The 55,684-nt window shown below is 40.7% G+C and overlaps 3 protein-coding genes across 9 annotated transcripts; all 3 read right to left on the reverse strand.

Moving 5' to 3' along the window:
- Positions 1-3,326: 3,326 nt before the first annotated feature.
- Positions 3,327-13,574, reverse strand: LOC149915212 (uncharacterized). The gene is made up of 6 exons (XM_090122956.1): positions 13,503-13,574; positions 13,232-13,329; positions 11,491-12,720; positions 7,464-8,215; positions 6,500-6,614; positions 3,327-5,111 (listed from the first exon to the last, which is right to left on the reverse strand). The coding sequence occupies exon 3, from the start codon at positions 12,703-12,705 to the stop codon at positions 11,677-11,679; it is 1,029 nt and encodes a 342-aa protein (XP_089979082.1). The 5' UTR covers positions 12,706-12,720; positions 13,232-13,329; positions 13,503-13,574; the 3' UTR covers positions 3,327-5,111; positions 6,500-6,614; positions 7,464-8,215; positions 11,491-11,676.
- Positions 13,575-13,593: 19 nt separating this feature from the next.
- On the reverse strand, positions 13,594-20,107 carry LOC149915213 (RANBP2-like and GRIP domain-containing protein 8). Of its 5 annotated transcripts, XM_090122961.1 has the most exons (10): positions 19,896-20,106; positions 18,759-18,826; positions 18,164-18,275; positions 17,245-17,397; positions 16,370-16,600; positions 15,844-15,989; positions 15,362-15,554; positions 14,302-14,481; positions 14,132-14,215; positions 13,603-13,641 (listed from the first exon to the last, which is right to left on the reverse strand). In XM_090122961.1, exons 1-6 carry the CDS (start codon positions 19,968-19,970, stop codon positions 15,867-15,869), a joined length of 762 nt encoding a protein of 253 aa, XP_089979087.1. In that variant the 5' UTR covers positions 19,971-20,106; the 3' UTR covers positions 13,603-13,641; positions 14,132-14,215; positions 14,302-14,481; positions 15,362-15,554; positions 15,844-15,866. The 5 variants fall into 5 exon arrangements, with proteins under 5 accessions (XP_089979086.1, XP_089979090.1, XP_089979089.1 ...); XM_090122960.1 differs by having other exon boundaries at positions 13,594-14,215; XM_090122964.1 differs by lacking the exon at positions 15,844-15,989 and having other exon boundaries at positions 13,594-14,215; positions 19,896-20,107.
- A 2,453-nt stretch (positions 20,108-22,560) lies between these two features.
- Positions 22,561-27,571, reverse strand: LOC149915214 (uncharacterized). Of its 3 annotated transcripts, none has more exons than XM_090122958.1 (2): positions 27,462-27,571; positions 22,561-26,878 (listed from the first exon to the last, which is right to left on the reverse strand). In XM_090122958.1, exon 2 carries the CDS (start codon positions 25,690-25,692, stop codon positions 24,847-24,849), a length of 846 nt encoding a protein of 281 aa, XP_089979084.1. In that variant the 5' UTR covers positions 25,693-26,878; positions 27,462-27,571; the 3' UTR covers positions 22,561-24,846. The 3 variants fall into 3 exon arrangements, with proteins under 3 accessions (XP_089979084.1, XP_089979083.1, XP_089979085.1); XM_090122957.1 differs by having other exon boundaries at positions 27,457-27,571; XM_090122959.1 differs by lacking the exon at positions 27,462-27,571 and having other exon boundaries at positions 22,561-25,613; positions 26,284-27,096.
- Positions 27,572-55,684: the final 28,113 nt, after the last annotated feature.

A 55,684-nucleotide genomic window follows, 5' to 3' on the forward strand; every position in this document is an offset into this window, starting at 1 on the left:
GCCAACCAAAATGCCAGTTTCCTCTATTCCACTGTAATTCCTGGGCAGTACTACAGGTCAAGGCTCTGATAACAAATACAGGGTTAAACAAATATCCAACTAAACTCAATTCCCACGTTCACACCACTCACACCTTGGATCCAAAGGTTAGCATTCACACTAGATAGCAGCCGCTTATAAAGTCTCGTTGCTGGGTAATGGAGTCTGCCTACTTCCCCAGGGCACAGGAACACCAAATTCCCTGGGCACGAGCTATAACCAATGTCTCCCAGCAACAAGAGCACTTGTGTTGTAAATGGAATTCCACAAGCAATAATTTTATAACAGAAACACTTATCAATCACAAAGATAACAACAATGAAAAACCAGTTTGGACATTTACTCGTTACATGATCCTACCAGGCCCCTTCCTGGCAGCTAACTGCAAATGCCCCCCAGCGCATTTTTGTTGCGATGATTTCTCCAAAGTATTACAAAGCTTACATTCCCGAGCGCATTATAGCCTCAATCTCAGGGTGCCTTGCAAGATTTCACCTCGGAATTCTTGAGATACCTCCCCAAGTGGGACCCTGCTCTCAAGGGTTGTGCTCCCACACCGATCTGCATCACACAGCCTATAGCTGTGGATCCACCCTCTGGGGGAGCACCCTCACTCCTTCACCCAAATGGAGGACATCTCCTTAAGACATACGGGTCCTTGTACCTGTAACGTACCTGGTCCATACCAGGGCTCTTTCTCTGCCCCACAGTGGATGTGTGGGCCTCGAGAGTTATAGCATAGCCAGCCCTCGTACAACAGAGAGCTTAACCATGCTCATGCCTTGCAGAGAAGACCGAATTGAGAAAGCAGGATAGGAAGTTGTTAGCAATAGAAGTCACTCGCTCAGTGAGGATAAACGTGCCATGAGTGCCATGGGCAGCGCTCAGTGAGGAAGTGAGCCAGCTGCAGGGAGATGCTGCCCTCGAGAGCAGGGCAGCCGGAGATTGCCTCCAGCTGGGACCTGCTCACGGGTGAGAGGAGTTAAAGGAGCGCCAGGACAGCAACGTGGGAATGTGTGACCCCAAGGATGTGCGAATGTCCCCAGCAAAGGCAGCAAAGGGACGGAGCAGAGAGCGACGCTTCATTAGCGTGACAAAACACAGCCCCCATCCTCTCTCCCACGGCTGCAGATGTGCCACGAGAACGAGCTGTGAAACTGCCCACGGCCTGGCAGCCGGCTCGGGGCGTGCTCGCTGTGGGAATTGCTGCCCGGCACCTGAGGCTGTGCCGAAGCGGCCAGAGCCTGGCTGGAAGCCATCCGGGCAGCACCGCGGCGGCAGGAGGTGCAGCAAGGCCGTCCTGTGGCCAGCTCCGGGCTGCGGGCACTCGGCATCCCCTGCTCTCCCAGGAGCGACTCCCAGGAGCCCGGTTGCCTGCACCAGAGGTGGGAGCAGCCTGCTCCGCACCCAAGGTAGGAGCCCTTCGCGCCTCGTGCAGAGGAGCGCACGCTTCCTGCCCCCTGCCAGCAGCGGCGGGAGGGCAGCGGGGAGCGGCACCGGGCGGGGCGGAACCGGCGCTGCTGTAGCCCAGGCGGGAGCCCGGTCCCGGCTCCAGCTCCGGCCCAGCACGGCAGGTTTGCTGGGCCAGACGGGCTGCAACGAGGGGAGCAGCGGTTCCCAGGCGTGTTGCAGCCCGGCTTGGGCTCCGAGAGGCACAGGAAGGGGTTGGAGCTGGGACAGTGAGGAAGTGAGCAGAGGAGCTCAGCGTGCTCTGCTGCCCGGTTGGCTCTGTGTAACGCAGCCCAGCCGGGAGTGCGTTTCTCCCTCTGGGCCACGGCAGACACGAGATGATCCCGCTCCACAGCTCTGCACGCATGGATTGATGGCAGCTTTCAACTCCTCCTTTGGAGTGTCTGAATGGGAAGCCTCCAACGGGGGAATTTCCACTCCCCTCTCTCTCCCCGGCAGCCCGCAGTTTCCCTTCGGGGACCCAGCAGGCAACATCTGCCTCTAGCGGCCCTTCCAGCGTTCCCTTCTGTGCGCTTAGCGCCGGGCTGACGGCTCACCTGGGGTCGTGCAAACCCCTCCCGAGGCTTTTCTTCAGGCTGTCCCGGCAGCTGCAGGTGCCTTTAGCGCACACCAGCTCCGGCACTGGGCTGTGTAATAGACGCTGAAAAGCCGACAGCCTGCGGGCTGACTGGAGCACACGTTGTGAACGCGGCCGAGCAGCACGTCAGTAAAGCGCAGCCCGGGCTGCCCGGTGCAAAGGGCACACGCTGCTGAGAACGCCCCCTGGAAGTGAGCGCAGGGTGCGTGCTGAGCTGGATGGGGAGCAGCGCCCCCTGGTGGGGGACGAGGGAAATGCAGCCGCCGAGGTCCAGCCCAGTCCCCAAGTGTGGGGAAAGCGCATTTCTGGAACGTAGGTCTCACCCTATATGACTACATGACCCACATGACTATGAGCTACTTTACCAGCTCCTTTTGTATACCAGAGGCTTCCTCCCGCTTTGTGAATGGATTTGGCTTAGGTGAGGCTAAGATGTGTATTACAGTGTTAGGTGAGGGAGCTGTAGAGCTAGGGACAAAAGAACGTGGCATGATGCACGTGAAATGATTTGCTTTAGGGCATTTCATCATTGATGACAGTCCAAAAAGCCCACCCAACAATCTCTCCTCCTCAAAATTAAGACACTTGCACTTATGCCTTTGCAGGACAGATCTTTCCAGGTACAATCCCTTCCTGGTTTTGTGCAATTATCACCAGCCTCTGTTTTCAAAAGACAGGTGCCTGTGACAGATAGGTGAATATCTCCAGGAACCAAACTGAAACAATAGAAGCTAGGCACTTAATAAAAAATAATCCCTCACAAAGCCCACCTAAATTGTTCAGTATCTAAATATTTTTACAAATCTGGGTCATGGATCCCTAAGTTCATTTGGGGAGATGCCTATGTGGTCATCCTCACAGCGGTATGAGTCCCTTTTTAAAGCTGGTGGGGCAGGAAGCCTCCTCTGCATCTCCCAGCATCCCTGGCCTTTGGTTACTACTAAAAGGTTTCTCTTTAGCTCCTGTTTCATCTTCCATCATCACAAAACAGCTGCTGTAAGGTCTTCTTCCCATTTGGCCTCTGACTAATCACATCTATCCTGATGTCTGATAGAGAGAATGCCTCTTTGCGGTCTAATGGGAGCAGTGAGGGATTCAACAAAGGACCTTCCTTCCACTTTTAGAAAGAACTTTCATCAAAACGTAACTAAGCTAAGAAAACAGCTGAGAACTGCTTACCATCTCCTTCAATCACATGACTGCAGGGGAAACAGCTGAAGAGGAAGGAGAAACAACAAAGTTTTCAAGCAATGATTTTATTGACGGTAATTTCTCAAATGTATCTCAATAGCTTTCCTGTTTTATTTAAACTGAAATAAAAGGAGAAGGATGGCAAGTCTGATTTGGGTTTCCAATTGAATCTTGCGTCATCTAATTACAAATGTCTTCATGATATTAAAAATGAAAATATTTCTTTACATCTGCTCCACCCTCTACAAATATGGTTTTGTTTTGCTGCTTCCCTAATCCTGAACATCTGAGCATTTGAAATCCAGCAATGAAGAGTCACATACACATTTTTAGTAAACATCCAGCTGAACATCTGTACATCCACTCAACACACAACTCTTGCCTGGTGTATGTTCTTGCTCTATCCTGACTGCAATACTGTTGCTAATCATGTCATGGCATTTATTGTCTGCAGGGATGCCAGCATATTTCAATCACCTGCCCTTCATCGCTGACAAATTTAGGATCCACCTGCAAATTTGCAGAACTCCCAAATGTAATCCTCCTTTATTTATCCAAGCAGAGATGTGTACACAACACCTTGCACCTGGCTTCCAAAGAATAAAGGTCTATCCATTATGGTGCTCGACTGCACAGTCAAGGGAGTCTGGAGGGAAACGGTACAACTACATATACCTCTTCTTTAAATGCTAGGTGCTGTCCTCTGACAAATTTAGTCTTTGTTAGTCTTCAGCAACCGGATGAAAGAGCTGCTTGATGCAGCTCATCTTAACACACGGTCATCTTAGAATTGCAGCTGTAAGGAAGACCACGCCATTCAAAAGCTTTGTGTTAAACCACTACTCCTGAGTGGCAAGTCGTCTTTATGTTCTTCGGGAAAACTGGGTGTCATTAGCTGCTCTCATTTAAACATCTGTAAAAGCTTGAAACAGCTCAACATAAGCAACACTAAGCTTGAAGAGCAACTAGATTCTGATTAGCCCAGCTATCCTGAAAATAAGAATTACAACTATTGTTTTGTACTTTTAGATCACTAAAATAACATTCCTTTTACTGTCTTTAACATTTCAACCCAAAAGTTACAAAAAAAATGCACTGAAGTGATTCTGATACGTTATTAATGACAAAGATTACATTTTCAGCACCACTGCATCTTGTGAAGAAAGTACATGCTACAGGATATTAAAGTACATGCTACAGGATATTTTCACAACAAAAGGCCTAGACTGCTTATCTTTATAACTTAAATGGAAGATAAAGAAGTAAATCTTGTACAGAGACTTGAAATATGAACTGTCACCTAAACTGCTTTAGAGATACTTACGTGGCAAGTAACTGGAAGCCATAGAAACGTTATAATGCCCACTAGCACTACGTTTGTCACAGAACTTTACTGCCTTTCCATATATCCTGCTTCTCACTTGGTGACATTTTCTTCTGCAAGGACCTCGCAATGCTTCCTGGGACATCTCCTGATTTTAGCTCCGCAGGCAGAGGTCTTTTCTCAGTGGAAGATCAGGCACATCAAGGTTGAAAATGGGATTAGGAGATGCATTTGCTGATCACTGCTGCACACTTTTCTAACCCTTTCATGGAAGCTGATCAGCGATATTCCAGGTAAGTACGTTAACCTTTACACTTGTGAAAGACAACGTGTCAGCTGATGCTTACCCCCACGTGCCACTGTTTGCCCATAGCGTTCACCACACGTCCTTCAACTGGTCTTCTACGTGCTCCACAGATGGGGACGCCCATTTTGTCACGGCAGGTAAACCATATAATTATTCTCCTTTCGGTTCGTGAGCATCAGCAGTGAATTCCTTCCTGTTCAAAACTTCATTAATTGAGAGCATGAATAGAACAATTTCAACTTCAGAGCTTCCGTAGAGATCATTTAATTTTTAGCACTTGTTTCAGTAACAGGATTTATACTATAATAATGTCTTTAGCAGCATCAAATATGACAGTTCAATATGATTATTTTTTTTTAAACAAGCTTGATTGATTCTGAGAAAAGCCTGCTAAGTAGGATGCATCAAATCTCTATGAAAATAGTTACGGAGCTTGTCTCAAACAGGTTAGAAAGCTGTAGTCATGCCTGGCTTACATTCTGGCTCTCTTAGCACAGGTTTCTTTTAGATTTACTTAAATGTAATTGAAGGAAAGAAAAATGCACTCCTCTGCATTTTCCCCGTGATATCAAACATCAGAGAAAGAAAAATATAAGCTGACAATACCGCTGACAACACTACAGGTTGTTCTTCAAATCAGCCTCTGCCATGATAATGAAATGATAGCTTCCTTTGTACTAAAAAGCAAACAACTAGTAACGTGTGTTATATCCTACAATGCCCCCTCATCCATGCATCACTGGAGGATGTAAAAACATGCAGCTATGTATTCTGCAGCTGCAGAAGCTGATGAAACGAGATGAAGGAAATCTGAAAAGAAAAACACACTTTGTGCAACTCAACTAAAAGCAAAGAACATAGGCAAGATAATGACTGAAGCAGCCGAAGACAACCAATTTTCTGCCCTTTGTATTAGAAAAATAATGTCATTTTGCTGCTATAAGCAAGTTTGCACCCAGATTTCCTATTTCCTATGGTACCACCCTGTGCTGCAAATTGCAGTCTTTCATCCCGCCCCACTCCCATGCTTTACCCTCAGACTCTTCAGAAATTTAGATTGGAAGCTGGATGGCAAAACGGGCCCTAACTCTCTACATAACCACATGTACTGCATTAAAAGCATGAAATCAATGGCTACACAGTTTACTTAAAAAAAAAAAAAAACAAAACCGTGAAGGATCCCACTGAAATGAGCGCATTTATTAGTGAAAAAGGTGATAAACTGGACTCAAATTGGGGAACCCCTGTTGGGAAAATAAAAATCTATTTAAAAATGACAAAACTTCTGCATCTGATTTGTTTTTAAGTGTCTACCACAGTGTATCCTACTCATCCTGAAACATCACCAGGTACAAAACACACTTGACAGGAAATCTGGTGTTGAAGTAGACAAGTAGTTAATATTTTATGCACACATTTTAAGATATCCACTCTCAGTTTTGTGATGCATTCTTAGACCTTTTTCTCATAAAAGACACTTTGGTTACTCCATCTCAGCAGGAAAGCCTTAGGAACCATAACCTCTACATCCCTCCCAACTGTCATTCCATTTTCATCATTATCAGTGATAGAAGGAAGGGTGAAGACCCACCTGCCGTTATTCTTGACAAATCCAACTCCTGCCAATACTTGTTGGCAGATATCACAGCAGAAGCACTTCCAGTGGTTGTTCATAGCTTTAGTAACGCAACCAATAACAAACTCACCTGTAGGAAACATAGTAACAGGATGTAAAATGCCATGCTACACAAAGTTAAAAGAAGCCTGCAACTGAATTGCTAGAATTACATCACCTTGCTCCTCTTCTAGAAAAGGACACTTTTCAACTGTTGTTCACACAGTGTTGGCTTCTACTCCACTAGGCCTAGAATCAAGGCTTGAAAGAGCTCCATACTCAAAGCACAACAGAACTGAGTTTGGATGGCCCTGACCCTCCTGCGAGAAAACTCCTGCAGTCAAAGTACAGTAGAATACAAAGACACACAGAGATACAGCAGGAGAATGCACTTGCTAAACAGCAAATCCAACACGCACACCAATTTCTGATCTACCACAGAGTCCTGTGCTGGGAGGCACTGAGGAAGTGAGAAAACTACCATTTCATATTCTCTGCTGCACAGCCATGCCAAACACTCATGCTGTTCTCTGCACGCACGCTGCAGCCAAGGCCCTGAGCAGCGCAAACGCTGCCTGCAATACGTCGGGAGCTCCGCCTCCTGCTGCTGCCAAAGGCTGACACCCGGCTCTGAAGAGCCTACAGATCCAACAGCTGCCAAAGAGAAGTGATCAGGCAGATAACAGGTATGAACGAAACGAAGTCTAACATGCAAGTCTGTGGCATTCCCATGAAGTCATAGCTTTCCAAGAATAAAATGCGATGGTCTCTAGAAGTGTCGGGAAAGCTTGAGGCATCGCTGCTGACTGCAGCCCTGCTGATTTCGGCTACTCTCACCACATTCAAGAACTGGAAAAGCTCACTTTCAGGCAGGATTCATGGAGTGCTGCAGCCCAGATGGGTTTTTTCTCTCAATGAAAAGCCTTCACATTAAGCTTACCTGACATCGAAGTCACTAACTATTCTGTGAAATGTGGTATTCTTGAACCCACAAGCCTTTCTCCCCTGTGCACAGGGCCCTGAAATTTTCAGCTGTTCGAGGGACAATATTTGAAAGCAGCTCCGTGGTTGTGTGTCCTACAGGTTCGTCACTGGCAGAAACAAAATACACAACAACAGGGTTGGTGTCCTTTGACAGCTCCGCTGCCAGAGAGAGGTGGCCCTTCTGCAGCTCTGACAAGCTTTCCTGGCATTCTCCAAATCTCCTCTCAAAAGAATTAGCCAGTTCTTGAACTTTAGCTCTGACCCCAAATTGCTCTACTTTCACTTCACCATCTGAAAACAAATCCGAGATTTCCTTAGCTCTAGTCACTGCAGCCAGAGATCAGCAGCTTTTGTTCTGTATAATCTCCAGGGTAAAACAAAGCCAAACAAACTACAGAAGATACTGAAAAGAACTGTAAAAACCACTCAACCGACTAACCAGCATCACCTGTAGCTGTCCAAATTAAAACACTGTTTGATGTTTCAGAGGGCACTAAGTTCATTTCTTTAGCGATGACATGCTTTGCACACACCTCAAGAACTTGGTCCCTTCTCATAAGGATCCTGTAACACTTCTTCTGTGTATGGAAGAGGACCCTGAGCTCTCCAACACCGCGCTCCTTCCACTGAGCAGCATCTCTGGCCCAACTGTAAAATTTTGCCCTCTCTTTGAAGGGAATTCCTTCATCTTCTCCAGACTACCTCCACCTAAAACACAGCACAGTAATGCATGATTTCCCCCAGAAATTGTCACCAACAACACTGTTACAATTCTGACATCATAATCCAAAATTATTCGATGTTTTCCTTTCTTCAGTGGCTTTGTACCCACAGCTCTATACTCATCATGCACTGAAGTGACCGAACAGCCCTGCCTTCTCAAAAGGAGAGAGCCCAACAGATTTCAGCCTTTGAAATTCATTTTTAAGCTATCAAGTGTGCCGGCATATTTCCCAGTGAAATTTCAGGTCTGCTGAATGATGTGCTGAGTGATAACCCAGCACTGTTAGCATTCCAGGTGTTCCCCTTATGAAGGCTGCTAAGTAACTTAATACTGGCATTTGATCAGAATAAGAATCAACTGAAAATAATAAATGGAGGCCTCACAGCTGCGTATCCTCCTCACTTTATATGTGCACATTACTGCCTTTTAACATCCTTCAATTAACACATCTTCCACAGTTAAAGAAAAGCTTGAAAGAACTGGAGAAACATGTGACAGACAAGCATTTCTGAAGGAGAAAAAGAGCAGGCAAGGCAAGAAAGAAAACAACAGACGTCATAATATGATTAACGGATGAGGAAAGGCAGACAAGATATTGCAGAAAGAGGAAGACAACATTTTGCAGACTTCATCAGATTAACTGTTCCAATTAAAGGACACTACATACTGTTTTTTGGTGCTCTATCAGTCTTGCTTAGTCATTATACTAACCTGCAATTAAGTTCTATTCTTTACAGGAAGCCAAACTAGAAGACTACAGTCATTGTAAGCTTCTCCTCTTATTAGGCATACTAAGGTTAAACACGAAATCCAGACATGAACAACTGAGTTAAGCCTTACAAAGCTACATCAGGCTTCTTCAAGCAAGTTGTTCTACTTCCTAAAAAGCTGTATCACCACCTCCTGGTAAATTCTCTGACACGCGAGCAGTTTCTGTGGATTCTGCTTCTCCGCTGCTGGCAGCTGACTGCACAAATACTGTTGCTGTTGCTTCACTGGTTGATGGAGTATGTAATTATTCCTTACTTGTAGAGACTGAGTCAGTACGATTAATAAAACAGTAAGCAAATAAGCCATAAGAGCCTAAAGATACAAACTTCAAACTCCATTAAGTCTGGACACTAAGAATAACGACTCCCTCCAAAAAAACCACATTTTCTCTCTCCCCTCCCTCCCTTCCACAAATTGATAAATTTCTTCATTTAATTACAACAGCAGTACAGTAAAAACAAGATAGTAAGTTCTCAGTCTCCAACTTTCCTATAGTGCTACTAATGTTTCAGAACAGCTAACTACCAGGGATTAAGGGAAGTGAACAACTGGGGAAAAACAAAAAGCAAACAAGAATTGTTGTTGGAAGCTTTCAGACATTCTTCATCACTCTTAAAACACACACAGCTTTGACTCAACAAGAGACTGAAGTACCTTTGAAGCAGTACGATTCCAAAACAAGCACCATTTCCCTTGGAAACTGCTCTGAAATCACTTAACTCTTACATACCTGCTAGGAGGAATTCTACTAGCCAAAGCTGTTTCTACTTTAGGAGGCAAAGCTGTTTCCTTTCTCTCCCAGAGAAACTTAAGTTCTTAGTAGTACCATAGTTCCAGTGCCAGAACAGACTTGAGACACAGTCAAAGAAGTCAAGTAGTTTCTAATCTGCCAGACGCTTTATTTCTCACTAAGTGAAAATAGTCTAAGAATAATACTGCAACTTTATTGCCTAAACTTTCGTAAAGACTTGACTCGTACTTTTTCTTTGAGTTTTTACTTCTTTCTGAGAGCCTTCTGGACTGGCATCCTCCGCACTGCTACTAAAGCCACAGACAGACGTAGAAGGGACCTGTGGAGTTTCTCCTTTAGCGTTCTGCTCAGAAGATTTAGTTTCCCAAGCAGTAACACATTCACGTTTGACTGGGGGGCCTGCTGCAAAGCACAAAAATTAGTGGAAAACAGCTGATAAGACAGCTAAATACCGTGATCATTTTTGGCACATACATTATAAAGTAACCTAACGATATTCAGAACATCTTAAATGTAGAGCTTTTGAAATAACATCATTATGTAAAAAGACACTCATTCAGGATAACCAAGGAACTGTAAATCCGTCATACTTGGGTTTTCTGCTGCTATCAAAGAACCTCCATGCAATAATGAAGACTTCAATCTTGCAACTGCCACTACAGATACTAGCTTCCTTTGACATTTACTTATATTTCCGGTAGCTCAATACGTGCCACCTTTTATTAGTACACAGACACTCACAGCCTCAGAAAGAGTGACTGGCCAAATGGAAGATGACAGTTTTTCTCAATTTAAATATTGTAAACATATTGTAAATGTTGTCTGTTGGTTCTAGTAGCACTATACACTTTCCTTTTGAAATTCACGTCTCAGACCAAGAACAGGTCAGCATTTTCATATTGTTACAAGAATTATTGATGGCCATACGCCAAACAAAATACAACCACAGAGAAGAGCCATATGGGTATCATCTACAGAGGAAAAGCAAAACCAAGGACTGAAAAAGAAAGTAAGAAACAGAAAGCAGTCAGCAGCAGCGTGTGCTACCGATGAACTTTGAGCATTTGGAACTCCAGATGATATTAACCAGAGACTGAATAGAGCTTATTTCACAATACTTCTGGGAAGTACAAGAAGAAAAACCACGACAAACAAAGGCTCCAGCTAAAGATGTGAAGTTACTGGAAAGGAATGGAAGCAGACAAGAAGGATGCCTCCTAGTTGAAGGGATAATTCGAGTTGAAGCTTAAGCACAATTGCTGTTTTCGGAGTTTACCAGTCAGAGCGAGGCCTGAGCACAAACACTGCCAGTTCAACACAAAAAATGCACTGTCAGCACTTCACCCTGACATTTTAAACAACGCCTCGTTGTTTAAACAATATTAGCATCTCCTGGTTCTAGCAGTACCAAACTCCTTCCCTACAAAAAAAGCAACACTAAGATCAACTCTGACGCCTCGGACAGATTCCAAAATCCTACCCGCAACTCCCTTTCTCACTACAGAGTTGCACTGAGTCCCGCATAAGGCACGCTTCTGTTCTTACGTGCAAAGAACTACAACTTCATATTTACTCAAGTTGAAAGTCTAGGATTTGAAGATTCACAGACGTGCATTAGAACTGAAAGAAACAACATACTATTAAGACAGAAGAAGTAATACACAATGACCAGCGTTAACAAGTGACTGACTAATGAGCTGCACACTTGAATAAATTACTGGTTCAATTAACACTCACCTTTCTCCAGGATTTTAAACGAGAAGTTGGAGGGCCCACCCTGTGCCGAAGGAGCCGGCTGGGATGCCTCGCTCTCCCAAGGTTTCTGAGCAGCACTACAGCTTTTGGGTGGTTCAGCTACTCCCGCTTTTTCCTGCTCTGCTTTCCGAGATGCTGAAGTTCCTTCATCGCTCTTTCTTGGACGATTCAAGCTGAATCCAAAGAGGGAACCGGGGGCTGAAGTATTCCCAAACGGGAATGTCTCTTTGTTACTGAAAACGCTCCTGACAATTCAGATCTAAATACAAACTTTGGAGCAGAAACCTCCGTTTTTGCTGGCGTTTCAGAGGTGCTTGATACCTCTAAAGCTTCTACGGTGGCATCAGAAGCATCACCACCATGGCCGAGGTCGCTTCTCTCCCTGGTAGCTTCCTCCAGCACAGCTACAGCGTTGTTACCACAAGGAGATGCTTTGGCTGCATTAGTACGAGAAACATGAGATGTTACCAACGTGCCTTTCCCACGGGTGTGCTCACTCTTGTCCCTGTCTGCTGTTTCTTCAGACTGGAGTGCAACTCCACTACTCGAAGGCAGTTCGTTTTTGTCTTTTTCATCCATGTTTGTCAAGTCAGTTGTACACTCTTTGGATGGATCATCTTTCTTAGCGGTATTTTTACTGGACTCCTGTATACCAAATTTAAATCCACCGAGAGGCATCCACATTGAAAAATTACATCCTTCCTCTGCAGGCTTTGCTTCACCATCTGCAAGATTCTGAGAGGTACATGCTGGTGTTTTCCCTTCAAGTTTCAAGGAAAATTCTTGAAGAGATACTTCTGAATTAGTTTTGCTTGTATTCTGGCAAGCAACACATTTTGGGGCAGTGGGTTCATTTCTTACTAAACAGATGTCACAGTTCCACTGGCCTTCCTTTTTAGCAAAGGCAGATCCCAATTTGTCCTGTGCGGCACTAACACTGGATTCTAGAGGTTTTAAAACCACACGTTTTGTGAAATAGCCTGGTTCAGGCAGTGGTGGATTTGTGCTTGCCTGTGGAAGGCTGTAGTTGTAGCGATCACCACAAGGCAAAATGATTCCAGCAGATGGAGCATCAAAATGCCAAGGTGCGCCATACGTGTCTTGAGGAAACATGGCAGCGCAAGTGTTTCGCAGAGGTGGCGTGCGGATTGCTTGTTGATGAGCATATCTACGCTGCTGAGGTGCAAGTCCATCCATGCCACAGACAGGTGCCTAAAGAAAAAGCACCGTTACTTCCTTGTGGAAAAGGAGGAAAAGGGATTAGGGTGCTAAAGCCCATGCAACATGTACTCTTAATAGCAAGGCGTACCATAAAATGAGATTTCAACTCTAATCAGTTTTAACTAAAATCATACGTTCAAAACTTGAGTGGTATCTGAAAACACAGACTGGGGAGAAGCGTAAGCTGAATAGACTCATTTTTCTTTAGTATTTAAAAAAAAAAAAAAAAAATCAAGCCCCCATACTATTTTGGGGAAAAGAACAATGCAGACAACGAGCAGAGGACATATGTTAGCAGGTTAAAAACATGCTTTGCTGGCTGTTTCTCCCAAACCCAATATCCCAAAGCTTAGCTGATTACGGAACTTTCTGCCTGTCTCCAGCAGACCTCAAGTTTAGTAAACGCTCTCTAGGGAACCGCAGTTATATCCTGCTACACACAGAAACAAAACCAGTTCACCACATCAGTAGAAATGGCTTGAGCGGATTCGTATGTCCTCACCTTTGTTGGTGTTACACTGGTTGCAGCAGTTCTTTGAAGATACTGCGAGTTACAAGCAGGTGACTGGCTACAGTGAACAGATGGGCCAGAGGTAGCAACTGAAAAGGAACACCAAGAAAGGAGCTTATATCCAGTTTTTGTGATTACTGACTTGAGTGAACTTTCCCAGGGGACCAGTTTTACTCATTCATCTCAGAACACTGCAGAAACATTTTAAGAAGTCTTACTCCATTTAGCTAAGTGTTCAGTTAAAAATTCAGCATCAACTTACCCCTTAAAGGAGCTTCATGAAGATTTTGTGCTCTCCGATAACCATCTGACACTGTATCTGTTTCATAGCTTCCAGCAGGTCAGCAGTGAGATGATACATTTACACTGGAACTATTACGTTTCATTTCCCGTATTTCATTCTATTAAAGACAGTGTTTCAATTAAGAGCATGTAAACGTATTACATTGGTATTTGGAGAAAACCTAAGGAACGATCCCTACGCTCCTCTGCTATTTAAAAGCATGTTCAAGGTCTGAGACACACACACAAAAAAGATGAGTTAAGTGCTGCAATAACCTATGATCTTCCCATGCTTTACGAAACTGAGACTGTTCCCTGAAGCTAGAAATAAACCCAGAACAAAGATGACAGTAGCTAAGCTGAAGAAAGCACAACTTTCTGCACACACAATCCTCAGGATTGCTTCCCATATCTGAGTACCAAATCAGAGTTTGTAGGCAACAAAGTTTTACTCTTGAACTCACTTTAAGCAGATGTTTATAGCAGTTCTCTTCACTGAGTTTTAAGAGGTAGCCTGGTAAGGGAAGTTCAATGCTTGGGTCACAAAGTACTTACCAGAACAAAAAGATCAACCATTCTGCATCGAATATAGTGACTAAAGTTGCTTACCGTTAAAGCTTCCACATGCTGACACAGCTTTTGAAGTAAGGACTTGTGATCTTCTGCCCACTGAGAGAGAGTCTTAGGAGAAAACTGGAAAGAAAAGAAAAAAACTAATTGAACTTGGATTTTTTTATACAAACGTAACACTTCCCTAGAAGAGTAACCAGCTAATATACCTGGTAGGTATTTGTTGGCGAGAAAGAGAACTTCTTAGGTGATGGAATTGAATATTTTACTTCCACGTGTGCAGCTGGTGAGATATTTCCGGAGGCAAGACTTCCCTCTTCACCATTCTCTCCAAGCTCCTGGATCACTGCATTCAGCATTTCCGTTACAGCTTTAACAGATACCGGCAGCTAGAAATGTATTTGAAACGCAAGTCATGATCGCAATTCTTCCTCAGAGCAAGAGGCTGTGCTCTGATCTACGGCTGCACAGTTTGCAAGGCTTTCTGCACAGAAATTCTGGGTGTTTTTTGTTGTTTTTGTTCCCCCAGGAAAGCCCTATATCTGTTAACATTAACGTAAGACGACAACTCACACAAGCATTAATTCTTTTACTTAGTCAGCTACTGACGGGTCAGAGGAGCTTTTGTCAATGATCTTCATCAGGTAATGCTTTCTTTTAACAAGATAGGCTTTGCGTTCTTCTGGTAACGTATCACCACTCTCAACCTCTTCTGCCTTTCTTTGATAAAGCTAAGTAACAGCATATGGATTAGGAATAATCAGTCAGAATGTAAGTAATAGAAAAGCATTTTGAGGTAATGCAATTTACAAACTTACAATGGCAAGCTTCCAGTACGAAACCACTTTCTTAATAGCTTCAAACGCTAGTAAAGCATCATCTGCTGATTTTATTCCATAAAGCAAAGAATTAAGCTTGATCAAGCTCTGCTGCTTATGGAATTAGTATATGAGAGCTACTCAGGTCATTCCCCTCCCCCCCATACCACTAACCTTAATACTAGTTATTTTAGCTGCATTACAGAGAAGGGAATAGCCTATAGGAAACACACTCATTAGCCCTTAGTCACTTTACTTCTGACAAGTGAAACAGATGAGATTTTCTTCACACTACTTGAAATCTTTTAAACAAGTATGGAAGGGTAAGATTTGGACAGGAGACAGCCTTAAAAACAGTAGTTAGTTTTTGGAATGCAGGCGTTCAGTGCGCATACAGTGAGAGCATTCAAGAACTGCAACAATTACAGGCACAAACTGAAGAGTGACTTACGTGGAAACTTTTCAGATAACACAATGCTGCGAGTTCACATGCATCTCTCCATTGTGTCTCGTTGTTCTGGGCCGTTTTCAGCAGGAAAGTTCCAGCGTGCATGTAGAAGTGTCCTTTCATTTCAAGGAAGGTACGAGACAGCTCATCAGGTCCATCCGCACACGGCTTCACTGAGTGAAGCACACAATCAAAACTGGAACATAGAAAAGATTCATTTTCAACCAAGTCCTGGTCTCCCAGGATTTATACTAGACCCCTATCACTGAGTCTTCTCTGAGGCCTTTAGCTCAGACACAGCTTGCGGATCAAGCCTAGCAACATTTGCTCTTTGCAGTTAGTACAGAGGAACTCCTCTTCCATCCATAAAACAGCTACTCACTGAAAATGATGCCTGCTAGAAGTTCGGTGACCCAGAAAAAATATTCAATTTTTTTCTTTTTTTTTTTTCTTTTTTTAAATAAGCAGAACAGTTAAAAGAGTACCTTTCAAGGGCCCCTCTGCTTTGTCAAACATCTCTAGAAGCAAGCGTCATTTTAGCCAAGCTAGAATAGGCCAGCAGATGATCCTTCTTGACAGCTCTCCAATTATTTTTATCAGCCTCCAAGTCTCGTACTGATTCAAGATATTCCTAAAGAATAAAGTTCATCACAGAATGAGGAACCGCCATCCTTCTATGAAGGCAAGAGTTTCTCCAGAACTTCTTGCTACATAATCCAGTTTCCCAGGTGAGATGTTAACGTATTCTTCAGCAGCAATGTTCCAGGAACTATTTGCCTCAGCAATTCCCTCCCTGATGGAGCTGCTGTATCTAACTTAATACCTCAGCTAGAAACTAAACAACGCTTTAAGGCTTAAGAAAATCCTAAATAAATCACTGTTTCCACAGACATTACATTTAAAGGAGTTAAGCCACTTGAGAATTAGCTGCCCATTGTAACGATACTAAGAGAATAACACCGGTTTCAAGGACATGGGAGATTATGACAGGATCAAAACATGATTAAATACCTCAAATGTCTTTATGACGCACAAACACCACTCCAAGCTGGAGTCTACAGGTATTTTCTTCTCCGCCTCCTGACAATGAAGCACAGCATCTCTTAATCTATTATTTGAACGGTAGAGAGCAACCAGTCTGATGTTAAGGTAGGGATCGTCTGGTCTCGCATAGAGCTCGGTTTGAGTCATATCAAAGAGCTGATTCCAGCCATCTTCGCCTTTACGCTCCAGTAACTGCTCCTATCACATACGAAGGCAACACGTTAAAATTTCATTCTCTACGAGAGCCTCTTCAGCAACTATGTTACCTGACTGTTTTCTCATCGCCATTACAGGCTACATTACTCAAACTGCTCTGGAAAGCTGGTAGGTGCTACTGAGAGTTTGACAAACATTTTAGAAGTGAGGGAAAAAAAAAAAAAACACAAAACCCAAAGCTTTAGAGTTTGCATCCTGTAGATGCTAAGTTAGATGCTAAGTTAAGACTGTCAAACCACCTGGTTCAAAGATGACACACGTCAATACAGAACAGCTTGTCTAAAAAAATAAAATAACATAACCACACAAAAAATCCCAAAGCACAAGCCTCTCAAGACTTTGATTTCATTGCAGTTGTGCTCCAGAAAACTAACACCTGTACAAAAGTGAGATTGTATGACTGAAAGCATTTACACAGTATTAGGGAATAACAGCATCTCATACACTTGACAGTTTTCAACTCAAATTAAAAAAAACTAGAAAGCAGTGTAGTCATGTAATAGAGACAATACTTAACCTATCTAATCTTGACCTCTTGGATAATATTACTACCATGGTTTTCCCATCGCTTGACGCAACTAAAGTTTCTTCTAGGCACAGAACAGAGATCAGAAGCAGGAATTTACCTTCAGTCTGTAAGCAGCAGGATTCCCAGGGAAGAGCCTGGCAGCTTTCTCAACCCAGTACTCTGCTCTTCCATCAGTGATGTCGTTACTGCATAGTAACTCTGCAATCTTCAGTACAAGATCTTTCTGCATTGGATTCAGCTCCACAGAACGCTGGTTTTCCCCATGCATGCACATAAGAAAAAAGGTTACTAGTAACTTGATCTTGCAGTCCACGTAGAACAAGAAAGAAAACATGTCAAACATGTCCCCCATTAAACAGACCCAGCAAGTCAAATTAGAACTATCAATAAATACTTTCTCACTACTTTAAGAAAAGCCTTTTTCCCTTTCAAGAAGGCCACCATTGGTTTGTAACACCCAGACAACTGCTGGAATTCAGAACACCATAAGAGAAACAATGTCAAAACCAGCTCCTCTACCACCCGCTGCTGCTCTACTCAGACAGCCAGACCAGGGGTATCTCTAGCCTAACCTAATACGGAGGCTTCCGGAAAACAGAATTAAGTCACAAAGACTGATGGCACTCAGTCACTGTGCTGGCAACAAGACTTTTGTGTGTATCCTCTCCCTCCCCGGTGCCCGAATAATGAAACACAGACTGTGAAGTTCACATTTATATGCTTACCTAATCGGAACTGTATTTGCCCCATTCCCTCTACTTCTGAGGAAACAAACAAACAAAAAGCCCACCGCTAACAAGAAAACAAACAATGCAACTGAAAAACACTCTCAGTCCAGTCTTTCAGTAGCAGCCAGATTACTGCTGTCACCATAATCCCTACTGCAGAATTCTACAGGGCTCACATATTCTTAGTCCAAAGGGCAGCGGGAAGAAGACTATCAGAGCAGGAAGCACAAAGATCAAGTCCATTTACAAAGGAATAAAGCAGGACAGGGAGGTGAGTGAGGTGCTTACCTTGTAACACCCAAAAGCTTCTTCCGTGTTATCCTGAGCCTCGTAGATCTGTCCCAGAAACCTGTGCGCTTTGGGATCTCTCTCTCGGACACTGAGATAAATAGATGTATATCTACAGAGTAAATAAAGAAAGAAAGAAAAACCAGAAGGATCAGTATTCCTCAGTATTACAAGTCCCCCCACACCTTGCAGCTAACGTGGGACTTTAATCTGTCATACAGGACAGTTAGCTGTATTTAGTTCAAGGGGCTTGATCTAGATCTTCAAGTAAGGCACAACATTATTGCTACACGTACAGATGTTGCATATTTGCCTGCAAGCACTGGCCTTCATTAAATAAAGCAGTAGCTCACAGGAACTGTAAGAAGGACGTAACACGATGGCATAAAAGACATTTCTACCCGATGGGTTTTTACAGCACCACGTAACTACCCATGCTTTAAGTTGCCGTTTTAGGAAGATTTAAATGGCACCATATTTCCCATTTGCTGCTACCTTAAAACAGCATGACAACGGTCTTCATTTCTCCACTCTACTTCATTTAGCTTTCCCATCACACTTTAAAGAACAGAACAACATACGTAACGTTTATTACCTCTTAGCAAGTTCATATTCTTTTATCTCAAAGTACAGCTTAGCAAAAAAGAATCCTTTTAACGATCTCTGAAGAAAAAAAAACAAAGGGTACATTTTAAATATACAGTACTTTTGAAGTAATTGAGTAGGGAGACCCTTCTTTCCAGGGGTGCATAATACTTCCTAAAGTGTCTTCACAGTTATCAGCTCCAGTTCACTCCTTGTACTCTGGGCTTTGTTTTTGAAAGACACAGGAGTAAGAACATAACATTTCTTCCCAGTAACTGGCAAAGGCTACCAAAGCGAAACTGAGGTTAGTAGCAAAGCAAGTCCTCACACTTGTTACTTTTCACAAGCACACTTCCGACTAAAGAGAGGAGAATGGGGTCAGCTACATACAAGCTGTTTCTCTTGCAACCTATCTACGTTGCAGAAGAAAACAAATGCCACAAATCAAGCTCCTCCTGTCCATGCTTCTGTCACCTTCCTCTCTCGCCTGCCCCGCCTCCTCGTAAACGGGGCTGGAAAGGAATTTCAAAAGAAACGCCGGCAGCCTCGCACAACCCTCCTCTCCAAAATCAACGCAACAGGAAGACCAGCAGCTACTTCCATCACCGACCGCGCTCCACAGCCAGTCGTTCCAGAGAGCAGGGGATCACCCGGCTGCCCAGCCACCAACGCAGGCAGCAGAGCTATTTCCCCCCGCCTCTCCCTCTCTTCCTGCCGGCGTTTCACAACGCCGTCGCACCCACGGCAACAGCAGCCGCACAGCGGCCAAACGAGCCCAAAGCCGAACGGCACGCGTTCCCTATTCCGGCTCCTCGAGAGAGGGAAGGCCGGAAGCCCGGGGACCGTGCCCACGGAACGGGAGGGAGCCGAACTCCGCCCCGCCGCCGGGCTCCTTCCGAAGCCGCCGAGGGCTCAGCGGCTTTCCGAGGCGCGCAGCTGCGGCGAACCGCGTTTCCGAGGAGGCGACTCCGCGCCCGCCCGCCGGCAGCCTCCCTCGGCTTCGACTCCCCGCCGGAGGAGCCCGCCCTCGGGCCCGGCACCCGCGGGAGGGGCGGAGGGACGGGGCGGGCGGGGAGCGGCCCCCACCGCGGCCCGGGGAAGGCCGAGGGAGCGCCGCCGGCGGCGCCGGCCGGGCCGCAGCACTCACCGCTCTGGGAGAGGAGGCGGCGGCCTGCACGGAGGCGACGTACCGCTCCACCTCGGGCTTCGTGCGCCGTGCCATGGCCGGGAGAGGGAGCGAGCGAGAGGGAGCGGCGGAAGGCCGGCACTCGCGCGCCGCTAAGGGAGCTCCCCGCCGCACGCGGCGGAACGCCCTCCCTGCCGACCGCGGCGACGCGCGACGTCACAGCGCGGGGCGGGGCGGCGCATGCGCGGCGCCGAGCGGCCGGTTCGCGCTTGGGGCGGCGCATGCGCGGCGCCGAGCGGCCGGTTCGCGCTTCGCGCGGCGGCGCTTTGAGCCGCGGGACGTCGGGCCGCTCGGCGCGGGCTGCCGGGCGCCGCGAGGGGCTGCGCGCGCCGCCGGTCCCGTCCTCGGCCGGCCTGCCCTCGCGCGTCTTACGGAGCTCGGCGCGGTGAGGCGTACCGAGCCGCTCTGCTCACCCGTAGCGACGCGCCGCGGAGAGCGGAAGCGTCGTTTCTGCGTCGGGTATTGGAAAGGGCGGTTGATCTGAAGAAGCGCGCTGTGGCGCATCCTTAGAAACAGCTGATGTGAAAAGTGGAAGTTCCGTGCGCACATTAGTAGCGTGTTTTAGAAACGCAGTTACCGAGTTACGTGAGAAATCCTTTCTCACAAAGCTGCGGTAGGCTCTAGATGTCCTAAGCGATGTGGGTGTAGTGTTCTGAACCGGGAAACCCGCTGTGAGGTGGTTCGTTAGGCCAGCAGAAGTGAAACACATTGAACACGCTTTCAAGGAGCCAGGGCCTTTGCACGAAGCAGAGCTGTCCCACTCTGTGGGAACCTCAGGGTGCCGCAGGCGGGCTCCAAGACACTCCCCTCTGTCCTCCTTCCCAGCTTATCTCTGTGCGAGGACAGAGGGATGACCAGAACAGTGACCAGTGTAAAGGGCACAAATGCTAGCGGTAATTAAACAACTAAGAGCTTATGTTTCTGTGCTATCTTGGCGCCTGCCTGTCACATCCCAACTTCTCACGGAGTGAGACAGTCCGGCCTTGTGTAGAGGCCCTGGCTTCTCTGATGTTTGCTACATCTGTTTTTCTCTTGCTGGCAGTTTCTTATCTAACAGAACAACTCTATAGTATGTTTTCTAATCCCTAACACACTATACTCGCATTGTTTGGACCATTTAACAACTATTCAGTTTTGCAAGAAAGAATTAATCACATAATTCAGTAATAATGTTTTAAAACATACCGCTAACATATACGGTATTTTACTTCTTAGATCAACTATTTCTAAGGATAAGTTACAGAATACAAATGCATGATGTTCTACTTCTTCAAACCAGCTGCTCTTGTTAATGTCAAATGCAGAAACAACATTCCATTCCCACAATTCCCCCCTCTTTTTCTTTCAAAGTGTTGATTTCTGCAATTCCCTTTTTTTTTTCTTTTTTTCTTTTTTTAAAGGTACGATTCTAAAAACTTCTTCATTTTCTTCATTCTCCATTTCGTCTAATATCATCATTTTATCCGAGTGCGGTGGTGGTTCCACTGCTGTTTGCTTAGGCAGCGCAGTTTCTGTTAATCGCTGCACCAATCCCCCCACGCAGGGGATAATACAGCAACCGACGGCCGTCAGGACTCCTGCTGCCACAGTCAAAGAAGTAAATAAGGACACAATCATCCCTTTCCATTTGCCAAACCAGGACTCCAAACACCCAGTGAGGGAATTACCTATTCCTGAGTTTTCTGCTAATTCACTGGCAAGAGTAGTAAGCCCCCGTAATGCTCTAGTTATTGTGCTAGCTGGGGCTGTGTTATTTGCGATAAAGGTACAGCATTGGGTGCCCAACATCACACACACACACCCTTTTTCAGCTAATATCATGTCTAGGGCGATCCTATTCTCCCAGGCCATCCTGCTTGTAGCATCCAATTGTTCTGCAATTCCCTTTATTGCCTCCTTTGTATAGTTTATAAATCTCTGCTGATTGTAATAGATGTAGTTTATACAATCTACATTTTTGTTAATTGTCACCCACCAGAATAGAGATTCAAATCCTGCAGCAATTGATTTCTAGCCTTAAATTCATCAGGGACACCTCTGGGCACCCCAATTGAGTCTTTATATATTGTATCATCATCAAATGGGATTCCTAAACCTCTTCTGTTCCTTTTGCGAATGTGTGATAGATCCTTCTCAAATGCCAGAGTGAACGGTATAGCCAGTTGAACAAGTGCACAGGTACCTCCCCAATGAGATGGGAGAGTGGACCGTAAGATCTTCCCACCGCAATGCCACCAGAGATCCGCTCTGGGGATTCCCAGCCTTGAATAGTTCCCTGCCAAATCCTTCGTAACATCCAAGGTTCCACTGCACAGTGAGAAATTCCCTATAGGCCTGATAGCCCTCACACCCTGCCTTGAGAGACAAGCTGTACGGTTACCGATGGCCATGGAGAATGCAGGAGGGATTTTGGCATCTCTCTCTGATATCCGGGGAAACAACAGGGAGAGTGATTTTCAGGCTTCATTTTCCCAGGCTGTTTTCTCCTGGTACAGGGCAACCATACATTGCATCCCTTGGGAATCCTTGGTCCACCCCGGAGGAAGGGGTACTACCTGAGCTACATGCCATCCCAATGCACAAGCATTGTCGGAGCTCGGCAGGAGACAAACACACGACCACAGAATTGATCAGAAAGTCTCAACTTTAATCAGAAGGTTGCGTGCATTTATGTTGGCGCTAATGAAGCTCATACACATTGCAAAGCCCGAGCTCCTGATAGGCTCTTCAGCTACTTGTTGCCCCAGCCCTTCTTTGTACTTTTTGTGATTAGACCATGCCATTCATCTTTCTTATTTCTACATTCTCCTACCTTCCTACACATCCTGTTAGTTTGCTCAAGGACTCTCTCCTCATTAGCCTTGTTTACATCCTGTTACATTGCTCAAGGACTCTCGTCTCACTAGCCGAATACTGTCTGTGTGGCCTTTCTCAGCCAGCCAGGTCTCAATCACGCTCTCCACACTTCCCCTGTTTTCTTTTTGGTCACCTAGGCTAGCTCCTACTAGCTTATCAATTGCTCGGTGTATTAAGCACTGTAGACAAGAGAACACACATGGCACCACCAACAGTAACACAATTAACACCCCCAGTATCATAAGCATGAATCGTATGATGTCTCGAAACCAGGGACCAATTCCTAGCCCACGGAGCCAGTCCTCTAACCCCAAACCCTCTTCTTCCTGCAAATGGCTGGTGAGGGGCTGTAGCTTAGCTATTTGTTGGTGTATTGATGACGAGTGTTCCGTGAGGTTCATGCAGCACATTCCATCAAAGTCCTCACATCCGTGCCCATGAGCCAGCAGTAAAAAGTCTATAGCGGCGTGATTTTGCAGCGTGGCATGTCTGACTGAATCTGTATCTACCAACAATTCCTCTAATACCCTTGAAGTGGCATTTGTCTGCTTAGCCAATCAGAGCCGTGAGATGTTCTTTCTTCTTCTGAAGGTGTCCTTGGTTCTCACGCCACTTATCTTGCTCCGCAGCTGCTGCTCCATGCAGTTTTTTCTTACGTTCCCACATTTCCCCCTTTTTTGTTTATTAGCAAACTTCTACCATACTATAAAATAATAACACTAATTATATTAATAATACAATCATTATAACTCAATCAAGGCCTCGATTGACAATACTATAAGTGTGAGAAAGGAAACAAGGCAAACATAACATCATGACAAGAAATACTGTTAACCTACTAAAAAGAACAAACGTGTTTGGTCTGCAGCCCAACTTTCTGCAACCTGGAAATAAATCCCCAAGGGCCCCATTCTGTGCTAATCTCTAACTGCTTTGAAAGAAGTCTTCAACTTTTATATATTCTGATATATTGATTTTGTACAAATCTTAGTGATTTTTCAACAGATGCTTTTAGAGTGCTCATGATTGTGCCTTTGGGCTAATAGAAAATTAATAGTTGAGGAACTTTGCATGCCAGATAGAACTAGGGGCATTATTACTTACTGAGCCTCGAGAAACAACAACCTGCAGAAAAAGGGTGATGAATGCAATAGGCAGTGCCAGCAGGGCGTCCCCTGCTTCAAGGTGCACTTTTCCTCTCTCACCCACCACAGATTCTCTCTTTCTTTTGTTCTTCTCAGGGTCCAAAGAGTATTTTCCATTTGTACACTGCATCCGCATGGCCAGTGCGTGATACAGAGGCCAAATGGAACATCTGCTTGCAGAAGAAACTATCAAGGTTAACTCTCTTAGCGTGTGCCTTTGTCTCAGGTGCTTCATGATCATATTTTAAATTCCCGAATAGTGGGATGAAAGAGAGTTAATCATTCTATAATATAAGGTCATCCCTTTGCTTGGGATTCCTTTCCAGGTTTTGTCTTAGCACTACCAATACATTAAAATAGCTATCTCCATAGATTTCAGCATTAGTAACATTAAATCCTGTTAATTCACATTCAATCTATTACTAAAAAAAAATTAAAAATAAATAAAAACCACACAACAACGGTTACTACTCTGCTGTTTGAAATACAACAAGTTACAAAGCAAAACCAAATAATAAGAAGCACACAATCCCAATCACTATGAGTTCATGGTCGTTTCAAGCCTGGTTTCAGTCTTTCTCATCGTTTCGCATCCTGACACTGTTCTTTTTGTGGGTTCCGTGAGCTGCAATGGGAGTATGCACAACCATTCCCCGCAATATAGACCGCAATGATTCTATAAGTTCATTTGGAATGCTGACTATGGGCTGTAGCCACTGCAGGGCTCCTAGTAATTTTTGGGTGTCGTTTTAAGTCCTTATGTCTGTCTTCAATTGAATCTTTTGCGGCATGACGATTTTATCATTTAATATCAGTCTGAGATATTTCCAGGGGGACGTATGCTGGATCTTTTCTGGTGCTATCACTAGTCCTTTGCTGCCAGTGTTTCATGCAGGAGTGTCATCTGTTGCTCAGCGTGTGTGGACTTCTGACGCTCGCAAAGGTGCAAGAGCTGCCATTACCTGCGACTGACTAGCTTGTGCCTGGGCTTTTAATCCCTCACCCAGATCTGCCATTGCCTTCACTAATAATGCTTGTGGACCACTAGGTATATTTGATATTCGCTCTAGTGCTTCTTCTATTGTCCATCCACTACTCAATGTGTTTAAAACTCCCCGAGTTGTAGAATTGCAATTTTGTAATGCACATTGTTTTAACACAGCTCCCTTCATGTATTCAGGTACCCCTGCAGCCTCTATAGCTGTCGCTATCCTATCAATAAAGCTCCCGATATCCTCACTCCTTCCTTGCTGGATTCCCATGCATGAGGGGAGTCCACCTGGTGCCCTAATTCTGGACATGGCCTGCCTAGCCAATTGCATAGATTCTCTCAATTTGTCCGGACCTAAGAGGGCTTGAGTCTCCGTCCTCACGTATGGTCCCAGCCCTAGTAGTTCATCAAGTGTTACCCCATGCAGCGGATCTCCTGGCTGCCTCTGAATCATCACACTCTGCTGGCACAGATCTTGCCAGTGAGCAATAAACAGCAATAACTGATGCTGAGTAAATATCAACTTTGCTACTCCCCTTATGTCTGCTTGTAGCAATATTTGTGAACCCCAGATAAAATCCAACATTTGCTTCACTGGCTCACCCGTGACTCCACACTGGCTAACTGGAGCCCTCAGCTGTGACAATAATTTCCAGTCTAATGCTGATATGGTTGCCTGCATTCCTCCTGCAGCCAAAGGAGTATAGGTCACAGGGCACGCCAATTCCTGCACCGCCGCCGCCCCTTCACCATCCCGCTGCTCCATGCATGCTTTCGCTATGCTCGCCCATGCCTCTCTGCGCTCTCTTGCGATTGCCTCCGCCAGGGCACTTTCTGCCCCAGGGACCGGCTCATCGCCTTGCTTTTCTAGGGCAGTTGCTGAAGGGGTTAATGGTTCCACAAGGCGCGGTTGGAACAGTCATTGGCTCCGAGCCGGCGGCTGGAGCATTTACTGGCTCTGAGCCCACAGCCCGTTCGGCTGGGATAACGATTGTGCTTACGGCAGGAGGAACTGCTGGCGGCCAATTCCCGTAACCCTCATTTCGCTGGTGTGCCCCCACAACTTGTTGAGCTGCCCTTTTCTCACCCTGACTCTGAAGCAATTCATTATGAACTGCCTTCCATAACTTCCCCAGTTTCCTTGCCACTTTATTGTCCTCTATCGTAGCCTCCCACAACACATCTCCAAACTTCCACCACTCACTCAGCTCATGGACTGAATGAGGGTTAACAAGCAAACCCCGGCTCTGACCATAGGCCAATAATCCAGGGAGCCCTTTTTTAAGATCTATTCCTTTTATCCCACGCTCTTCTAAAAAGCGAGTAAATAATTGATAAGCTGCTTCCCTTTCCATACCTAAGTTTCAGCGCTGTTGCAGCCTTGCAAAGTCCGGCAGCCCGTATCGGTCAGGTCTCACAGAGTGTCCTGAGGCGCGGCACCTCTTCTTTCTCGGAGTGCTTTCGCCGTCCCCGCTGCTTAGGGACCCGAACTTCCTACGCCGCTCGTCTGGTTCTATCCAACGGGTATCACGTCGGGGTCACCATTAGTCGAAGCTCGGCGGGAGACAAACACACGACCACAGAATTGATCAGAAAGTCTCAACTTTAATCAGAAGGTTGCGTGCATTTATGTTGGCGCTAATGAAGCTCATACACATTGCAAAGCCCGAGCTCCTGATAGGCTCTTCAGCTACTTGTTGCCCCAGCCCTTCTTTGTACTTTTTGTGATTAGACCATGCCATTCATCTTTCTTATTTCTACATTCTCCTACCTTCCTACACATCCTGTTAGTTTGCTCAAGGACTCTCTCCTCGTTAGCCTTGTTTACATCCTGTTACATTGCTCAAGGACTCTCGTCTCACTAGCCGAATACTGTCTGTGTGGCCTTTCTCAGCCAGCCAGGTCTCAATCACGCTCTCCACACCCACATTGTTCAGAACATTGAAAATCTACTGCAGTTTTGTGAGAAAGAATTTGTTAGGTAATTCAGTAATTATGTTTCTAAAACATGCCGCTAACATATACAGTATTTTACTTCTTAGATCAACAAGGATAAGTTACAGAATACAAATGCATTATGTTCTACTTCTTCAAACCAATTGCTACTTTTTAATATCAAATGCAGAACCAACATTCCCTTCCCTTCCTTTCCCTTCCCTTCCTTTCCCTTCCCTTCTCCCCTTTTTTTCCCTTCTTCCCTTTTTTTCCTGTTTTTCCATTTCCCTCCCCTCCCTCCCTCCCTCCCTCCCTCCCTTTCTTCCCATTCCTCCCTCGCTCCCTCCCTCCCTATCAGCCTGGCTCTCACGCTGTTGTCCAGATGCCCGTCTTCCTTTTCCCACACCTCCATGCTCTGCCCACATCCCCCTGTTTGGCTGCATCTCCCTGCGGATGTCCCACCCCACAGCCCCACTCACAGCCGCCATCCCCGGAGCTCTGCCCGCCCCCAGTCGCTCCCCCACCTCCCCAGGAGATCCCTGAGGGCTCTCCGTTCCCCCCCCCACCCTTCTTCGCCCCCCGCTGCCCCTCGAACCCCACTCGGGCTTCCGGCCGTGCGTGCAGGCCGCGCTGCCACGGCGACAGCGCGCCCTCCCTCCTTGCGGCGCGGGAAGCCGTCCCCGCGGCGACAGCGCATGCGCGGCGGCGTCTCCATAGCGACAGCGCCCCGGCGCGTCCGTTGCTCGAGCGACGTGCCGTCCCCGCTCCCCGCGGAGTGACGTCATCACGCGGCGACCCGAGGACGCGGCCATGCGGAAGCGGAGCGGGGCCCCGCGCTGCTCCAGCGCCGCGGCGCAGCCCCGGGACTCCGAGCGCCGCCTCAGCTTCTACGAGTGGGTGTTCGGGGGCGGCGGGGGCACCGGGGGCATCGGGGCTGGGGCCGTCCTGTCTTGGCCGCGTGGGTCCTCTGCTGCTCAGGGCCTCTGCTCGGCGGCGGGAGGTGCCCTGTGCCCCCCGCCCTTCCCCCCCACCCACGGTGTTTCACTGCCTTCCCCCCACACCCATCCCCCCCGCCGCGGGTCGCCCACAACCTCCCGAGTCCCTCAGTCTGACCGCTGGGCTTACGCTCTCCCCCCCCGTACCCCGCCTCCACTTCCCCCATTCTCATCGCTGGAGTCTTCTTCTACCCGTCCCCTCAGTTCCTCCGTCACTGTCTGCCCCTGTTCCCCATTCTGACCCCCAGGGTTCCGTGTCTGTCTGTCTCCCACTCTGATACCTTGTGTCCCCAATCTCGCCCCCCCACGAGTCTTCCCGTTTTCTCCCCTAGATTTTGTCTGCTCCCCGTCCCTTCTATCTGACCCCCAGAATTCCCTGTCCCCTCAAGTTCCCCTGCTCCAATTCCCCCATTCTGATCCATAGAGTCTCCTACCATTCCCCAGTCCCCTCAATTTACCCCGCAGGGTCCCCTGTCTTCCCTTCCTCCCCCCGCTCCTCACCCCATTTCTGACCCCTACAGTCCCCTGTACCCCCATGCCCTCCTCCCTGCCCTCTGGAGTCCCTTTCCCCTATGTTGGCCCCCAATTTCCCCCAACTGGACCCCCTTCATGTCCCAAAGAAGCCCCCCCCACAACCTCCAATTCTCCCCTCCCACCCCTCCCTCCACCCCAGACCCCCTTTCCACTCACGTGGTCAGCCTTGTTCTCCTCTTTTCATTCCCCTCACTCTCTTCCCCCAGACTCCCTTTCCACCCCACAGAAGCTCCACACAACTCTCCAGTTTCCCTCTTCCACCTCTCCCTCCATCCCCAGCCTCACTAGCTCATTTCTCCCCCTCCCACCCCCCGCTGAACCCTCCTTATCCTCCCTTGGAATCATGCAGAAGGATCTGCAGGAGAAGTCCTAGAGAGGTTTGGGTGCATCCAGGGGGTTCAGGACTCAACCAGAAGAGTCTGGAGATGTCCCAGGTGGGTTTTGGGTGTCCAGGGCATCCCCAGGTTGATCTCGTGGGCCCCTGGAAGGATCTGTGAGCTCCCACTATGTGTCCAGGAGCACTGAGAAGTCCCTGGGCTGATCTGAAGATGGTCCCAGTTGAGTCTGGTACGGTCCAGAGAGTCCTCATAAGGGTCTGAGTGATCCTGGAGTCATCCAGAAGGTCTGGGGATGTCCCAGAGAGGACTTGGCGGGTCTGGGGGGTCCTCATGTTGATCCATGGGGTCCGTGGGTTCATCCAGAAGGGTCTGGAGATGTCCCAGAAGGATCCTGTAGGGTCCAGGGGGTCCCACGTGTGCCCAGGACATCCTCGGAGGCATTCAGAAGCAGCTCGAGGACTTCCCAGGGGAAGTGAGGACACCGCATCGTGGTGTCACATCCCCAAACTTGGGGACACTCCCAGAGCGTGAAGTTGGGGACAGCCCTATGTCATCCCCACAGTGGCACACCCGAAAGCTGCGAACAAACCTGTGTCATCCCAATGGTGTCCCACCCCGAAGTTGAGGACACCCCTACAGTGTCACGCCATGAAGCTGGGGACACCTCTCTGTCACTCGAATGGTGTCACCCCAGCGTTGGGGCACCCCCACAGAGTCAAACCCCAGGGCCCCATCCAATCTAACCTTGAGCACCTCCAGGGATGCACGGGGCATCCGCAAGCTCTCTGGGCAGCTGTTCCAGCACCTCACTACTCTCATAGGAAAGAACTTCCCCCGGACATCCAACCTAAATCTTCCCTACCTCAACTTCAAACCATTTCCCCTTGTCCTGCTGTTATCTCCCCTTTCAAAGAGTGGACTCCTCCTGTTTGTAGGCTCCCTTTAGGTACTGAAAGGCTGCAATGAGCTCACCTCGCAGCCTTCTTTTCTCCAGGCTGAACAAGCCCAGCTCCCTCAGCCTGTCTTTGCAGCCCCCTGATCATCTTTGTGGCTCTCCTCTGGACCCTCTCCAACAGCTCTGTGTCTTTCTTGTCCTGGGGGCTCCAGGCCTGCACACAGTACTGCAGATGGGGCCTCGCAAGAGCAGAGTAGAGAGGGACAATCACCTCCCTGTCCCTGCTGGCCACCCCTCTTCTGATGGAGCCCAGGATCCCATTTGCTTTCCGAGCTGCAGGAGCAAGCAGCACTTGATGTGGGATTCGGATGTGGGATTGGGATTGAGATTAAGAATGGCACTGGGTTACAGACGTGGGATTGGGAGGTGGGACTGGGATATGGGATCGGGATTGGGATGTGGCTCGGGGTTGAGATTAAGATGTGGGATTGGGATGTGGGATATAGGATTAGTGATACGGGATTGGGATTGGAGATTGAGATTACGATGTGGGATGTAAAGAAATGTGCTCTGTTCACAGATGGATTGTGTCCTGTTGTGGGGAAGCGTTGCAGACGGAAAGCTGCTGTGTGGAGCCCCACACGACGAGCTGCAGAGGCGCTGAAGGAAAAGGAGAATCAAGGCAATGTGCAGAGGTAAAGGCTGTCCAGCTGGCCTCAGATGCTGCTGAACGGGAGAGGTGGCCAGTGCTCTATCTTTACACGACTCATGGATGGTGGCAAGCGCCTTATGGGGGTGGTTCCAGCAGTGGGAAGAAAACAACTGGCGGCCCAAATAGGGCTAAATCTATTTGGGTTGCTGAGCTGTGGAAAGACATTGCTGCCCAAACAAAGAATACGGGTGTAAAGGTGTGCCATGGCGATGCTCATGTGCTCAGCAGTCGGGCCAATGAAGGACAACAAAACAACCGTCAGGAAGATCAAGCTGCCAAAATTGAGGCTTCGTTTATTTTCCCTTGCTTTGCTTTGGTTTGCTCTTTTGTTCTTCCTTTTCACCTCTGCTTCACATTGCTTTGCATTGCTTTCTAGTTTTCTTTCTTTGCTTTGCTTTACTTTCTACTCTGCTTGTTCCCGCTTCTTCCCTTTGCTTTTGTTTTATCTTTTTTTTTAGTTTTTTAAATTTACTTTATGTTCTGTTGAGTCCTTTTTCCTTTTCTGACTCGTTTAACTCAAGCCTGTTCCCGTGCTTTCCTTCTGTGCTTGGCGCTGTTGCAGTTCTGTCTCAATGTCACGAGTACCTTTGCATTCCTTTGCACTGCTTTTTAGTTTTCTTTCTTTGCTTTGTTTTCCTTTCAGCTTTGCTGGTTCTCTTTCCTTTGCTTTTTTATTTTTTCTCACTGTTTTTTCATTTACTCTTTTTAGCTTTAGTTAGGTTTTTTTTTTTTCTTTCCCTTTCTCTGTTTGAATGCTTTACTTTGCCATGATATTGCATTCTATGGTTTTGATTTTTCTTTGCATGTCTTTTTTTTTTTTTTCTGTGCTTTTCTTCTGCTCTTTTTTTATTGCTTTATTTTTCTTTGTTTTTTAACCAAACATTTGTTTTGTTTGTTTCTTTTGTATTGTTTTGCTTTGGATGTTGTTGCTTTGCTTTGCTTTTTTTTTCTCTTGTATTTTTACTAAAACATTTTAACATTTCTTTTATGTTGATTTGGATGTTGTTGGTTTTCTTTGCTTTCTTTTCCCGTTATTTTTCCTTACTGTGTTTTTCTCTTTGCTTTCCACTGTTTTCTTCATTTTGTCATTTTTTTTTCTTTGCATTTCTTTCTTCCCATTATTGTTCTTTTTCTATGAGAATTCCTTTTCATCTTCCTTCTTTTCAACAGATTTTTCTGTGCTATCTTTCACTTTGATTGCTTTTTTCTTTCTGTTCCTTTTTTTTGTTTTTCCATTCCCTTGGTTTCCTCTTTTGTTTTTGATTCCAAATTTGCTCATTGTTTTTTAGTTTTCTTTCTTTGCTTTGCTTTCATTGGCTTTCTTGTTTGCTCCTTCTCTTTTTTTTTCCTTTGCTCTGATTTTTTTTTTTATATATATATATTTTTAACCTTGATTAAATTTTTTAGATTTCTTCCTTTCCTTCTTTCTCCCCTTCCTTGTCCCCATGCCTGCCTGCTTCCTCTTACATTGCCTTTACTTACCTGACATTAGTCCTCTGGATTCTTCATTTTTATCTTTCTTTCTTCTGTTGGTTGGTGTGGGTTCTTTTTGTTTCTGTTCCTTGTCTCTTTTTCCGCTGGGTCGCATTGGTTTGCTCTCGTTTGTTCACTTGATTTCGTTTTCTTTACTGCTTCTTTGCTTAGGTTTCCAAAGTTTTTTTCATTTTTATTTTTATTGGTTTGCTTTCCATTTTGTTGTTCTTTCTTTTCCTTGGCTTTTTGGTTTTCTTGTTTTGCTTTGCTTTTCCTACTTTCTACTTTGCTTCTTCCCTTTTATTCTCTTTGCTCCCCTTTTTAATGTATTTGGCTTTTTTTTTTTTTTTTTTTTTTTTGCGTTCTCATTTAGCTGTTGTTTGCTGGCATTTTTTTTCCCCCGTCTTTGTCTGTATAAATCCTTTCATTCGCCATTGTATATTGTTGTCTTTGCTTTTTTTTTGTTTTTCCCTTTTTGGGTTTGCTTTGAATATTTTTGTTTCTTTTTTAGTTGTTGGATTTTTCTTTTTTATTATTGTTTTTCCTTTTTATCTTTTTTTCTCTTTACTGTGTCATTTTTGCCCATTTCTTTTTGCTTTTCTTTTTTTTATGCGTAGTTCTTTTATTTCCTGTTTGTTTTTTCTTTTTTTTTTTTTTTTTCCTTCATTTTGTGTGTGTGTTCTATGGTAATTTTTGTATTGTGTGTTTTATTGTAACTTTTGTATTTGTGGTGTGCATTGTTGGTATTTGTATTCTGTTTTTTTTTTTTGTTTTTGGTTTTTGATTTGTGATTTGTGCTCATTCTGGTTTCTTATTTTCTGTATTTGTGGTTTTTGTTTCGTTCCTTTTTGCTTTTTTGTTTCTATTTTATGCTTGTTTATTTTTTTGCTTTTTCTTTTTTCGTTTTTACATCTTTTTGGTTTTTTGTGCTTGTGTGTTTTTTGTGCTTTTGTTTTTTGCTTTTCTGTTTTTTATGATTATATTTTGCTTTTCTTTTTAACTTTTTTCTGTTTATTTGTGGTTTTTGTTTTATGCTTGTGTGTTTTTGTTGCAATTTTTGTATGTTTGGTGTTTAGTTTGGGGGTTTTTTAATTTATGTTGGTTTTGCTTTTTATTTTCTTGGGTTTTGTTTTTGTGTGTGTTTTTCTTTTTGTGCTTTTTTGTTGTTGTTGGTTTTTTTTTAATATATCATTGTGTGTGTGTGTGTTTTCATTTTTTGTCCTTTTGTTCTTTTACATGTTTTGCCTGTTTTGTCTCTTTTTGTATTCTGGGTTTTTTTTTTGAACCGTTGTTTGTTCTTTTTTTTTTAGGTTTTCTGTTTTCTTCCCTTTTTCTTTTTTCTTTGCCTTTTTATTTAGTTTTTACTTTTCTGTTTTGGTTTGCTTTCTTTTGTTGTTGCTTAGTTTTCTTACCTGTTGTTTTTTTTCCTTTGCTTTCCACTGTTCTCTTCACTTGGGTTGGATTTTCATGGCAGTTTCTTTCTTTCCATTTCTTTTCTCTTTTTCCTGAATATTCCTTTTCATTTTATTCCTTTTTCCATTGCTTTGCTCTCCTTTGCTCTTGGTTTTCCTTCCACCCTTTCCTTTGCATGGCCTTTCATTCTGCTTGCTTTACTTAGTTCTCTTTTATTCCCTTTCTTTTTCTTTTCTGTTTCTTTTTCCGTTTACTTCCTCTTGCATTAGTTTGCTTATTTTTTTTTGTTTGAATCCTTTGCTTTGCCATGATACAGCATTGTATGTCTTTGCCTTTTCTTTCCATTCCCTTTCGTAGTTTTGCTTTGATTTTTCTTAGTCTTTTTTTTCTCCTGCCTGTTTTTCTTTCGTTTTGTTAGTTATTATTTATTTTCTGTTGGGTATTTTGTTCCCTTGGATGTCATAGGCTTTGTTTGCTTTTTTTTCCACTTAGTTTTCCTACTGCTTTCTACTTTGCTGCTTCTCTTTTATTCCTGTTTGTTTTCTTTTTTCTTTTTCCTTTTTTTTTCCATGTACTCTCCTTAAATTTGTTAGCTTTTTTATTGTCTCAGGTGTTTCCTTGAATTCTTTGCTTTGCCATATTCTTGCAGTCTATGCCTTAGCTTTTTGTTTGTCCTTTTTTCCCTTGGTTTACTTTGCTACTTTTCTTTTCCTTTTCACATTTGTTTACTGCTCCTTTGGCTTTGCTTTCTGCTGTTTCTTTTCCTTTGTTGTTGGTTCTTTTTCTTTCCAGACCATGCCTTTGCATTATTTTTTTTCTGTTCTAGAAGTATTGCTTTTCTTTTCTCCTTTTCAATGTAGTTTTTTTTGCATTCCATGAGCTCCTCTTTTTTTTTTTTTTTTCTCATTACATTCTTCCTCCTTCCTTGTCCCCATGCCTGCCTGCTTCCTCTTACATTGCCTTTACTTACCTGACATTAGTCCTCTGGATTCTTCATTTTTATCTTTCCTTTGCTGACTTGTTTAACTCAAGCCAGCTCCCACTGCTTTCCTCCTCTGCTTGGTGCTTCCTCAATGGCTCAGCTGCCTTCCCGCCTCCTGGGTGTCCTTGCCTCATGCCTCGACATGGACTGGAGGCTTTCATCAGATGGCCGGCACATCCGTGCCCGGTAGCTACCCTTACCTCCTCCTCGGCATGACCACGAGCGCTTTCCCTTCCTCCAGAGAGATGGTTTGTCCTCATTAGCAGCCGCGGACTCCTGCACGGGCGCTAGCTGAGAAAGTGCATCTCTGGTGGAGGTCGCAGCATGCCCAGTAGCTACCCTTTCCTCCTCCCAGGCACGGATGGTTTGCTTCTGGCTGCACCACAGTCTCTTGTCATCTTTGCTGAGCCATCCAATTGAGGAGCAGATTTCTTTGCTCTTCTGTTGGTTGGTGTGGGTTCTTTTTGTTTCCGTTTCTTGTCTCTTTTTCCGCTGGGTCGCATTGGTTTGCTCTCGTTTGTTCACTTGATTTCGTTTTCTTTACTGCTTCTTTGCTTAGGTTTCCAAAGTTTATTTCATTTTTATTTTTATTGGTTTGCTTTCCATTTTGTTGTTCTTTCTTTTCCTTGGCTTTTTGGTTTTCTTGTTTTGCTTTGCTTTTCCTACTTTCTACTTTGATTCTTCCCTTTTATTCTCTTTGCTCCCCTTTTTAATGTATTTGGCTTTTTTTTTTTTTTTTTTTTTTTTTTGCGTTCTCATTTAGCTGTTGTTTGCTGGCATTTTTTTTCCCCCGTATTTGTCTGTATAAATCCTTTCATTCGCCATTGTATATTGTTGTCTTTGCTTTTTTTTTGTTTTTCCCTTTTTGGGTTTGCTTTGAATATTTTTGTTTCTTTTTTAGTTGTTGGATTTTTCTTTTTTATTATTGTTTTTCCTTTTTATCTTTTTTTCTCTTTACTGTGTCATTTTTGCCCATTTCTTTTTGCTTTTCTTTTTTTTATGCGTAGTTCTTTTTTTTCCTGTTTGTTTTTTCTTTTTTTTTTTTTTTTTCCTTCATTTTGTGTGTGTGTTCTATGGTAATTTTTGTATTGTGTGTTTTATTGTAACTTTTGTATTTGTGGTGTGCATTGTTGGTATTTGTATTCTGTTTTTTTTTTTTGTTTTTGGTTTTTGATTTGTGATTTGTGCTCATTCTGGTTTCTTATTTTCTGTATTTGTGGTTTTTGTTTCGTTCCTTTTTGCTTTTTTGTTTCTATTTTATGCTTGTTTATTTTTTTGCTTTTTCTTTTTTCGTTTTTACATCTTTTTGGTTTTTTGTGCTTGTGTGTTTTTTGTGCTTTTGTTTTTTGCTTTTCTGTTTTTTATGATTATATTTTGCTTTTCTTTTTAACTTTTTTCTGTTTATTTGTGGTTTTTGTTTTATGCTTGTGTGTTTTTGTTGCAATTTTTGTATGTTTGGTGTTTAGTTTGGGGGTTTTTTAATTTATGTTGGTTTTGCTTTTTATTTTCTTGGGTTTTGTTTTTGTGTGTGTTTTTCTTTTTGTGCTTTTTTGTTGTTGTTGGGTTTTTTTTAATATATCATTGTGTGTGTGTGTGTTTTCATTTTTTGTCCTTTTGTTCTTTTACATGTTTTGCCTGTTTTGTCTCTTTTTGTATTCTGGGTTTTTTTTTTTGAACCGTTGTTTGTTCTTTTTTTTTTAGGTTTTCTGTTTTCTTCCCTTTTTCTTTTTTCTTTGCCTTTTTATTTAGTTTTTACTTTTCTGTTTTGGTTTGCTTTCTTTTGTTGTTGCTTAGTTTTCTTACCTGTTGTTTTTTTTCCTTTGCTTTCCACTGTTCTCTTCACTTGGGTTGGATTTTCATGGCAGTTTCTTTCTTTCCATTTCTTTTCTCTTTTTCCTGAATATTCCTTTTCATTTTATTCCTTTTTCCATTGCTTTGCTCTCCTTTGCTCTTGGTTTTCCTTCCACCCTTTCCTTTGCATGGCCTTTCATTCTGCTTGCTTTACTTAGTTCTCTTTTATTCCCTTTCTTTTTCTTTTCTGTTTCTTTTTCCGTTTACTTCCTCTTGCATTAGTTTGCTTATTTTTTTTTGTTTGAATCCTTTGCTTTGCCATGATACAGCATTGTATGTCTTTGCCTTTTCTTTCCATTCCCTTTCGTAGTTTTGCTTTGATTTTTCTTAGTCTTTTTTTTCTCCTGCCTGTTTTTCTTTCGTTTTGTTAGTTATTATTTATTTTCTGTTGGGTATTTTGTTCCCTTGGATGTCATAGGCTTTGTTTGCTTTTTTTTCCACTTAGTTTTCCTACTGCTTTCTACTTTGCTGCTTCTCTTTTATTCCTGTTTGTTTTCTTTTTTCTTTTTCCTTTTTTTTTCCATGTACTCTCCTTAAATTTGTTAGCTTTTTTATTGTCTCAGGTGTTTCCTTGAATTCTTTGCTTTGCCATATTCTTGCAGTCTATGCCTTAGCTTTTTGTTTGTCCTTTTTTCCCTTGGTTTACTTTGCTACTTTTCTTTTCCTTTTCACATTTGTTTACTGCTCCTTTGGCTTTGCTTTCTGCTGTTTCTTTTCCTTTGTTGTTGGTTCTTTTTCTTTCCAGACCATGCCTTTGCATTATTTTTTTCTGTTCTAGAAGTATTTTCTTTTCTCCTCTTTTCAATGTAGTTTTTTTTGCATTCCATGAGCTCCTCTTTTTTTTTTTTTTTTTTTCTCATTACATTCTTCCTCCTTCCTTGTCCTCATGCCTGCCTGCTTCCTCTTACATTGCCTTTACTTACCTGACATTAGTCCTCTGGATTCTTCATTTTTATCTTTCCTTTGCTGACTTGTTTAACTCAAGCCAGCTCCCTCTGCTTTCCTCCTCTGCTTGGTGCTTCCTCAATGGCTCAGCTGCCTTCCCGCCTCCTGGGTGTCCTTGCCTCATGCCTCGACATGGACTGGAGGCTTTCATCAGATGGCCGGCACATCCGTGCCCGGTAGCTACCCTTACCTCCTCCTCGGCATGACCACGAGCGCTTTCCCTTCCTCCAGAGAGATGGTTTGTCCTCATTAGCAGCCGCGGACTCCTGCACGGGCGCTAGCTGAGAAAGTGCATCTCTGGTGGAGGTCGCAGCATGCCCAGTAGCTACCCTTTCCTCCTCCCAGGCACGGATGGTTTGCTTCTGGCTGCACCACAGTCTCTTGTCATCTTTGCTGAGCCATCCAATTGAGGAGCAGATTTCTTTGCTCTTCTGTTGGTTGGTGTGGGTTCTTTTTGTTTCCGTTTCTTGTCTCTTTTTCCGCTGGGTCGCATTGGTTTGCTCTCGTTTGTTCACTTGATTTCGTTTTCTTTACTGCTTCTTTGCTTAGGTTTCCAAAGTTTATTTCATTTTTATTTTTATTTTTATTTATTTTTATTTTTATTTTTATTTTTATTTTTATTTTTATTTTTATTTTTATTTTATTTTTATTTTTATTTTTCATTTTTATTTTTATTTTTATTTTTATTTTTATTTTTATTTTTATTTTTATTTTTATTTTTATTTTTATTTTTATTTTTTCCTTTGGTTTGCTTTCCGTTTTGTTGTTCTTTCTTTTCCTTGGCTTTTTGGTTTTCTTGTTTTGCTTTGCTTTTCCTACTTTCTACTTAGCTTCTTCCCTTTTGTTCTCTTTGCTCCCCTTTTTAATGTATTTGGCTTTTTTTTTTTTTTTTTTTTTTTTTGCGTTCTCATTTAGCTGTTGTTTGCTGGCATTTTTTTTCCCCGTCTTTGTCTGTATAAATCCTTTCATTCGCCATTGTATATTGTTGTCTTTGCTTTTTTTTTGTTTTTCCCTTTTTGGGTTTGCTTTGAATATTTTTGTTTCTTTTTTAGTTGTTGGATTTTTCTTTTTTATTATTGTTTTTCCTTTTTATCTTTTTTTCTCTTTACTGTGTCATTTTTGCCCATTTCTTTTTGCTTTTCTTTTTTTTATGCTTAGTTCTTTTTTTTCCTGTTTTTTTTTTTTTTTTTTCCCCTTCATTTTGTGTGTGTGTTCTATGGTAATTTTTGTATTGTGTGTTTTATTGTAACTTTTGTATTTGTGGTGTGCATTGTTGGTATTTGTATTCTGTTTTTTTTTGTTTGTTTTTGGTTTTTGATTTGTGATTTGTGCTCATTCTGGTTTCTTATTTTCTGTATTTGTGGTTTTTGTTTCGTTTCTTTTTGCTTTTTTGTTTCTATTTTATGCTTGTTTATTTTTTGCTTTTTTCTTTTTTTGTTTTTACATCTTTTTGGTTTTTTATGCTTGTGTGTTTTTTGTGCTTTTGTTTTTTGCTTTTCTGTTTTTTATGATTAATTTTTGCTTTTCTTTTTAACTTTTTTCTGTTTATTTGCGGTTTTTGTTTTATGCTTGTGTGTTTTTGTTGCAATTTTTGTATGTTTGGTGTTTAGTTTGGGGGTTTTTTAATTTATGTTGGTTTTGCTTTTTATTTTCTTGGGTTTTTTTGTTTTTGTGTGTGTTTTTCTTTTTGTGCTTTTATTTTATTTTATTTTTTTTTTAATATTTCATTGTTTGTGTGTGTGTGTTTTCATTTGTTGTCCTTTTGTTCTTTTACATGTTTTGCCTGTTTTGTCTCTTTTTGTATTCTGGGTTTTTTTTTTGAACCGTTGTTTGTTCTTTTTTTTTTAGGTTTTCTGTTTTCTTCCCTTTTTCTTTTTTCTTTGCCTTTTTATTTAGTTTTTACTTTTCTGTTTTGGTTTGCTTTCTTTTGTTGTTGCTTAGTTTTCTTACCTGTTGTTTTTTTTCCTTTGCTTTCCACTGTTCTCTTCACTTGGGTTGGATTTTCATGGCAGTTTCTTTCTTTCCATTTCTTTTCTCTTTTTCCTGAATATTCCTTTTCATTTTATTCCTTTTTCCATTGCTTTGCTCTCCTTTGCTCTTGGTTTTCCTTCCACCCTTTCCTTTGCATGGCCTTTCATTCTGCTTGCTTTACTTAGTTCTCTTTTATTCCCTTTCTTTTTCTTTTCTGTTTCTTTTTCCGTTTACTTCCTCTTGCATTAGTTTGCTTATTTTTTTTTGTTTGAATCCTTTGCTTTGCCATGATACAGCATTGTATGTCTTTGCCTTTTCTTTCCATTCCCTTTCGTAGTTTTGCTTTGATTTTTCTTAGTCTTTTTTTTCTCCTGCCTGTTTTTCTTTCGTTTTGTTAGTTATTATTTATTTTCTGTTGGGTATTTTGTTCCCTTGGATGTCATAGGCTTTGTTTGCTTTTTTTTCCACTTAGTTTTCCTACTGCTTTCTACTTTGCTGCTTCTCTTTTATTCCTGTTTGTTTTCTTTTTTCTTTTTCCTTTTTTTTTCCATGTACTCTCCTTAAATTTGTTAGCTTTTTTATTGTCTCAGGTGTTTCCTTGAATTCTTTGCTTTGCCATATTCTTGCAGTCTATGCCTTAGCTTTTTGTTTGTCCTTTTTTCCCTTGGTTTACTTTGCTACTTTTCTTTTCCTTTTCACATTTGTTTACTGCTCCTTTGGCTTTGCTTTCTGCTGTTTCTTTTCCTTTGTTGTTGGTTCTTTTTCTTTCCAGACCATGCCTTTGCATTATTTTTTTCTGTTCTAGAAGTATTGCTTTTCTTTTCTCCTTTTCAATGTAGTTTTTTTTGCATTCCATGAGCTCCTCTTTTTTTTTTTTTTTTTTTCTCATTACATTCTTCCTCCTTCCTTGTCCCCATGCCTGCCTGCTTCCTCTTACATTGCCTTTACTTACCTGACATTAGTCCTCTGGATTCTTCATTTTTATCTTTCCTTTGCTGACTTGTTTAACTCAAGCCAGCTCCCACTGCTTTCCTCCTCTGCTTGGTGCTTCCTCAATGGCTCAGCTGCCTTCCCGCCTCCTGGGTGTCCTTGCCTCATGCTTCGACATGGACTGGAGGCTTTCATCAGATGGCCGGCACATCCGTGCCCGGTAGCTACCCTTACCTCCTCCTCGGCATGACCACGAGCGCTTTCCCTTCCTCCAGAGAGATGGTTTGTCCTCATTAGCAGCCGCGGACTCCTGCACGGGCGCTAGCTGAGAAAGTGCATCTCTGGTGGAGGTCGCAGCATGCCCAGTAGCTACCCTTTCCTCCTCCCAGGCACGGATGGTTTGCTTCTGGCTGCACCACAGTCTCTTGTCATCTTTGCTGAGCCATCCAATTGAGGAGCAGATTTCTTTGCTCTTCTGTTGGTTGGTGTGGGTTCTTTTTGTTTCCGTTTCTTGTCTCTTTTTCCGCTGGGTCGCATTGGTTTGCTCTCGTTTGTTCACTTGATTTCGTTTTCTTTACTGCTTCTTTGCTTAGGTTTCCAATGTTTATTTCATTTTTATTTTTATTTTTATTTTTATTTTTATTTTTTTATTTTTATTTTTATTTTTATTTTTATTTTTATTTTTATTTTTCATTTTTATTTTTATTTTTATTTTTATTTTTATTTTTATTTTTTCCTTTGGTTTGCTTTCCGTTTTGTTCTTTCTTTTCCTTGGCTTTTTGATTTTCTTGTTTTGCTTTGCTTTTCCTACTTTCTACTTTGCTTCTTCCCTTTTGTTCTCTTTGCTCCCCTTTTTAATGTATTTGGCTTTTTTTTTTTTTTTTTTTTTTTTTTGCGTTCTCATTTAGCTGTTGTTTGCTGGCATTTTTTTTCCCCCGTCTTTGTCTGTATAAATCCTTTCATTCGCCATTGTATATTGTTGTCTTTGCTTTTTTTTTGTTTTTCCCTTTTTGGGTTTGCTTTGGATATTTTTGTTTCTGTTTTAGTTGTTGGATTTTTCTTTTTTATTATTGTTTTTTCTTTTTATCTTTTTTTCTCTTTACTGTGTCATTTTTGCCCATTTCTTTTTGCTTTTCTTTTTTTTATGCTTAGTTCTTTTTTTTCCTGTTTGTTTTTTCTTTTTTCTTTTTTCTTTTTTTTTTCATTTTGTGTGTGTGTTCTATCGTAATTTTTGTATTGTGTGTTTTATTGTAACTTTTGTATTTGTGGTGTGCATTGTTGGTATTTGTATTCTGTTTTTTTTTGTTTGTTTTTGGTTTTTGATTTGTGATTTGTGCTCATTCTGGTTTCTTATTTTCTGTATTTGTGGTTTTTGTTTCGTTTCTTTTTGCTTTTTTGTTTCTATTTTATGCTTGTTTATTTTTTGCTTTTTTCTTTTTTTGTTTTTACATCTTTTTGGTTTTTTGTGCTTGTGTGTTTTTTGTGCTTTTGTTTTTTGCTTTTCTGTTTTTTATGATTAATTTTTGCTTTTCTTTTTAACTTTTTTCTGTTTATTTGCGGTTTTTGTTTTATGCTTGTGTGTTTTTGTTGCAATTTTTGTATGTTTGGTGTTTAGTTTGGGGGTTTTTTAATTTATGTTGGTTTTGCTTTTTATTTTCTTGGGTTTTTTTGTTTTTGTGTGTGTTTTTCTTTTTGTGCTTTTTTTTTTTGTTTTTTTTTTGTTTTTTTTTTTTTAATATTTCATTGTTTGTGTGTGTGTGTTTTCATTTTTTGTCCTTTTGTTCTTTTACATGTTTTGCCTGTTTTGTCTCTTTTTGTATTCTGGGTTTTTTTTTTGAACCGTTGTTTGTTCTTTTTTTTTAGGTTTTCTGTTTTCTTCCCTTTTTCTTTTTTCTTTGCCTTTTTATTTAGTTTTTACTTTTCTGTTTTGGTTTGCTTTCTTTTGTTGTTGCTTAGTTTTCTTACCTGTTGTTTTTTTTCCTTTGCTTTCCACTGTTCTCTTCACTTGGGTTGGATTTTCATGGCAGTTTCTTTCTTTCCATTTCTTTTCTCTTTTTCCTGAATATTCCTTTTCATTTTATTCCTTTTTCCATTGCTTTGCTCTCCTTTGCTCTTGGTTTTCCTTCCACCCTTTCCTTTGCATGGCCTTTCATTCTGCTTGCTTTACTTAGTTCTCTTTTATTCCCTTTCTTTTTCTTTTCTGTTTCTTTTTCCGTTTACTTCCTCTTGCATTAGTTTGCTTATTTTTTTTTGTTTGAATCCTTTGCTTTGCCATGATACAGCATTGTATGTCTTTGCCTTTTCTTTCCATTCCCTTTCGTAGTTTTGCTTTGATTTTTCTTAGTCTTTTTTTTCTCCTGCCTGTTTTTCTTTCGTTTTGTTAGTTATTATTTATTTTCTGTTGGGTATTTTGTTCCCTTGGATGTCATAGGCTTTGTTTGCTTTTTTTTCCACTTAGTTTTCCTACTGCTTTCTACTTTGCTGCTTCTCTTTTATTCCTGTTTGTTTTCTTTTTTCTTTTTCCTTTTTTTTTCCATGTACTCTCCTTAAATTTGTTAGCTTTTTTATTGTCTCAGGTGTTTCCTTGAATTCTTTGCTTTGCCATATTCTTGCAGTCTATGCCTTAGCTTTTTGTTTGTCCTTTTTTCCCTTGGTTTACTTTGCTACTTTTCTTTTCCTTTTCACATTTGTTTACTGCTCCTTTGGCTTTGCTTTCTGCTGTTTCTTTTCCTTTGTTGTTGGTTCTTTTTCTTTCCAGACCATGCCTTTGCATTATTTTTTTCTGTTCTAGAAGTATTGCTTTTCTTTTCTCCTTTTCAATGTAGTTTTTTTTTGCATTCCATGAGCTCCTCTTTTTTTTTTTTTTTTTTTTTTTCTCATTACATTCTTCCTCCTTCCTTGTCCTCATGCCTGCCTGCTTCCTCTTACATTGCCTTTACTTACCTGACATTAGTCCTCTGGATTCTTCATTTTTATCTTTCCTTTGCTGACTTGTTTAACTCAAGCCAGCTCCCTCTGCTTTCCTCCTCTGCTTGGTGCTTCCTCAATGGCTCAGCTGCCTTCCCGCCTCCTGGGTGTCCTTGCCTCATGCCTCGACATGGACTGGAGGCTTTCATCAGATGGCCGGCACATCCGTGCCCGGTAGCTACCCTTACCTCCTCCTCGGCATGACCACGAGCGCTTTCCCTTCCTCCAGAGAGATGGTTTGTCCTCATTAGCAGCCGCGGACTCCTGCACGGGCGCTAGCTGAGAAAGTGCATCTCTGGTGGAGGTCGCAGCATGCCCAGTAGCTACCCTTTCCTCCTCCCAGGCACGGATGGTTTGCTTCTGGCTGCACCACAGTCTCTTGTCATCTTTGCTGAGCCATCCAATTGAGGAGCAGATTTCTTTGCTCTTCTGTTGGTTGGTGTGGGTTCTTTTTGTTTCCGTTTCTTGTCTCTTTTTCCGCTGGGTCGCATTGGTTTGCTCTCGTTTGTTCACTTGATTTCGTTTTCTTTACTGCTTCTTTGCTTAGGTTTCCAAAGTTTATTTCATTTTTATTTTTATTTTTATTTTTATTTTTATTTTTATTTTTATTTTTATTTTTATTTTATTTTTATTTTTATTTTTATTTTTCATTTTTATTTTTATTTTTATTTTTATTTTTATTTTTATTTTTTCCTTTGGTTTGCTTTCCGTTTTGTTCTTTCTTTTCCTTGGCTTTTTGATTTTCTTGTTTTGCTTTGCTTTTCCTACTTTCTACTTTGCTTCTTCCCTTTGGTTCTCTTTGCTCCCCTTTTTAATGTATTTGGCTTTTTTTTTTTTTTTTTTTTTTTTTGCGTTCTCATTTAGCTGTTGTTTGCTGGCATTTTTTTTCCCCCGTCTTTGTCTGTATAAATCCTTTCATTCGCCATTGTATATTGTTGTCTTTGCTTTTTTTTTGTTTTTCCCTTTTTGGGTTTGCTTTGGATATTTTTGTTTCTGTTTTAGTTGTTGGATTTTTCTTTTTTATTATTGTTTTTTCTTTTTATCTTTTTTTCTCTTTACTGTGTCATTTTTGCCCATTTCTTTTTGCTTTTCTTTTTTTTATGCTTAGTTCTTTTTTTTCCTGTTTGTTTTTTCTTTTTTCTTTTTTTTTTTTTTTTTTTTTCATTTTGTGTGTGTGTTCTATGGTAATTTTTGTATTGTGTGTTTTATTGTAACTTTTGTATTTGTGGTGTGCATTGTTGGTATTTGTATTCTGTTTTTTTTTGTTTGTTTTTGGTTTTTGATTTGTGATTTGTGCTCATTCTGGTTTCTTATTTTCTGTATTTGTGGTTTTTGTTTCGTTTCTTTTTGCTTTTTTGTTTCTATTTTATGCTTGTTTATTTTTTGCTTTTTTCTTTTTTTGTTTTTACATCTTTTTGGTTTTTTGTGCTTGTGTGTTTTTTGTGCTTTTGTTTTTTGCTTTTCTGTTTTTTATGATTAATTTTTGCTTTTCTTTTTAACTTTTTTCTGTTTATTTGCGGTTTTTGTTTTATGCTTGTGTGTTTTTGTTGCAATTTTTGTATGTTTGGTGTTTAGTTTGGGGGTTTTTTAATTTATGTTGGTTTTGCTTTTTATTTTCTTGGGTTTTTTTGTTTTTGTGTGTGTTTTTCTTTTTGTGCTTTTTTTTTTGTTTTTTTTTTGTTTTTTTTTTTTTTTAATATTTCATTGTTTGTGTGTGTGTGTTTTCATTTTTTGTCCTTTTGTTCTTTTACATGTTTTGCCTGTTTTGTCTCTTTTTGTATTCTGGGTTTTTTTTTTGAACCGTTGTTTGTTCTTTTTTTTTAGGTTTTCTGTTTTCTTCCCTTTTTCTTTTTTCTTTGCCTTTTTATTTAGTTTTTACTTTTCTGTTTTGGTTTGCTTTCTTTTGTTGTTGCTTAGTTTTCTTACCTGTTGTTTTTTTTCCTTTGCTTTCCACTGTTCTCTTCACTTGGGTTGGATTTTCATGGCAGTTTCTTTCTTTCCATTTCTTTTCTCTTTTTCCTGAATATTCCTTTTCATTTTATTCCTTTTTCCATTGCTTTGCTCTCCTTTGCTCTTGGTTTTCCTTCCACCCTTTCCTTTGCATGGCCTTTCATTCTGCTTGCTTTACTTAGTTCTCTTTTATTCCCTTTCTTTTTCTTTTCTGTTTCTTTTTCCGTTTACTTCCTCTTGCATTAGTTTGCTTATTTTTTTTTGTTTGAATCCTTTGCTTTGCCATGATACAGCATTGTATGTCTTTGCCTTTTCTTTCCATTCCCTTTCGTAGTTTTGCTTTGATTTTTCTTAGTCTTTTTTTTCTCCTGCCTGTTTTTCTTTCGTTTTGTTAGTTATTATTTATTTTCTGTTGGGTATTTTGTTCCCTTGGATGTCATAGGCTTTGTTTGCTTTTTTTTCCACTTAGTTTTCCTACTGCTTTCTACTTTGCTGCTTCTCTTTTATTCCTGTTTGTTTTCTTTTTTCTTTTTCCTTTTTTTTTCCATGTACTCTCCTTAAATTTGTTAGCTTTTTTATTGTCTCAGGTGTTTCCTTGAATTCTTTGCTTTGCCATATTCTTGCAGTCTATGCCTTAGCTTTTTGTTTGTCCTTTTTTCCCTTGGTTTACTTTGCTACTTTTCTTTTCCTTTTCACATTTGTTTACTGCTCCTTTGGCTTTGCTTTCTGCTGTTTCTTTTCCTTTGTTGTTGGTTCTTTTTCTTTCCAGACCATGCCTTTGCATTATTTTTTTCTGTTCTAGAAGTATTTTCTTTTCTCCTCTTTTCAATGTAGTTTTTTTTGCATTCCATGAGCTCCTCTTTTTTTTTTTTTTTTTTTTTCTCATTACATTCTTCCTCCTTCCTTGTCCTCATGCCTGCCTGCTTCCTCTTACATTGCCTTTACTTACCTGACATTAGTCCTCTGGATTCTTCATTTTTATCTTTCCTTTGCTGACTTGTTTAACTCAAGCCAGCTCCCTCTGCTTTCCTCCTCTGCTTGGTGCTTCCTCAATGGCTCAGCTGCCTTCCCGCCTCCTGGGTGTCCTTGCCTCATGCCTCGACATGGACTGGAGGCTTTCATCAGATGGCCGGCACATCCGTGCCCGGTAGCTACCCTTACCTCCTCCTCGGCATGACCACGAGCGCTTTCCCTTCCTCCAGAGAGATGGTTTGTCCTCATTAGCAGCCGCGGACTCCTGCACGGGCGCTAGCTGAGAAAGTGCATCTCTGGTGGAGGTCGCAGCATGCCCAGTAGCTACCCTTTCCTCCTCCCAGGCACGGATGGTTTGCTTCTGGCTGCACCACAGTCTCTTGTCATCTTTGCTGAGCCATCCAATTGAGGAGCAGATTTCTTTGCTCTTCTGTTGGTTGGTGTGGGTTCTTTTTGTTTCCGTTTCTTGTCTCTTTTTCCGCTGGGTCGCATTGGTTTGCTCTCGTTTGTTCACTTGATTTCGTTTTCTTTACTGCTTCTTTGCTTAGGTTTCCAAAGTTTATTTCATTTTTATTTTTATTTTTATTTTTATTTTTATTTTTATTTTTATTTTTATTTTTATTTTATTTTTATTTTTATTTTTATTTTTTTTTATTTTTATTTTTATTTTTATTTTTTCCTTTGGTTTGCTTTCCGTTTTGTTCTTTCTTTTCCTTGGCTTTTTGATTTTCTTGTTTTGCTTTGCTTTTCCTACTTTCTACTTTGCTTCTTCCCTTTGGTTCTCTTTGCTCCCCTTTTTAATGTATTTGGCTTTTTTTTTTTTTTTTTTTTTTTTGCGTTCTCATTTAGCTGTTGTTTGCTGGCATTTTTTTTCCCCCGTCTTTGTCTGTATAAATCCTTTCATTCGCCATTGTATATTGTTGTCTTTGCTTTTTTTTTGTTTTTCCCTTTTTGGGTTTGCTTTGGATATTTTTGTTTCTGTTTTAGTTGTTGGATTTTTCTTTTTTATTATTGTTTTTTCTTTTTATCTTTTTTTCTCTTTACTGTGTCATTTTTGCCCATTTCTTTTTGCTTTTCTTTTTTTTATGCTTAGTTCTTTTTTTTCCTGTTTGTTTTTTCTTTTTTCTTTTTTTTTTTTTTTTTTTTCATTTTGTGTGTGTGTTCTATGGTAATTTTTGTATTGTGTGTTTTATTGTAACTTTTGTATTTGTGGTGTGCATTGTTGGTATTTGTATTCTGTTTTTTTTTGTTTGTTTTTGGTTTTTGATTTGTGATTTGTGCTCATTCTGGTTTCTTATTTTCTGTATTTGTGGTTTTTGTTTCGTTTCTTTTTGCTTTTTTGTTTCTATTTTATGCTTGTTTATTTTTTGCTTTTTTCTTTTTTTGTTTTTACATCTTTTTGGTTTTTTGTGCTTGTGTGTTTTTTGTGCTTTTGTTTTTTGCTTTTCTGTTTTTTATGATTAATTTTTGCTTTTCTTTTTAACTTTTTTCTGTTTATTTGCGGTTTTTGTTTTATGCTTGTGTGTTTTTGTTGCAATTTTTGTATGTTTGGTGTTTAGTTTGGGGGTTTTTTAATTTATGTTGGTTTTGCTTTTTATTTTCTTGGGTTTTTTTGTTTTTGTGTGTGTTTTTCTTTTTGTGCTTTTTTTTTTGTTTTTTTTTTTGTTTTTTTTTTTTTTTTAATATTTCATTGTTTGTGTGTGTGTGTTTTCATTTTTTGTCCTTTTGTTCTTTTACATGTTTTGCCTGTTTTGTCTCTTTTTGTATTCTGGGTTTTTTTTTTGAACCGTTGTTTGTTCTTTTTTTTTAGGTTTTCTGTTTTCTTCCCTTTTTCTTTTTTCTTTGCCTTTTTATTTAGTTTTTACTTTTCTGTTTTGGTTTGCTTTCTTTTGTTGTTGCTTAGTTTTCTTACCTGTTGTTTTTTTTCCTTTGCTTTCCACTGTTCTCTTCACTTGGGTTGGATTTTCATGGCAGTTTCTTTCTTTCCATTTCTTTTCTCTTTTTCCTGAATATTCCTTTTCATTTTATTCCTTTTTCCATTGCTTTGCTCTCCTTTGCTCTTGGTTTTCCTTCCACCCTTTCCTTTGCATGGCCTTTCATTCTGCTTGCTTTACTTAGTTCTCTTTTATTCCCTTTCTTTTTCTTTTCTGTTTCTTTTTCCGTTTACTTCCTCTTGCATTAGTTTGCTTATTTTTTTTTGTTTGAATCCTTTGCTTTGCCATGATACAGCATTGTATGTCTTTGCCTTTTCTTTCCATTCCCTTTCGTAGTTTTGCTTTGATTTTTCTTAGTCTTTTTTTTCTCCTGCCTGTTTTTCTTTCGTTTTGTTAGTTATTATTTATTTTCTGTTGGGTATTTTGTTCCCTTGGATGTCATAGGCTTTGTTTGCTTTTTTTTCCACTTAGTTTTCCTACTGCTTTCTACTTTGCTGCTTCTCTTTTATTCCTGTTTGTTTTCTTTTTTCTTTTTCCTTTTTTTTTCCATGTACTCTCCTTAAATTTGTTAGCTTTTTTATTGTCTCAGGTGTTTCCTTGAATTCTTTGCTTTGCCATATTCTTGCAGTCTATGCCTTAGCTTTTTGTTTGTCCTTTTTTCCCTTGGTTTACTTTGCTACTTTTCTTTTCCTTTTCACATTTGTTTACTGCTCCTTTGGCTTTGCTTTCTGCTGTTTCTTTTCCTTTGTTGTTGGTTCTTTTTCTTTCCAGACCATGCCTTTGCATTATTTTTTTCTGTTCTAGAAGTATTTTCTTTTCTCCTCTTTTCAATGTAGTTTTTTTTGCATTCCATGAGCTCCTCTTTTTTTTTTTTTTTTTTCTCATTACATTCTTCCTCCTTCCTTGTCCTCATGCCTGCCTGCTTCCTCTTACATTGCCTTTACTTACCTGACATTAGTCCTCTGGATTCTTCATTTTTATCTTTCCTTTGCTGACTTGTTTAACTCAAGCCAGCTCCCTCTGCTTTCCTCCTCTGCTTGGTGCTTCCTCAATGGCTCAGCTGCCTTCCCGCCTCCTGGGTGTCCTTGCCTCATGCCTCGACATGGACTGGAGGCTTTCATCAGATGGCCGGCACATCCGTGCCCGGTAGCTACCCTTACCTCCTCCTCGGCATGACCACGAGCGCTTTCCCTTCCTCCAGAGAGATGGTTTGTCCTCATTAGCAGCCGCGGACTCCTGCACGGGCGCTAGCTGAGAAAGTGCATCTCTGGTGGAGGTTGCAGCATGCCCAGTAGCTACCCTTTCCTCCTCCCAGGCACGGATGGTTTGCTTCTGGCTGCACCACAGTCTCTTGTCATCTTTGCTGAGCCATCCAATTGAGGAGCAGATTTCTTTGCTCTTCTGTTGGTTGGTGTGGGTTCTTTTTGTTTCCGTTTCTTGTCTCTTTTTCCGCTGGGTCGCATTGGTTTGCTCTCGTTTGTTCACTTGATTTCGTTTTCTTTACTGCTTCTTTGCTTAGGTTTCCAAAGTTTATTTCATTTTTATTTTTATTTTTATTTTTATTTTTATTTTTATTTTTATTTTTTTATTTTTATTTTTATTTTTATTTTTATTTTTATTTTTATTTTTATTTTTTCCTTTGGTTTGCTTTCCGTTTTGTTCTTTCTTTTCCTTGGCTTTTTGATTTTCTTGTTTTGCTTTGCTTTTCCTACTTTCTACTTTGCTTCTTCCCTTTGGTTCTCTTTGCTCCCCTTTTTAATGTATTTGGCTTTTTTTTTTTTTTTTTTTTTTTTTTGCGTTCTCATTTAGCTGTTGTTTGCTGGCATTTTTTTTCCCCCGTCTTTGTCTGTATAAATCCTTTCATTCGCCATTGTATATTGTTGTCTTTGCTTTTTTTTTGTTTTTCCCTTTTTGGGTTTGCTTTGGATATTTTTGTTTCTGTTTTAGTTGTTGGATTTTTCTTTTTTATTATTGTTTTTTCTTTTTATCTTTTTTTCTCTTTACTGTGTCATTTTTGCCCATTTCTTTTTGCTTTTCTTTTTTTTATGCTTAGTTCTTTTTTTTCCTGTTTGTTTTTTCTTTTTTCTTTTTTTTTTTTTTTTTTCATTTTGTGTGTGTGTTCTATCGTAATTTTTGTATTGTGTGTTTTATTGTAACTTTTGTATTTGTGGTGTGCATTGTTGGTATTTGTATTCTGTTTTTTTTTGTTTGTTTTTGGTTTTTGATTTGTGATTTGTGCTCATTCTGGTTTCTTATTTTCTGTATTTGTGGTTTTTGTTTCGTTTCTTTTTGCTTTTTTGTTTCTATTTTATGCTTGTTTATTTTTTGCTTTTTTCTTTTTTTGTTTTTACATCTTTTTGGTTTTTTGTGCTTGTGTGTTTTTTGTGCTTTTGTTTTTTGCTTTTCTGTTTTTTATGATTAATTTTTGCTTTTCTTTTTAACTTTTTTCTGTTTATTTGCGGTTTTTGTTTTATGCTTGTGTGTTTTTGTTGCAATTTTTGTATGTTTGGTGTTTAGTTTGGGGGTTTTTTAATTTATGTTGGTTTTGCTTTTTATTTTCTTGGGTTTTTTTGTTTTTGTGTGTGTTTTTCTTTTTGTGCTTTTTTTTTTGTTTTTTTTTTGTTTTTTTTTTTTTTTAATATTTCATTGTTTGTGTGTGTGTGTTTTCATTTTTTGTCCTTTTGTTCTTTTACATGTTTTGCCTGTTTTGTCTCTTTTTGTATTCTGGGTTTTTTTTTTGAACCGTTGTTTGTTCTTTTTTTTTAGGTTTTCTGTTTTCTTCCCTTTTTCTTTTTTCTTTGCCTTTTTATTTAGTTTTTACTTTTCTGTTTTGGTTTGCTTTCTTTTGTTGTTGCTTAGTTTTCTTACCTGTTGTTTTTTTTCCTTTGCTTTCCACTGTTCTCTTCACTTGGGTTGGATTTTCATGGCAGTTTCTTTCTTTCCATTTCTTTTCTCTTTTTCCTGAATATTCCTTTTCATTTTATTCCTTTTTCCATTGCTTTGCTCTCCTTTGCTCTTGGTTTTCCTTCCACCCTTTCCTTTGCATGGCCTTTCATTCTGCTTGCTTTACTTAGTTCTCTTTTATTCCCTTTCTTTTTCTTTTCTGTTTCTTTTTCCGTTTACTTCCTCTTGCATTAGTTTGCTTATTTTTTTTTGTTTGAATCCTTTGCTTTGCCATGATACAGCATTGTATGTCTTTGCCTTTTCTTTCCATTCCCTTTCGTAGTTTTGCTTTGATTTTTCTTAGTCTTTTTTTTCTCCTGCCTGTTTTTCTTTCGTTTTGTTAGTTATTATTTATTTTCTGTTGGGTATTTTGTTCCCTTGGATGTCATAGGCTTTGTTTGCTTTTTTTTCCACTTAGTTTTCCTACTGCTTTCTACTTTGCTGCTTCTCTTTTATTCCTGTTTGTTTTCTTTTTTCTTTTTCCTTTTTTTTTCCATGTACTCTCCTTAAATTTGTTAGCTTTTTTATTGTCTCAGGTGTTTCCTTGAATTCTTTGCTTTGCCATATTCTTGCAGTCTATGCCTTAGCTTTTTGTTTGTCCTTTTTTCCCTTGGTTTACTTTGCTACTTTTCTTTTCCTTTTCACATTTGTTTACTGCTCCTTTGGCTTTGCTTTCTGCTGTTTCTTTTCCTTTGTTGTTGGTTCTTTTTCTTTCCAGACCATGCCTTTGCATTATTTTTTTCTGTTCTAGAAGTATTTTCTTTTCTCCTCTTTTCAATGTAGTTTTTTTTGCATTCCATGAGCTCCTCTTTTTTTTTTTTTTTTTTTTCTCATTACATTCTTCCTCCTTCCTTGTCCTCATGCCTGCCTGCTTCCTCTTACATTGCCTTTACTTACCTGACATTAGTCCTCTGGATTCTTCATTTTTATCTTTCCTTTGCTGACTTGTTTAACTCAAGCCAGCTCCCTCTGCTTTCCTCCTCTGCTTGGTGCTTCCTCAATGGCTCAGCTGCCTTCCCGCCTCCTGGGTGTCCTTGCCTCATGCCTCGACATGGACTGGAGGCTTTCATCAGATGGCCGGCACATCCGTGCCCGGTAGCTACCCTTACCTCCTCCTCGGCATGACCACGAGCGCTTTCCCTTCCTCCAGAGAGATGGTTTGTCCTCATTAGCAGCCGCGGACTCCTGCACGGGCGCTAGCTGAGAAAGTGCATCTCTGGTGGAGGTCGCAGCATGCCCAGTAGCTACCCTTTCCTCCTCCCAGGCACGGATGGTTTGCTTCTGGCTGCACCACAGTCTCTTGTCATCTTTGCTGAGCCATCCAATTGAGGAGCAGATTTCTTTGCTCTTCTGTTGGTTGGTGTGGGTTCTTTTTGTTTCCGTTTCTTGTCTCTTTTTCCGCTGGGTCGCATTGGTTTGCTCTCGTTTGTTCACTTGATTTCGTTTTCTTTACTGCTTCTTTGCTTAGGTTTCCAAAGTTTATTTCATTTTTATTTTTATTTTTATTTTTATTTTTATTTATTTTTATTTTTATTTTTATTTTTATTTTTATTTTTATTTTATTTTTATTTTTATTTTTCATTTTTATTTTTATTTTTATTTTTATTTTTATTTTTATTTTTATTTTTATTTTTATTTTTATTTTTATTTTTATTTTTTCCTTTGGTTTGCTTTCCGTTTTGTTGTTCTTTCTTTTCCTTGGCTTTTTGGTTTTCTTGTTTTGCTTTGCTTTTCCTACTTTCTACTTTGCTTCTTCCCTTTTGTTCTCTTTGCTCCCCTTTTTAATGTATTTGGCTTTTTTTTTTTTTTTTTTTTTTGCGTTCTCATTTAGCTGTTGTTTGCTGGCATTTTTTTTCCCCCGTCTTTGTCTGTATAAATCCTTTCATTCGCCATTGTATATTGTTGTCTTTGCTTTTTTTTTGTTTTTCCCTTTTTGGGTTTGCTTTGAATATTTTTGTTTCTTTTTTAGTTGTTGGATTTTTCTTTTTTATTATTGTTTTTCCTTTTTATCTTTTTTTCTCTTTACTGTGTCATTTTTGCCCATTTCTTTTTGCTTTTCTTTTTTTTATGCTTAGTTCTTTTTTTTCCTGTTTTTTTTTTTTTTTTTTTTTTTTTCCCCTTCATTTTGTGTGTGTGTTCTATGGTAATTTTTGTATTGTGTGTTTTATTGTAACTTTTGTATTTGTGGTGTGCATTGTTGGTATTTGTATTCTGTTTTTTTTTGTTTGTTTTTGGTTTTTGATTTGTGATTTGTGCTCATTCTGGTTTCTTATTTTCTGTATTTGTGGTTTTTGTTTCGTTCCTTTTTGCTTTTTTGTTTCTATTTTATGCTTGTTTATTTTTTGCTTTTTTCTTTTTTTGTTTTTACATCTTTTTGGTTTTTTGTGCTTGTGTGTTTTTTGTGCTTTTGTTTTTTGCTTTTCTGTTTTTTATGATTAATTTTTGCTTTTCTTTTTAACTTTTTTCTGTTTATTTGCGGTTTTTGTTTTATGCTTGTGTGTTTTTGTTGCAATTTTTGTATGTTTGGTGTTTAGTTTGGGGGTTTTTTAATTTATGTTGGTTTTGCTTTTTATTTTCTTGGGTTTTTTTGTTTTTGTGTGTGTTTTTCTTTTTGTGCTTTTTTTTTTTTTTTTTTTTTTTTAATATTTCATTGTTTGTGTGTGTGTGTTTTCATTTTTTGTCCTTTTGTTCTTTTACATGTTTTGCCTGTTTTGTCTCTTTTTGTATTCTGGGTTTTTTTTTTGAACCGTTGTTTGTTCTTTTTTTTTTAGGTTTTCTGTTTTCTTCCCTTTTTCTTTTTTCTTTGCCTTTTTATTTAGTTTTTACTTTTCTGTTTTGGTTTGCTTTCTTTTGTTGTTGCTTAGTTTTCTTACCTGTTGTTTTTTTTCCTTTGCTTTCCACTGTTCTCTTCACTTGGGTTGGATTTTCATGGCAGTTTCTTTCTTTCCATTTCTTTTCTCTTTTTCCTGAATATTCCTTTTCATTTTATTCCTTTTTCCATTGCTTTGCTCTCCTTTGCTCTTGGTTTTCCTTCCACCCTTTCCTTTGCATGGCCTTTCATTCTGCTTGCTTTACTTAGTTCTCTTTTATTCCCTTTCTTTTTCTTTTCTGTTTCTTTTTCCGTTTACTTCCTCTTGCATTAGTTTGCTTATTTTTTTTTGTTTGAATCCTTTGCTTTGCCATGATACAGCATTGTATGTCTTTGCCTTTTCTTTCCATTCCCTTTCGTAGTTTTGCTTTGATTTTTCTTAGTCTTTTTTTTCTCCTGCCTGTTTTTCTTTCGTTTTGTTAGTTATTATTTATTTTCTGTTGGGTATTTTGTTCCCTTGGATGTCATAGGCTTTGTTTGCTTTTTTTTCCACTTAGTTTTCCTACTGCTTTCTACTTTGCTGCTTCTCTTTTATTCCTGTTTGTTTTCTTTTTTCTTTTTCCTTTTTTTTTCCATGTACTCTCCTTAAATTTGTTAGCTTTTTTATTGTCTCAGGTGTTTCCTTGAATTCTTTGCTTTGCCATATTCTTGCAGTCTATGCCTTAGCTTTTTGTTTGTCCTTTTTTCCCTTGGTTTACTTTGCTACTTTTCTTTTCCTTTTCACATTTGTTTACTGCTCCTTTGGCTTTGCTTTCTGCTGTTTCTTTTCCTTTGTTGTTGGTTCTTTTTCTTTCCAGACCATGCCTTTGCATTATTTTTTTCTGTTCTAGAAGTATTGCTTTTCTTTTCTCCTTTTCAATGTAGTTTTTTTTGCATTCCATGAGCTCCTCTTTTTTTTTTTTTTTTTTTTTTCTCATTACATTCTTCCTCCTTCCTTGTCCCCATGCCTGCCTGCTTCCTCTTACATTGCCTTTACTTACCTGACATTAGTCCTCTGGATTCTTCATTTTTATCTTTCCTTTGCTGACTTGTTTAACTCAAGCCAGCTCCCACTGCTTTCCTCCTCTGCTTGGTGCTTCCTCAATGGCTCAGCTGCCTTCCCGCCTCCTGGGTGTCCTTGCCTCATGCCTCGACATGGACTGGAGGCTTTCATCAGATGGCCGGCACATCCGTGCCCGGTAGCTACCCTTACCTCCTCCTCGGCATGACCACGAGCGCTTTCCCTTCCTCCAGAGAGATGGTTTGTCCTCATTAGCAGCCGCGGACTCCTGCACGGGCGCTAGCTGAGAAAGTGCATCTCTGGTGGAGGTCGCAGCATGCCCAGTAGCTACCCTTTCCTCCTCCCAGGCACGGATGGTTTGCTTCTGGCTGCACCACAGTCTCTTGTCATCTTTGCTGAGCCATCCAATTGAGGAGCAGATTTCTTTGCTCTTCTGTTGGTTGGTGTGGGTTCTTTTTGTTTCCGTTTCTTGTCTCTTTTTCCGCTGGGTCGCATTGGTTTGCTCTCGTTTGTTCACTTGATTTCGTTTTCTTTACTGCTTCTTTGCTTAGGTTTCCAATGTTTATTTCATTTTTATTTTTATTTTTATTTTTATTTTTATTTTTTTATTTTTATTTTTATTTTTATTTTTATTTTTATTTTTCATTTTTATTTTTATTTTTATTTTTATTTTTATTTTTATTTTTTCCTTTGGTTTGCTTTCCGTTTTGTTCTTTCTTTTCCTTGGCTTTTTGATTTTCTTGTTTTGCTTTGCTTTTCCTACTTTCTACTTTGCTTCTTCCCTTTGGTTCTCTTTGCTCCCCTTTTTAATGTATTTGGCTTTTTTTTTTTTTTTTTTTTTTGCGTTCTCATTTAGCTGTTGTTTGCTGGCATTTTTTTTCCCCCGTCTTTGTCTGTATAAATCCTTTCATTCGCCATTGTATATTGTTGTCTTTGCTTTTTTTTTGTTTTTCCCTTTTTGGGTTTGCTTTGGATATTTTTGTTTCTGTTTTAGTTGTTGGATTTTTCTTTTTTATTATTGTTTTTTCTTTTTATCTTTTTTTCTCTTTACTGTGTCATTTTTGCCCATTTCTTTTTGCTTTTCTTTTTTTTATGCTTAGTTCTTTTTTTTCCTGTTTGTTTTTTCTTTTTTCTTTTTTTTTTTCTTTT

This window comes from Phasianus colchicus, chromosome 22 (genome assembly GCF_987193195.1).
Source record: "Phasianus colchicus chromosome 22, bPhaCol1.hap1.1, whole genome shotgun sequence".
Taxonomy (NCBI): Eukaryota; Metazoa; Chordata; class Aves; order Galliformes; family Phasianidae; genus Phasianus; species Phasianus colchicus.

Excerpts from the sequence above, each read along its gene's own strand:
- LOC149915212 (XM_090122956.1), bottom strand. The coding sequence starts at position 12,705 with ATGGATGGACTTGCACCTCAGCAGCGTAGATATGCTCATCAACAAGCA.
- LOC149915213 (XM_090122960.1), bottom strand. The coding sequence starts at position 19,970 with ATGGCACGGCGCACGAAGCCCGAGGTGGAGCGGTACGTCGCCTCCGTG. Across the intron at positions 17,398-18,163 it reads AAGCTTTTGGGTGTTACAAG|CGTTCTGTGGAGCTGAATCC; the intron begins GTAAGCACCTCA and ends GGGGAAAACCAG. Across the intron at positions 16,601-17,244 it reads CTGCTGCTTACAGACTGAAG|GAGCAGTTACTGGAGCGTAA; the intron begins GTAAATTCCTGC and ends CGTATGTGATAG.
- LOC149915214 (XM_090122958.1), bottom strand. The coding sequence starts at position 25,692 with ATGGAGCAGCGGGATGGTGAAGGGGCGGCGGCGGTGCAGGAATTGGCG.